The following is a 72,089-nucleotide window of genomic DNA, read 5'->3' as shown; positions in this document are numbered from 1 at the left end:
TCTGGGAAATTCACTAAGCATTTAGCTTACAGGTTGTGGATTTATTTTAGGTACTTTAGATCCCAATGGCAAAGGCAAGGAGTGAGGCATGGCGTGCACTCTCTCCTAGGAGTTTTTATGGACACTCTTATGTTTGAAATAAAAGTTATATTTGACATGTGTTTTGAAAACAATTACGATTGGATTTCTTAAATTGTGGAAATGTATTTGACCATTCAAAAATGAAAATGTTTCATTGAAAAATTGGGCCGTTACATGTTAGAACCATGGTAACCAGACATGAATATAATATCCTCATATACACAAAACATTTCAATTAACCAATTATTTAATCAACATAATATGATACGCCGTCTTCGAAGTCTATAACTCATTGACCATGTAACCATAACAAAGGAAATTATAGTCTACATTGAATTACAAATTTTAAACTACATGTTGAGAAAATATTTAGTCAATACGATTTAAAGCAAATGTGTTATGACATTTCAAAGATTTTCACAGATTACATAATATGCAGAAAAGATAAAATAAGAAAATGTAACAACTTTGATACCCGTCTTCAGAGGACTGTAACTTGATGAGTATGTAACTGAAATATGTGAAATTATAACCTAAAATGAAGTAAAAATCTTAAACTACACGTTGGAAAATATACTAAGTCAATCTGACTTCAAACGAATTAGTTGTAATATTTTCAAGATTTCCATTTATTACAAATTTCAGTTTGTGGTCCTGGACCCGTTTAGACCGATAATTGGATTACTCATACTCGGATTATTCGATACCTGTTTTAATGGAAATAGCATTCCCGAACCCGTTTTAAATGTTTCAGGTCTAATGGTTCCGGTTCTAAGCTGGATATTCGGTTATAAAGTTTATTCGTAGGAAACATAATAAATATAAATAATAGAATTATTAAAGAAGTTATATATAATATTTTTCACAAATATTGTTAACTATATGGGGATATATAATTGTAACTATAATAATAAATTAATAAGTATTATGTTTAGAGTAAATAACAAGAATGGTCCCTGTAGTTTTTGGTAATTTGCGCGCTTGGTTCCTAACTTATTTTTTTAACTCGAAATGTCCTTACTGTTTGTTTTTGTTATGCGCTTGGTCCATACTGTTTGTTTTTGTTATACGTTTGGTCCCTGTCTTACCTAAAGAAAAAACTATTATTTAAATAAAAAAAATGGTGATGTATGTAAGATAAGGTGAGGGGGTGAGGTTAATGGTGTGTTTATTTAAATAAATTATAAAATTAAGGGCAAAATAGTCTTTTTAGGTGAGATATGGATCAAACGCGTAACAAAAACAAACAGTATAGACTTTTCGAATTAAAAAAGTAAGTTACAAACCAAACGCGCAAATTATCCTAAACCATAGGGACGATTTGTGTAATTTACTCTTATGTTTAATATCTACTTATTAAAATATGATTATATAGTTCTAAAATAAATGGCTCTTGAGTCCTGATAACAACACGGCCCTATCATTTATGCAATATGTTGGATAATTAGAAAATAATAATCATAGTGCTGGTGATAATAATAAAAAATTAAAACTTGTTATCGTATGTATCCATCGATAATGGTTCAAGTTGCCATAAAAATAATCGTAACCGTTAGATCTAGAAAGTGATACAGAGTCATTTTCATACACCGCCATCTTTTTTACTTTCTAATTAGTTTTATAAAAATATTCAAGGGCTCAGATCCGTTGCTGAAGAAGTTGTATTAGAATAATGTGCACTGCCGGCACATAAGTTTCGTGTGCGTTCTTTTTTAATACCCAAAGGACGTGTATCACGAGTATTTATAATATGTAGAAATGGACTAATGATTAATCGGATAGATAATGTCAAACTGGGTTTTTGATAAAAACTTGTATATTTTTAGAACAAGTGAAATAAGTTTTTTGAGATTAGAAGGTATAAGATAAATATATTATATGAGTTAATTAAAAAAAATTAAATATAAAAACTTAAATACTTAAAAATTTTGGATTTATAAGAAAATAATAAATTATTAATATTTTTATTATCTTTTAAATTTAAATAAAAAACAAAATAAACTAATGAGTTTTAATTTGGTTATTTTGAAATAATAAGGTAAATCAACTAATGAAATTGATATTCATTTATTATTACAGTTATTGTAATTATTACATTAAAGTATTATGTAGAATTTATATTTTTTTTAAATATAACAATAATGTTGTTGTTACATTTGATATAATAACTCGTATACTAAATTGATATAATATATTGATTATTTTGAATTATATGATAACATATACACCTACTATAACTGTATAATCTCAATCTTTGATTGACTTCTACACACGAGTTGTTCATGAATAAAATTAAATATAATATATGGTTTAATGTTATTTATTATTGTTATTGTTAATTAATTTTTAAAAATTATTTGCTTAACTTTTAATTTCTATTAGTATAATTATTTAAAACATCAAACATAGTTTTTTGATTTTAAAGGTGACAATATAATCATTTATATAGAGTTATTTTTAACTATTGTTATTGTAAGTTATTTTAAGCTACTTATTTAAAAACTTTTAACGATTACAAAAATATCGTTAATAAATATTTTAGTTAAATTGATATTACAATTTAGTTTTTGCATTTAACATTACAATTTATCACTGTTAACTATTCACAAAATATATTTTGGGTTTTTTACGTGGAATGAAATTTATATTTAAGTTGATGCTGTAATGTTATATTTAAATTAAGAATTTTAGTATTTTGTCCAAATTGTTCAAAAGTTGTAGATTTAAACTGATAATGGTTTATATACAACAACATATTAAATCTAATAAATTAAGTATAATATGTTGAAAGTTAAAGACATAACTTTATATGCAGAAGTAAAAATATTATTTTAATATTGAAATTTAATTTATTTATGATTATATTTTAGGTTTGATATTTATTTAACATTGTTAACAAATTTATAATCATTATTAGAAAGACACTACAATTTATCGCTTTTAACTATTTACAAAATATTCTTTGGGTTGTTTAAGTTAAACTAAAATTCATATTTAAGTTGACAGTGTAATGTTATACTTAAATTAATACTTTAAGTATTTTATACAAATTGTTCAAAAGTTATAGCTTTAAAATGATATTGGTTTATATTAAAAAATATATTAAAACTAATAAATTTTGTATAATATGTTAAAAGTTAAAAACATAACTTTATAAGTAGAAGTAAAGATATTCTTTTAATATTGAAATTTAGTTTATATATGATTACACTTTAGGTTTGATATTTATTTAATCTTATTAACCAACTTATAATCATTATTATAAAGAAATTGAAAAGTCATGAGAGTTTCAAATGAATGTGGTGAAAGGAAAAATGCATGTGAGTTTCAAATGAATGTGGTTAAAGGAAAAAATGTCACATTTATAAGTATACTAGTGGAATGTACGTGTATTGCGCAGAAACACCCATGTAGTTGAAGTATTTACAAATATATGTTTTTTTTAATTTAACAATAAATTTGTTAAATTTGATATAATAATTTGTATACTAAACTAATATAATACATTGATTATTTCGAATTATATGATAATATATACATCTATTATAACTGCATAATCTCAATCTGAATGACTTCTACCCGCGAGTTATAAATAAATAAAATTAAATATAATATATGGTTTAATGTTATTTATAGATGTTGTTATTGTTAATTAATTTTTTTAAAATTTATTTGCTTAATTTTTTAATTTCTATCATTATAGTTATGTAAAACATCAAACATTGTTTTTTGATTTTAAAGATAACAATATAATCATTTATATAGAGTTATTTTTAACTAATGTTATTGTAAGTTAGTTTAAATTATTTATTTGAAAACTTTTAACGATTATAAAATATCTTTAAGAAATATTTTACTTAAATTGAGATTACAATTTTGTTTTTGCATTTATCACTACAATTTATCACTTTTAACTATTTACAAAATATTATTTGGTTTTTTAAGTGGAACTAAAATTTATATTTAAGTTGACATGTAATGTTATATTTAAATTAACAATTGAAATATTTTGTCCAAACTGTTCAAAAGTTGTAGCTTTAAACTGATAATGGTTAAATATAACAATAGTTTAAATCTAGTAAATTAAGTAGATTAAATTACATGAATAGTCCTCATGGTTTAGGGTAATTTACGCATTTAGTTCTTAACTTATTTTTTAACTCGGAAGGTCCATATTGTTTGTTTTTATTACACGTTTGATCCTTGTCTTATCTAAAAAGACTATTTTGTCATTGATTTTTTTTTATCTTATTTAAATAAGCACACTCCAACCCTACCCCTCTCACCTTACTTTACTTACCCCACCATTTTTCTCTATTTAAATAATAGTATTTTTTTGGTAAGACAGAAACAAAACGCGTAACAAAAAAAAAAAAAAAGTAAGGACCAATCGCGTAAAAAATGAACAATAACTACCTTTCGAGTTAAAAAGATAAGTTTGGGACCAAGCACGAAAATTACCCCAAATCATAATGAAGATTCATGTAATTTAATCAATTAACTATAATATGCTAAAAGTTAAAGACACAACTTTATAAATAAAAATAAAGATATTATTTTAAAATTGAAATTTAGTTTATTTATGATCACACTTTAGGTTTGATATTTATTTAACCTTATTAACCAACTTATAATCATTGTTGGAAAGACACTACAATTTATCACTTTTTACTATTTACAAAATATGCTTTGGGTTGTTTAAGTTTTACTGAAATTTATATTTAAGTTGACCATGTAATATTATATTTAAATTAATAATTTAAGTATTTTATGCAAATTGTTCAAAAATTATATTTTTAAAATGATAATGGTTTACATACAACAATATATTAAAACCAATAAATAAGTATAAAATGTTAAAAGTTAAAAAAAACATTTCATTATAAGTAGAAGTAAGGATATTATTTTAATATTAAAATTTAGTTTATATATGATTACACTTTAGGTTTTATATTTATTTAACATTATTAACCAACTTATAATTATTATTAGAAAGAAATTGAAAAGTTATGGGAGTTTCAAATGAATGTGGTGAAAGAAAAAATGCATGAGAGTTTCAAATGAATGTGGTGAAAGGAAAAATACTTCCTTTATAAGTATACTAGGTGTAACCTCGCGTGTTGCACAAGAATACATTTAGGTGGTTAAAATAACTATGGTAAAAATAGAAATATGTTGAAATTTGCGTTTTTAGTCATGTTTTGGACATTAACTAAATTATCAAATAATATAAAAATTCTACCGATTTATATTTTGATATTATCTAATATAGTTCATACCTTATAAACTTTACTTTTATAATATCTAATATATGTTATAAGTTTTTGTATAACATTAATATAATCTACTTTTCTTATGTCAGATAATATTTTTTGGATAAAATAAGAAATAAGTTGTTTTGAATGAGCTATTAATAAACAATACTGACCTAATAAATTTTGTATTACACTATTTATATTACACCAAAACATCCAAGGTTTCATATAGGAAGTTTCAAATATTAAACATTGAAATTAAGAATGAAGTCATACAAAATATATCATTATACATAAATATCATCAAGAGTTTTAAAATAATTCGATTATTAAATACAATATTTAATTTTAATTACATATTTTGCAAGGCGTACGTTTGACTTTATGTTGGTGCGCCGGATATTCTCTTCTTTAATTTGTACCTAAAAAATTAAGTTGAATATGAATATAAAATAGATATTACTAAACATTACTATAAATAATTAAAAAATATATGTGGATCTCCTACCACCGGTTAAAGACAACATAAATCTCTATTGGTATCGATTCCTATGTGAAATTGAAGTAGTCATTCTGTGTACACCTTGTTTTCTAATTACATAAACAAATATGAGTAACTAAACATAAAAATGTTATCTTTATGTAGGGAAAATATTTTAGTTAACTAACAAATTAAATAATAAAAGTTTAAGGTTAGGAGTTTTAAAATATATTTTTTTTTATTAATCAATCAATTAAGTAACACACGTTGAAATTTTTACAATCATTATTAAAAAGCATTTGGAATATTAGATTTTAAATGAATTTTGGTTGAAATGTTTTAACCTCTCACACACACACATACACACACACACTCTCTCTCTCTCTCTCTCTCTATATATATATATATATATATATATATATATATATATATATATATATATATATATATATATATATATATATATATATATATATATATATATAGAGAGAGAGAGAGAGAGAGAGAGATAGAGAGAGAGAGAGACATGGAAAGTATAACATATGTATGCATTTTAATTGATTATCTTTTTGAAACGGTACAATTACAAAAAAACATATTTAAAATATTTAATTAAATATTTTTGACATCACCCTATATAACATATGATCAATATATTAATGATTAAACCACAATATACAACGACTGTATTACAATAATCCAAAAACAAAGAAAATATAAAAATGAATTAGTATTAAAAACTTATAAATTAAAAGCTCTAATATAATAGCATATCTCCAAAAGTGGTCATAAGACCTTAACCCAACACAAAAACCTTTAAGTTTGTATTCTATTTGAAATTTGTATATGATATGTATGCATGTCTTCCTAAAAGATTGGCCTTTTTATAGTAAACATTTCGCTAAATGATAATTAAACATAATATAAATTATAAAACTTTTGAGTGTTAAATCATAATTAAGAAAACTTTTGAGTTGCATTAGTTAAAAAATGGAGTTTCAAATGAATGTGGTTTGAAGAAGTTAAAAAAGGGGGTTTCAAATGCATGATATTCAAGAAAAAAAATGCTAGCTTTATAAGTATGTATGATATAGATTAGTATATAAAATTTGATATCAAAATGATAGTGAACTTCGTTGGATAAGTAGTATAGAAGATTGTACGTTCCATGGGGTATATAACATATGCTCAATATATTAATGATTAAACCACAATATACAATGACTGTATTACAATAATCCAAAAACAAATAAAATATAAAAACGAATTAGTATTACAAACTTACAAATTAAAAGCTCTAATATAATAGCATATCTCCAAAAGTGGTCATAAGACCTCAACCCAACACAAAAACCTTTAAGTTTGTATTCTTTTTGAAATTTGTATATGATCTGTATGCATGTCTTCCCAAAAGATTGGTCTTTTATAGTAAAATTTTCACTAAATGATAATTAAACATAATATAAATTATAAAACTTTTGAGTGTTAACTCATAATTAAGAAAACTTTTGAGTTGCATTAGTTAAAAATAGAGTTTCAAATGAATGTGGTTTGAAGAAGTTAAAAAAGAGGGTTTCAAATGCATGATATTCCAGAAAAAAAATGTTAGCTTTATAAGTATGTATGATATCGATTAGTATATAAAATTTAATATCAAAATGATAGTGAACTTCGTTGGATAAGTAGTATAGAAGATTGTACGTTTCATGGGGGCGTTGAAGGGGGCAAAGTGGACAGCTCTATAGAGCTTAACTTTATTATTATTATTATTATATATTATATATATTTTAATTTAAAAATAAAAACTTATAATAATGATAATGATTTTTTTTCTGTCTCGTCATAGGTCTTTGAGAATATTTAATTTCTCAGGACCGTCATATACGTATATTCTATTATGATTATAGGCTAGTTTGATTTTTTTAATCATAAAATTGGCTATAAGAGTTTCAAGAACCTTAGAATTTTGAATTTTGTAAAATTGTATAATTTAACTACAACTAATATTTGACCTGCCGTACGTTGCGGTGATGCTAATACATTTTGTAAATTGAATTTTGACAACTTTATTGATAAAAGTTCGGTATCGTTGTATTTGTTGATAAATAAATATACAAGCTCGATATCACTAACAACACTGTTGGTAGATGGGATAAATACGAAAGTTTTGAAAGTTGAGGTGATTAAATAACATTTTATAAAATTAAAGTTCGAGGGGGTCTAATTAACATTTGACAGAGTTGATGGGTGCTAACTGTAAGAAAATCATATTATATAAACTACAAATTGTTAAACTTAAACTTGCGAAATTAGATGGTGAAGTTCAACATTTTAGAAAGTTCTAAGATACATGAGCAGTTGAAAGCAACATTTTACAAATTAGAGGGCTAGAAAATGCCATTTCACCAAGTTGAAGGGTGGCAAGTGTTGGTTGTAATATTCACCAAGTTCAAGGGTACCACTTACTAAGTCCAATCTTTATCGTTGAATAAAAAAAACTTTTATATGTGATCAAACTCATATGCAAGAAACATATATAAAATTAAAAACTAAGATGCAAACAAAATTTTGTATCGAAACATATATAAATTTGAATTTACATTGACATGTACATAAAAATAAGCAAATAAAGTTTTTTTTTAAGTTAACAAACGAATAAAATTAAAAACTAAGATGCAAACAAAATTTTGTATCGAAACGTATATAAACTTGAATTTACATTGACATGTACATAAAAATAAGCAAATAAAGTTTTTTTTTTTTTTTTTTTTTTTTTTTTTTTTTTTTTAAAGTTAACAAACGAAAGTTCAAATAATAAAAACGTACTATATGTGAAATGACTCAAATGTAGAAAGTGACGAAACATACATAAAAATAAATACGAAAAAATAAAAGATAAATTAAATCAAAACTAGACAAACTAGAATTTATACTGACACATATATAAAAAAAACAAGTAATTAAAGTTCTAAATTTACGTTGAAATATTGAGAACATATAAAAATAAGTAGGTAAAATTTTTTATATAAGATTAAGAACAAATGTTATTAGGGAAAATCAAATTATATGTACTACGAATGATAAACGTGAAAGTTTAGAAAATGAAAATGATGAAATTGCAGACCAAAAAAAGAAAAAAATAATAACAAGGATTGAAATTGCCATGTAAAATAGGGAAATATGCAAAAAAGACCGAAAATTTTGGCTCAGTTTATGATTTAGTCATAAATTAAATTTCACTTATGAAAAAAGCCAGATTATCGGCTATTACATTCAGTTTAGCCCTAGGAAACGGTAATCCTTATAATAGCCGGTTACCCCATCTGGCTCATCTTTATCACCCTTCACTAACCTCCCCGTCATCTACTCCTCCTCTGTAAAAACCCTTTTCTTACCCTCCATTGAAGCAAAACGTTACCTAAGAAGAATCAAAGGTAAGAAAATCCACGTGGTTCTCCAATATCTTGTTTCCCTTATAATATTTGATTAATTTTTGTTTTGTAGTGATAATGGAGACAGTAAATGACTTCAATACCATTGACGTGGAATTGGATGAGTTTTTCAAACACAAACAAAGAAGTCGATGCAAAGATGAGTTCCTAAATACTCTCACAGACGAAGCGCTTGACGAATGCACCATACCTGAGATAAACCTAAATGATTTTGAAGGAATGTTGGAAGATGAAGCACTGCAGGAGAAACAGAGTGATAGTGGGGGTGACGATGAAGAAAAATTACAGTTTCAATACTTAACCCATGATTCTAAGGTGAAGTGGAACAATATGAAGTCAGTTCTTGGAGAGAGGTATGAATCACCACACCAACTGTAGCTTTGTTTGGCAAATTACTCTATAAGTAGGGGTTATCCAATTAGGTTCAAGAAATGTGATAGTGTAAGGCTTGTGGATGTATGTGCAAGTGACCTTGAGAAATTTCAATGTCCCTTTGTTGTAAGGGTATCATGGATGAGCACTGAAAGATCATTCCAAATCAAAAAAATGGTTGAGCAACATACCTGTGTTAGGAATTTCCGTAGTGCTAATCTTATGGATCCCACATGAATAGCTAGACATTTTCTGAAGGAGATGATTAGGAAACCAAATCTAAAATGTAAGGAAATGCAAGCTATTATTCAAAGTAGGTTCCATTACAAGGTTTCATGGTCAAAATGTTATAGAGCAAAGTGTAGGGCAATTTATTTAATAGATGGAAAGTTGAGTGATCACTATGCAAAATTTTGGGATTATGGACATGAGCTGATGAGGTCCAATCCAGGGAGTATAATTCAAATATTTGTCACTGTAAACCATGATAAACTACTACTTTCCATAGAATGTATACATGTTTTAAGGCTATCAAAGAAGGATGGAAAGTTGGTTGTCAAAGAGTTATAAGGCTTGATGGGAGTTTTTTGAAAGGGCAATGTAAAGGTGAGCTGCTAACTGCCATAGGGAGGGATACAAATAACCATGTGTATCCCATTGCTTGGGCAGTAGTTGAAATTGAGAACAAGCCCAACTGGGAACGGTTCTTGGAATTATTACATGATGACCTAGATTTACAAGGACGCTTGGATTTGTGTGTTATTTCTGGTCAACACAAGGTAATGTTTTTGATTATCTCTTTTTTTCATTTCATTTATACATGTATCAAGAAATTAGTAATGAATTTTTTTAATGTAACTGACAGGGTCTTTTGGAAGCTGTAAAGGTTGTATTGCCACATGTGGAGCACAGACAATGTGCAAGACATGTGTATGCAAATTTCAGAAAGGTCTTCAGTGGTATAGGGTTCAAGAATATGTTTTGAATAGTTGCCAAGTCAACTATTGAAGGAGACTTCAAATTGAATATGGAGAAGATCAGAGAAGTCAATCCTGCTGCTTATGATCATTTGATGGCAAGGGAGCCTAAATCTTGGTGCAAGGAATTTTTTAAAGGTGGAATGGCATGTGATGCTATTGAAAATGGAATGGTAGAGTGTTTTAATTCCACCATACTTGATGCCAGAAAGAAGCCTTTATTGGCCATGCTTGAGGAGATTAGACTATATATGATGGAAAGGTTATTTAACTTGAAGCAAGAAGAACGTAAATAGGTGAATAATGTGTGTCCAGGACCTATTAAGAAAATGGATGAGTTTTCTTTTGATATCAAGTAAGTATTATAAAATTAAGACAATGTATGAGTTTAGTATTGAGACTCAATATGTATACTAATTAAAACTGTTAATGTGTTTGCAGGAGTTTGTATGTTCATCCTAGTGGTTTGAATGCCTTTGAAGTGAGAAATGACTTCCACTCATATGGATTGAACTTAGAGGGGATGTACTATACATGCAGACTTTGGGAGTTGTCTGGGATCCCCTGTGTCCATGCCCAAGCAACCATAATTTACACACAACAGGATCCAACTAGATTCATCAACACATGGTTTGGTAAGGACAAGTTCTTAGCTACTTATGAGTTTAACATTCTTCCTGTTAATGGTAGTAATATGTGGGAACCAACACCTCACACCAAACCACTACCACCTGTTGAAAGAAGGGTGCTAGGAAGGCCTTGTATGAAAAGGAAAAGGCATGTCTCTGAGCATCAAGACAGGTTCTCCTAAGTCTCCTCTAAGGGTAGAACTGTCCAATGTCAAAATTGTAGGCAAATGGGGCACAATAAAGTTTCTTTCAAGAATCCCTCAGTCAAACGAACACCAAAGCCTAAGAATAAAATAGGAAGGCCAAGGTTGAATCCAAAATTGACCAATTGCACAAGACTTGGGAGAGGTAGTGGAAGAGGTGGTAGAAGTGGTGGAAGAGGTGGTGGAAGAGGTAGTAGAAGAGGGGGTAGAAGTGGTGGAAGAGGGTCTACCAGTGTTTATGAAGAAGGTGAAAGTTCTGGGAAAAAAGAAACTGGGATTGAGACTCAATTTGTCACCCAAACAACACCTAATGTTGAGAGTCAATTTGTCACCAAAGCAGCACCTACTGTTGATATTGAACATGTACCAGAAACATAGGAAGTATATGTTAAGATTGATGATGAAGGTGATGGTCTTAATATGGCTGATCTGGATCAAATACTGCATGATTTGAGTTACCTTAGAGAGTCAAAATACAGTGAAGCAGAGATCCTTTTGTGTCATAATATCAGCCAATCACAAATTAAAGGCTTTAATGCTTTGCTTCGCTAATCCAAACAAGCTGCAAAGGTATATTTTATAACATTGAGAGTGAATTTTATTTTTCAATAACATAACTAACTTGTATTTTTTCCCATGCCAGGATGTGCCTTTTGTGAGTGAACATGTACCAGAAACACAGGAGGACAATGATGAAAACAAGGAGGAGAGTGACTATGAAAATGGAGTTGAAGAATCACAGGTGGACAATTATGACGATGGAGCTGAGGATGATGAAGAGGGAGTTGATGATACTCAAGTTAGAGTTTGAACTCAAGTCAGGGTTCGAACAAGAAAACCTTCTGAAAGGATCACTAAAAACATGTTGAAGAATATTGTGGTTGACAAGAAAGGAATATGAATGTCTCTAGAAAAACCTCTTAGTTTGGATTAGATTGGTTAGGATTTAAGCAGTTATATGGGTTATTTGGGCAAATATGTTAGGAAACCCTTTTTGGTAAATTTGTTAATATGCCCTTTCTTTTGTAAACAATATACAATATGGCTGCATTGTTAACACTATGGCTGATTTTGGTATGTTTTACTGATGTATAAGTTACATCCATTTTGGTCATTATGTTATATTGAAAAACATCCTTCATTTTCTCACATCATACACTTACAATTGTACATTGCTCAAACAGTAGGTATCCATAAACCAATTTTACATTCAACAACATACAACTTACATCCAACTGTAATTTAAAAGTTTTACAACAACTTAAAGCTACTTCAACATAATCCACACAATCACCAACAAACACAAAAAAACCCAATCTTCCATTTTTCACCTTCACCTTGCACAGGAACCTCTTCAATGCCATTGTTGTGAAAATCCACAGCTTCTTCCACAAATTCTTCCACGAACTCATTGTCTACTTAAATGCCATTATTGTGAAAATCCATCAACATGTTTCTGTACTAGTTGTTTGGTAATTGGGAATCGACCCAAGCAAAATACTTGCAATCTGTTTCCTCATCCTGTTATATAGGAAATAAAACTTAATTGGAAGAGATTTGAGATGTAATTAAAGAGGATTAAGGGATACTTACCCAAAAATTAGCGCAGCTGATGAACCTCCTGCCAGGGTTTGTTGGCCTCCATGATGTCCACTTACCAACGGGGTCTTCACAAAAGCATGTTGCCCTTAATGCTTGCCTTTGTGATCAGATATTGCTCCTGCTTCCCACTGAGCTTGAAGATGCCATTTAGAGTTTTGCTTCGATGGAGGGTAAGAAAGGGTTTTTACAGAGGAGGATTGGGTGATGGGGAGGTTAATGGAGGGTGATAAGGACGAGCCAGCTGGGGTAACCGACTATTATAAGGATTACCGGTTCCTAGGGCTAAACTAAATGTAATAGCCGGTAATATGACATTTTTCATAAGTGAAATTTAATTTATGACTAAATCATAAACTGAGCCAAAATTTTGAGACTTTTTTGCATATTTTGCTGTAAAATAAGGTAGAGTTAGAAAAAAAAAAAAAAGAATTGACAGACAATTTCACTGAAATTGCCGGGTCCAAAAAAAAGTTTACATGGACTGAAATTGATATAGAAACCCTTGACTTTGACTGAAATTGCCAAAAAAGCACTCTAAAAATAGTTCACATAGACTTAACTTGCTAAGGTAAGGACCAAAAAAGAAAAAAAAAAATACACGGACTAAACTCACCATAAAAAAAATAAGGAACGACAAAGAAAAAAGAAGTTCATAGCGACTAAACTTGTCAATGTAAGGACCAAAAACAAATTCAAATGTACTAAACTTGCAAAAAGAAAAAAAAAAAACACATGATTGAAATTGCCAAGTAATGACCAAAAAAGGGGAAAATAACGTTCAAAGTTACTAAACTTGTCAAGATAAATACCAAAAAGAAAAAAAAATCACATAGATTAAACTTGTCAAATAAAAATAAGGACAAAAAAAAGGTTCATAAAGACTAAACTTGTCAAAAATAAATAAATAAATAAATAAATAAATAAATAAATAAATAAATGTTCTAAGAACTAAACTTGCCAAAGAAACAACTACACCATTACCAATCATATATAATTAGTAATTATGATTTTCTTAAAACTCCAAACAAAATAAGAGGTTTTTAAATTGTGTTCATGACTTTTAACATGTGCATAAAAATAATTTTTATTTGTTAAAGAAATTTAAATATTCCTTAAAAAACATGTGGAACATTATCGTATAGAATCGTATTATCATTAATATATCTAAAAGACTACAGCTAAACATAATATGTAAAAACATATATATGGATTTGTTGGAAATATTTTAATAAAGTCCATATATTTTAACGTTTATTAAAGATAAAACATTGATTTTATTTTTAGAAAAAAATTACAAATATCGGCAAATATCCATATAAAAAGACAAGTTATCAACAATGGTTTATTCAAACAGAGGTCCTCTCAGACATGAAGAATATTTACAAATATAATAATATTCTGGTGAGATAATACTGAAGATTAGAAAGAAAAAAATTGCATTCGATTGAAGTAACACAGGATGGGCTGTCAGACAATAGCAAAAGATTATAATAAAATTTCTTAAACAAAATAAAATTAGTTATATAGAGGGAATTCATTAATATTGTAGTATGATAATACATTCTAATAGATATAGATAATATAATAATATCAAAGTAATATAATCTCGTCTCCTAGATAGAGAGAATACTTTAAAAATATAATAAGATAATAGTTTTTTTTTTTTTTTTTTTTTTTTTTTTTTTTTAACTGTTAAAAGGTTGATGGTTTTACTGTTAATAAGCCTTAAATATAAACAATCATGAAAATTTTCTACTAAAACGTAAAAGTTTTAACTAATTCTTTAAAACCACATACATATCTCTTTATAATATTTAATTACGAACTGATTTATTAGATTCTATTGAAGGGTTTCATAACATCTAACACAAAGAAACTAAAAGTATCAAACGAAAAATATATATAAGTGTATGTTGATTTTCTATGCATTTTTTCTCATGTTTTACACTTTGTATGAGATAGTTTTTAAAACAGTTTGCCCTACAGTGAAAACCGTGTTTCATAACCCCATGAGAGAGGAAACCACTTTTAGACCCACGCGTGTTTCCCTCCTACCAATTGAAAACTAACACGTCAGTTGGTCTAAATGTTGATCTTTCTTCAAATAGATAAGTCAATAAGTTTACAGGAGCCTATTTTTTAGCAGAAACCTAGTGCGTCTAAATATGTCAAAAAAAGATCCTTAACTAGCTCTTTGCAATGAATTGTATCTCCCCAATAGATTCTAAGCATTCCTTGCGACAAACATGACATGCCTCATCTACCATAAATAAGGGGATTAGAAGTCGATATTTGATGATAAAATGATACTCTACTTGTGACATATGTTGACCAAACTATCTATATGAATAGCCATAAGAAAATATTGAGTATGTGGTACTCGGAGACACTCAAAAATTGTTTTATGCTTAATAGTCATGCCAAATTAAACTTTCATCTCCTAGACAATTTTACTAAAAAGGATATTTATCGTGTCATATTGAGTTTTTAGTAGAGACTATGTCCTTATTAGTGAAACAACTGAAATCAAAACCTAAAATCGTATCTTGAAGACACACCAAAAAACAAATATAATCAAAATCCATACCACACATGACACTATCTCATAAGATGTAGACATCTTGATGATTTTGAAGTCCGTGTGCGAAAAATAAACTTGGGCACTAACCATAATCTTTTTTATATATAAGCACAATTTAGTAATACTATGATAAGTCGATAAATGTTAGAAAAACAATAAAAAATAACGATAATATAAAATCTAATTTTACGTAGGTACATAAATCACGATGCTCTTAGTTACTAGAATAGTCAACAATACTATATTCGCATTAATTGTATTAGGAAAACAATTGACTATTTTTATATATTTTAAAGCATTGGTGGGGTTAGTAGTTTCACTCGGTAAGAACTTATCAACGAACTTTAATTCAAAATAAGGTTCATTTGCGACAATATTTGATCGTTCACTATACTTAAGTGCGGCTTTGTAATACAAGTATATCACAACTTATGATATTTGTTATCAAATTCACAAACACGTTGTCTATGATAAAGTTATAAATGTTTAAAGTTAGCTAAATTTTATAGTTTATTTTACATAAAAATTATAACTTTCCGACATCTAAATTTGGATTGTGATATGTCTATATAAATCACTATTACAAATAAAACAATGAAAAAGATTAAATTAAACGAAATTTATGTGAAAAAATTATAAAACTTCAAAGATGATAAAATTTAATATTTTGGTAAGTTAGACACATACAGAAATCTTTGTTATTTGGACCATTTTGCTAATCGTTTGTTAAATCTAAAAAAATAATTAGTAAGATTAAACTGATCTGTCATTTTTCTCTTTGAAAACTGATACATTATACATCCCGAAATGTTGATATATACTTTACAATTTACCCAAATTCGGCATGTACATAATGCGAGTTGACCATTCTTCTATTTTTTTTATCCAACTTAGAGATTTAAAAAAAAAAAAAAAAAAAAAAGAAAAGAAAAGAAAGAAAACGTGAGGCTTACGAGCTTATCCATTTACAACTTTTGTAGTATCCTAGTCAGCAACGTGGCATGTCTTGGTCAAATCTGAGAAAAACCAACAGCCATGTGATGTTCAGATCACTCCACGTCTCAATATTAGAATATTGTCTTATAAAACAAGGTCACATGGTGTAAGTTGTTTAAGGTTTTATTGATGACACACACCCCCTTCTTTTCTGGACGGAAGGAGAATGGGCAACTGGACCCTTCTTTCTTGTGTACGAGTGTACCACTTCACCAACATTATCTTTTTGACTTTTTTATAATTTGTAGCAAAATGATACATATCCTTATCCGTTAAGGTCATATCACATGATTTGCTCAATTTCATATGTATTCCTTCCTTTTGCCACTTTTAGATCTTAAATTGTCATTTTAGTCGTCTAATTTACCATTTTAGTATATTGTCATCTTATCCGAATTTGATGATACATGCTTACCGAGAATTTATGATTTCTGCAGTTGTATACATCAATAAAAACTTACCTATCAACATTAATTTAAACGTGTATATATATATATATATATATATATATATATATATATATATATATATATATATATATATATATATATATATATATATATATATATATATATATAGGTGGGTTCAATTGAGAAAATAAAATAAGTTGAGAACGGGAGAATCATTCTCAACCACTCATTTAATCTAAACATAAAAGACACGGTGGCAAACTTGTAAATATCATAATAACCTTCAATCTCAAATACGTAACTATAGAGAATTCGATAACTGTTCGTTCATCATCAAAATTTTTCCTCCAACCTTCAATAATCATCCAGATTTCTTCAACTAAACCGGAATTTCTTCGCTATTCATGAAATTGGAATCGGAGTTCTGGACTCGCAATCACAGTCAACATTGAGGGACTTAGAATCGGTACTCACAAGTTCCCAATCGGATTTTCAGAAATAAAAATCAAATTGAGAAATCGATCAGAGATAGGATGTCGCATCTGAAGTCGAAATCAGAAGTATATGATGATTTGGAATTGATAACTTGATGTTTTTAACATTTTTAAAATAGTTAACTTGTTTGCACTTCAACTGTTTGATGAAATGCATAAACTAAATTACCACGTTATATTCACATATGAATATGTTTTCTCACCTGAATCAGTATATGATTATTAAAAACACAAAACAAATATGCAAGTCTGTATGTTATTCATATGTGAATAACATATAAAAATTATATATATTTGTTAAAATACCTTCAATATTCATAAGTGAATATACCTTGTAATATTCATATGTGAATATACTGTGTAATATTCATAAGTAAATATATTGTTGGATTAGTGTCTAAGTTCATAACTATTTTGGTATGTACTTGACCCGATGGTGCATGGTCCTTTTGGGTTGCCTTCACCAAAGCAACTTGATTAGAGAAATAAATAAAGAGAGAGAGGTTATTATGATTTATTAATATGTTATAAGAATAATATATTAAAGGAGAAATCATATTTGCTTAATTAATATTGGTCAATAATTAATTAGGAATTAATTTTGTGATCAAAGTGTAATTAATTAAACTAGAGGGGCTAATTTGTAATTATGTGATAGTTACAAAATAAGGTAAGGATTATCTTATTATTAGGTTGGACGAATTTAAGGTGATAAGGCCTTAGAATTCGACTATGATAAGGATCAAGGATTATCTTATGGGTTGCTTTGTGGATAAGCAACTAGATAAGGATAATGACTGAAACCCTATCTCTACACCTACATAAAGGCCCTAAGGCTCATGAATTCGTGTATCCTTTCCCAAGAAGTCCTAAGGACGAATTCTAACTTCTTTCCTCTCTCTTTATACCTTGTCCATTTGCTCTTGGTGTTTGTGAACCATTAGAGGAGTGACACTTGTGACTTTAAGCCTTCCAAAGTCATTACAAGGAGATTTGGGATTGTTATTGCTACATAACAATCAAGGTATGATCTTAAACCTAATTACATATTAATATGATTACATGAATGCTAGAATTAGGGTTTATAGTCTTGGATTCAAAGCATGTACAATAGAGAAACCTAGATCCAAGCATTAGGGTTTGTATGAGCACATAGGATGTCTTATGACCAAAACCCATCATATATCATCTAATATTCACAAGTGAATATACTCTGTGATATTCACATGTGATATATCATGTAATACTATGTAATATTTACATATGAAATATCATTTAATACTCATAAGTGAATATACTATCTAATATTCACAAGTGAATATACTATGTTAATATTCACAAGTGAATTCATCGTCCAATATTAAAATATGAATATACTATGTTTATTATATGCTATATTCATATATGAATGATACTTAAATTGTAAAAAAAAAAATTTACTTTTTATTCATAAGTGAATAACGAATATACTGTAATAAAATCTGATGCATTGTTATTCATTTATGAATAATGATAGCTGAAAATATAAAAAAAAAAATTATTTTATCTTAAAACTATATCAATATGGATGTCTATTTGTAGAGAATAAAAAATCATGAATTTTGGTATATTTAAGATCATTTTTTGATAAAAATAGCTTATAAAAATTAAAAAAAAACGAAAAAAACTATGTTTTTGTATATATTAAGGTAATGATTAGCATAGTTTAAGGAAATATGTTATGTTGGAAAACACATGTGCATTCGTTTCCCATTTCCGCCGGTATGTTAGAGCCTTTTACGGCAAAAATAAATGATTGGCTGAGAATGATTCCCCCATTCTCAACTTTTTTTTTTCTCAATTGAACCGTCTCTTATATATATATATATATATATATATATATATATATATATATATATATATATATATATATATATATATATATTTATGAACTAGGGATTGCACGGGAATCTTAAAAAATTAACAACGTGTTTGAATTATATTATAAAATTTAATTACAATAACTTTTAAACTAGAGGGAGTGGTCTCTGTATACCATTCAATAAAGATGACATGATTCAGCAAACACCTCTCTCTCTCTCTCTCACACACACACACATCTCGCTTATAAATATACCAATTCTTTTTGAACGACTATAAACCCATGTATTTACTCTTTTAGCAAATTGCTAGAATCAAAAAATTTAATTGCAAAAGACTCAAAAACCAAAAATTTCAAAGTACATCACTTAGAAGCTCGAAATTCAACCATGAAAATGACTCTAAAATAATACTATCGTCTTTCAAACAAAGTGTTTTTCCTAATTTGAGCCCCATCAAACACCATAGAATTCCGGAATCTCCAAATTATCCAACACGTGGATACAACTATGACGTGCAATTGAAGTCTTTTCTTTTGAGAGATTACTTTCTACCCAAAAGAGCAATTCTTTGATCGACGAGCAAGACATGAACGTTAATCCAAACCACCGATCAACGATTGACGACAATGAGACCGCCACTCCACTTTTTAAAAATAGATGATCTGATGTTTCGTCGGTCAGTCCACAACTTGGGTGTTGGAGGATATCTGAGTCCAATGTGGCAAGCTATGCATGTTTGGTCTATATCACAATTCCTTGGAGTGTAGTCCAAGTAACTTGGAGTCTTGTCTAAGTTCCAGAATCCTTGAGTAATAAGGAATGTAAACATGGAAAGTACAGGTGTTTACAAGTTAGTTGCCTACTTATATGCTAATGAGTTTAGGTTGGTATATATATGATTCGTAGGATCCTGTAATGAGTTTGTAATTGAAGTTTTTGAGTTATATTTATTTAATAAAATAAACAGCGAGTTAGGCTGCATATTTTAATATTTTGATTTCTTAATGGGAAGTACAGGTGTTTACAAGTTAGTTGCCTACTTATATGCTAATGAGTTTAGGTTGGTATATATATATGATTCGTAGGATCCTGTAATGAGTTTGTAATTGAAGTTTTTGAGTTATATTTATTTAATAAAATAAACAGCGAGTTAGGCTGCATATTTTAATATTTTGATTTCTTTAATTGGTATTAGAGCAAAGCAATATTGAAGCCTTGCATCAGAGGGTGTACTTGCAACATAAGAGATAACCTGTGATAGAAGGAGAACATGATAGAGAAGTGAAAGAGCTCTTTTCTTCGAAATTAGATAAGGTGATCATATGGAGAACCCGAACGAAATTAGATAAGGTGAGGGTGTGGAGCAGAAAGCCAAATCAGAACAGTGAACCATTTGGCTTCCTGTTTTGTGTGGTGGGTCACAAGGCTTTAGATCAATTGACAACATAAATCATACACCCTGAGCATAGATAAGGCCCTGGGATTTATTGATCAACAACTTGAGAACTAACTCAAATTAACAATTTGATAGCTAAGTTAGAAAGATAAACTGATTGGACATAACTAGTGAAGGAGGTTCATCACAACCGACTACAAAAGAACCTACCTCATTAACGTTCCAATGCCCAACTTTAACGTCAACGAACTACACAATTTGGAGAATGTGAATGTAGGTATTGCTTGGTATCCACGGGGTCTAGGATATCGTTGATCTAGGCCCAGAAAACTCCAAGAGAAACAATATCGTGAAAAGGACTATTGTTCCAGTTAAAACTGGAAGACCTGATGCTGTAAATCGAAAATCTCATAATAGCTAAGGAAATGTGGGATGCAAGTAAGACGCGAAACTTGGGAGCTGATTGTGTGATGGAAAAAAAGACTCCAGACACTAATCACTGAATCCGAAAATCTCAAATGGGTGATACAAGAACAATAGACAATTTTGTAGCAAAACTGTCTGGAATTGCTTTAAAATTTGCTTCAGTGGGAGAGGTCATAATTGAAAAGGAATATCCGAGAAGCATCGAATACCCATTTCCACATTCTTCTTTTTTTATAATCAACAAACGATTATAAAACCCACAAAGGATGAAAAGCACTTGAGGAATAAACATGACGAAACTCTCCCTCGACGTGTGACAAAAATGCAACCATGAAAATCTTGCACGAAAAACAATCACGACAAGTCGAGAAAAATTTCTAAAGTTTGTGAAAATTTGGACTTTTGGGTGAAAGTTGCAAGAAATTCAAAAAATGGGTAATAACTATCAATTTTGCAAATTCTGCATGGACCCGTTGCAACAAATCAACTTCAAATGCAAAAATTTACCCCAAATGCGAAACTGGGTATAAAGTGTCAATTTGCATCAACTGCAGGGACCAGTTTGAAACTTCTCCTTACTTCACATAAATGTACCCTCAATTTGAAACTGGTTAATCTCTGCCAAAATACAGAAACTATGAGGACTTGAATGTGAAATAATGTTTTCTTCCCCAATTCGATCCCAGATACAAACAACCGTCATCAGTTAAATTCAATATTGATTTCCCATGCTAGTCGAATTCGACTCCAATCGATTTCCTGTACTAGTCGAACCCAACTATGATTTTCGACCTAAGCAATATCATTTCCAATTTCGACTCTTAAACACAAATCTTGTTCGACCCCAAACAACTCGAAGTACTCCCAACGATACCACCGAAAATGGTTTCGACTCCAAGATTACTTTTGACTCGAACGAACTCCAATCAATTTCGATTTGAACAACAACATCACTTAGTCAAATCAAGCAAAGCAATCTTTAGTCAAACTTGATTTCGACTCTAATCGACTTCGTTCGAATCCAAAATACGAATAGGAAAAGAAGAACACGATCGACAATTAACCTCAAAATTGATTTCAATCTGGTTCAATTGACTTATGTAGGTTTTGATTTTGCAATTGAATTCAAAACATAGTCAATACCAGACTAACTTTCGTCTCAATTCAAAGCAATGAAAATTGAGATTTTAATTGCTTTCGACTATCAAACCCACAAATCATTCCAGTCAAATTCAACTTCAACTCCAGGTAAGGGACTTTCGACTTTGTGGCTTTTAATGCTTCATCGACTCAAAATTACTTTTTTCAATTTGTTCCATACACAAATAGGAACATTCAACATCAGTCTAATTGCATTCGATTATTAACCACAAAAATCGTCTGACTCGAATTCTCTCTTTCCCAATTTGTTCCAGACACAACCAACAATATCAATCACAATTGAGTTCAACTCAATTCGATTTAACCTCATTCGAAAGTATCCCTCTCAACTCGGATTCACAATTAACCACAAATCCAAAATTTGTTTGACTCCAAGCAAGACCATCGAAATCAGTTTAAATTTTGACTCGGAATCGACAGCGGACACTATCAAAATTGAGTTCAACTTTAAGCATTATCTAATCAACCAAGTTCGACTCCAGTTTCTATATCACAATCAAAAATCATTTTGACTTTTAATTGATTTTTCATATACAATCGTTTCATACACATTCATTTTCGATTTCGAGCTTTTTTCCAACACTTTTGATTCTTAGACAATTTGTATCCTTAAATCTGGACTTTTGACATCAAACTTAATCATTCGAATCTAACAATATCCTTCTCATTTGATCTCTAGAACAAATGATTTGGAATAAAATGATTTGAAGAGAATCTAACAAATGTATTCATCGAGTGAAAATATGATCAAGTCACAACGGTTGATTTTGAGATACAAAACAGGAAATTAAATCGTGATGAAAACTTGAATTGAATTGAAAACTTAAGTCATTTTTTACTTTTAACTGATTTTTCATATACAATCGTTTCATACACATTCGTTTTTGATTTTGAGTTTTTTCCAACACTTTTGATTCTTAGACAATTTGTATCCTTAAATCTGGACTTTTGACATCAAACTTAATCATTCGAATCTAACAATATCCTTCTTATTCGATATCTAGAACAAATGATTTGGAATAAAATTATTTGAAGAGAATCGAACAAATGTATTCATCGAGTGAAAATATGATCAAATCACAACTTTCGATTTTGAGATACAAAACAGGAAATTAAATCTTAATGAAAACTTGAATCGAATCGAAAACTTAAACACGATGAAAACAAGAATGACGAATCAAATCAATGAATAAGAAGTAGTCAAATTTACTCTTGGACCTGGTAAATTGAATCGATGAGCAGTAAAATAAAAGTGGATTGGGCTCAAATTAAATGAACAATATTTGAATTATTTTTTATTGGGCTTGATCGAAAAAGAAATTTATTGGATCGTCAATGGGGCTCGAAACAAAATAGATCCAACGAGTCACAACGATCAAAAATAAAAAATGAAATGAACAAATTGAAAATATAATTGAATTTGAATTTCAAGAAAACCTAGATCGTTCGTAATCGATTCTTCAAAAACAAGGTATCGATCTCAACATGAAGTTTTCAGAAGCTAGTTGAGAATTTGAGAAATATTCTTGATAATCCTTTTTTCCATTGTCAATACTCGAAATCGATCATGGAAGATCTTGATTATTTGGTTGGAACAAAAAAATTTCCAATTTTCACATTGTACCACCCATGATGCATGTTGTACATTCCACGGAATTTCTTTTAATTTTTCCAAGATCTAACTTCATCTTCATAATGAACTTGATAATCTTCAACAGTTTTGGGTTTAGAATTCAAATTCATAGCAACATTTGATGATTGTTGTTTAGGAGCCCAATTTTGATTCATTGATTCGGCTTCAAGATAACATTTGAAGAATTTTGTTTAGAACCCCAAATGTTCTTGTTTTTTATCTTCTTCTTCTTCATGGATCTTGAAGTTTTGAATTCAAGAGCAACATCATTCTTGACAACTTCTACTTTGCAATTTTGAATCAAATCTTTTGGAGTTTGATACATTTGAACTTCTTGGATTGAAGGCTTTCTATATGACACCATTCCTTCAAACAAATCACAAGAATTCAAGCAATCATCGGTTTGAACTCCAACTGAACGAAGAACTTTCACATCTTCATGAAAATCACATTGAATTCCATTGTATTGAACATCAAGAACATCATGAACATGATGAACTTATTCAAGAAGTTATTCAACAAACTCAAGAGCAGGAAGATCATTTGGGTCTTTAATAAGAGAAACGTATTTCTTTTCCAATTATTCTCTTTCTTTTCCTTCCTTTTTATTACCATGCCAACATGACATATTCATGGAAATTAAACCAAACTTTCAATCTTACAAAGAGGTTGAATATAAAATTTCCATGATCTTCTTTCTTGTCTCCATAAGAAATCAAAGTTTTCCATGTAACAAACCTACCTTTCAACAATAATCCATAAAATTGCTTCTTATTGACTTTGTATTTTACATCTTCAATTATCACGATCCAATAATCATAATACAAATACAGCATCTTTGATCAATTAACAACAAAGATCACAAGAACTTTGATTTCTATAGAGAGAGAAAGTGAATATGAATGAATTCTAGAGAGAGAAAGCAAAATTTATCAAATACTAGAGAGAGAAAGTTATTTTGTGATAAATTCTAGAGAGAGAAAGCAAAAATCACACGAATTCTAGATAGGGGAAATCAAATTTGAATGAAGATCAAAGAACTAATTCGATTTCTAGAATCAAAGCACTCTCAAAGATGAAGAACTTACAAAAATTAGAGATTCACCAAATCATGTTGTTATCATGGATCAAATTCTTGAAGACTTCAAACACATTTCTAGAACACCCGCTCTAATATCAATTGTAGTTACCCAATTATGATGACATGTGCAGAATAGTAAAGATAAGTGAATCAAACAATCATGAAGAACATTAATAGTAAATAAAATCATTTAAGCTCCATTAGAATAGAAAGAGTTTACACAGTGGGTATTGTAATTGTTTCTCTCTCTAAACTAAATCTCACATTAAATGGGTTCCAGAGGGTTCTTAAATAAATGGGAGCCACTCACTTCCTATTTAAAGGAAAGGCTCAACCCATTACACATCACACTAGGGTAAGCCACATCCAAGAAGAACTTTGCACCCTAACAGAGCCTCCCTAGGCGATTTATCCATATTGTGGCAGTTCTTGAACAAGTCTTGGATCTTAAAATGATAGATTTTGAGGACGTGGTTGGTCTCTTCAAATCCCTAAAAGAAAGAATCAATGGAGAAGATAAAGCATCCAAAACACAAGCAAAGTTACTCTACTCTAAAACTGAATCGTCCAATACAAAAAACAAATCATCAAGAGGTAGTGGTCAGAGTTCAAATTATCGAGGTAGAGGACGTGGTCAGGTTAACACATAATCTCACGGTCACCCAGAATCCTCTAAAACTTATGAAGATCAGAAGAAAACGGAAAAACACGAGAAAAAATATCTCTAAAAATCCAATGTTACCAGTGTGACAAATAAGGACACTTCGCTTCAAGATGTCTGGATCGACCCAAAAACCACAAGGTAAACCTTAATTGGGCACACGAAGGAGATAAAAATCATGAAGAAGGGACGTTATTTATGATGAATACAATTTAAGAAACGGTATTCTTGAACGAAGACAGATATATCCCTCCAAAGATTGAGGCAAATGCAATGAAAAACGGAATTTGGTAGTTAGAAAGCCACAGAGTCGAAAGCCCTTACTTAGGCAAAAACTAATGAAGGGTATTTATTGTATCATGTCACTTCATAGAAATGTTATTAGCCTCGGGAAATCTACAATAATCGATTGAGACATTCGTATGAAAGGTGATTTCTTAACAATGCGAGATGGAGATGGAAGATTTCTAATGAAAGTCTTGAGAAGTGCAAACCCACTTTAGAAAATAAATTTAAAAGTTGGTAAACCACATTGCTTGCAAGCCAAATTCAATGAAAAATATTAGGAATGGCACACACGACTTGGCCATGTTAGCTTTGGCGCAATAAACTTGATGCATAAGCTAGCTAAAGGGGTACCGGAAATCCAGCATCAAGACCAACTTTGTGAATCTTGCATGGTTGGAAAAGAATCAAAACAATCCTTTCCAAAGAAAGCTAAGTATAGAGCTACAAATATTCTCGAGATGGTACATGGAGATACTAGTGGACCAGATGATCCCACCAATCAAGTAAGTAATATTTATATTTTAGTTTTTATCGATGATTATTCTACATATACGTGGTATTTTCTTTTGAATCACAAAAGCGATGCATCTAAAATTATCAAAAAAGGAAAGTCTTCAACTGAAAAAAGAACCGGTAAAGAGATCAAGACATTCCATACAGATAAAAGTGGAGAATCCACATCACATAAGTTGAACCATTCTTGTGATGAAGAAGGGATAAAACTTATATTGATGACTCCTTATGCACCTCAACCAAACATAATTGTTGAACGGAGAAATCAGACTCTACTGAAGATGACACGGTGCCTAATGAAAGCAAAATATGTTCCTAACCAATTTTAGGGTGAAGCGATTCATCATGCAACTTACATCATAAATCAATCACCAACTTGAGCATTGATAGGTGTTACGTAATTTGAGAAATTTTATGGAGAAAAAACAAACCTTGAAGGCTTGAAAGTATTTGGTTGTGTGGCATATAAAATAATTGTAACGCCCGTAGATCCGGGCTTGTCAAATTAGAGACGATAAGCATCAAAAATGACTTTTTGATGGAATATCATTTAGAAGGATTAATCTTAACCAAGTTTTAGTATATGTCACAAGGTTTCCGTGCATATAAAGAACGCCAAAATCCGAGTTATAACGAAGAAGTTATGACCTGTCACAAGGTTTGGTGATTTTAGGACTTAGGGACTACGAGACAATACTTAGGATGAGAGTAGGTGTGAATAGTAGTAAAGATCTATATTATTGGAAGCACAGGACTCACTCTTGGATTAGGGAAAGTTAGAAGGTTACCAAGAAGCTTGTAATTGAGTTTGTTGTTATTCAAGTATGTTATTACCATTGTTTCGGCAATGACTAGTAAGATGGTTGTCATTCCAACCCTAGTGGTCATATCAAATTGAGTCTGACTATGATGAGAGGTCGTTAGAACACGACCCATCGGTCTGTTACAATAGATAAATGAATGTATTTATCCTGAGAAGAAGAAGGAGTCCACAATAAGGATTTATTTTGTAACTTGAAGGTTACGATTGAAAGTCCAACATAGTATGAAGAGCAGATGAAAGAATTGGGCATCATGGTTATTAATTAGGATGGAGAGATAACGTATGGAGTCAGTATACGAATCCTATTTCGTTGATGATTCCGGGATGTAATCATCCTAAGGGGGAGATAATTGTAATGCCCGTAGATCCGAGCTAGTCAAAATAGAGACGCTAAGCATCAAAAATGACTTTTTGATGGAAGATTATTTAGAAGGATTAATATTAACCAAGTTTTAGTTTATGTCACAATGTTTCCGTGCATATAAGGAACGCCAAAATCCGAGTTATAACGAAGAAGATATGACATGTCGAAGTTTCGCGACAGAACCGGCATGACCCAGCGTGACGTAAATACTGAATTTAAGGTAGATAGATATCTATCCTTAGTTATCTACATGAGAGTCGAATATTTCTTTGATAGTAGTCCAACGATAAAAAGACAGACGAAAACGGAGTTCAGATGAAGGAGTTTCGAATTTCGAACGAAGTTTTCCTATCCCGGCCTACTAAAGATAATATATAAGTAATATACTTATAATATATTAAAAATAAATTCAAAATTAGCCGATGGAGTCCAAACGAGAGTTGTAGAGCATAATCCCACCTTCGTGTCGATATAAAGAACGTCGAAAACGGAGTTCGTATGCGAAAGTGATGAATTTCTGAAGTTCGGGGCGCGAACCCCAAAGCTGTGTTAAAGACCATGACATGGCAAGCAGTGCCACGACGTGGCAAGTCTCCTGACACCTCTGGGAGTCCCCCAGATGCAACTTGAAATGACGTATGCAGTGACGACCAAGCCCACGACGTGGAAAAAGGGTGCCACGACGTGGCAAGGGCCAAATTTGCCCTATAAATAGATTTGAAGGGCCAGCCGACTATGGTTGCTCCATCCCTTCTCACACACTCCCGATACAACCTATAAGCCCTATTTTAACCCCCCGAAGCCCCAGTATCAACCCTGAGACCCGAAGCAAGTCCCGAAGCCCGAAGATCCTGAGAAGAAAAGAGTTTCCGAGCCGAAGCTTTTTCCGTGAGAAACCCGGTGTGTGAAGATATCCCGGTTTCACCGAAGAGTTCTACTTGAAGAGTCGTAGTGTTGTCCAAGCATCGTCTAATCAAGTGAGTGTATAGTCACTTTCATCTTACACATAGATATAAAGTACTTTCTTCTAACACATAAATATAAAGTATTAGCTATGAAATACGTGCTATGTGTTATATATTATTTTTCTATTTGAAATGGGCATGGAATTGATGTTTTATACAAGTGTTAAATGATTTAAACTGTGTAAGTATTTATATCTACAAAAATGTTGGGTAGAACAAGGGTTGATGGGATAGTTGGTGACTATGGAGTTAGCGCCTACCGCTAGCTAAACCTTGGTGACGATGTGACTTCGTGCCTATTAAGTTAACCCTGGCGACTTAGTGCCTATCGAGTAAACCTTGGTGACGATGTGACTTCGTGCCTATTAAGTAAACCCTGGCGACTATGCAACTTAGTGCCTATCGAGTAAACCTTGGTGACGATGTGACTTCGTGCCTATTAAGTAAACCCTGGTGACTATGCGACTTAGTGCCTATCGAGTAAACCTTGGTGACGATGTGACTTCGTGCCTATTAAGTAAACCTTGGCGACTATGCGACTTAGTTCCTATCGAGTAAACCTTGGTGACGATGTGACTTCGTGCCTATTAAGTAAACCCTGGCGACTATGCGACTTAGTGCCTATCGAGTAAACCTTGGTGACGATGTGACTTCGTGCCTATTGTATAAACCTTGGTGACTATGGAGTTAGCGCCTACTGTTAAGTGAACCTTGGTGACTATGGAGTTAGCGCCTGATAACTATGGACTTAGTACATGATAGATAAACTTTGGCAGCAATGGACTTCGTGCCGATTCCTTAGGTAAATCCTTAGGAACGAATGAATAAAGGATAGTTGATTCTTAGGGTAAAACATTAAGAAATAAAGAAGATAACAGGGATGGGTAATTGGGTTGATTGTTTGATAATTGAATATAATAAATGTATAATTGTGGGTTGAAAACCCTATATGCTCACCAGGCTCCCAAGCCTGACTCACTCAGTTTTCTTTGCATTACAGGTAATGGCACAAGAGTATAAGTTGGTGGACTTGACGAGAGATTTTGGATTATAGATCAGTAGTTATAAATAACTGTTGTAAGGTCTATTTTATATTGTTTATGCTTATGGTCTGTATCGGAACATGACATCCCGAGGTTTTATTATTTAATGAAAATACATTCTCTTTGAGAAACGTTTTGATAAATTTTATGGCCGTGAAATTGGGGATGTCACAGTAATTATCTCAAAACATTTGAAGAAACTCGATTATAGGTCATATCCCTTGGTTTATTTTGGAAAGTTACCCAATTCAGGAGGATTTCGTGTTAGTGCCAAGATCCATAATCCTATCCAAGATCACGGATCTTAAAAATATCTAACGATCCTTAAGCCTATCCAGGATACCGAATCTTAAAGGAGTCTTTGTAACACCCCAAAATCCAGTAGCACCAAGAAGGGAAAGGAAAACCCTAAGTCAAAGGGTCAACTCATCGAGTCCAATCGAGAACTTGATGAGTCGGAGCGTGTCCTGTGTCGTAGATTAAGTAACCGACTTGACGAGTCGGGGAAACTGACTCGGTGCGTTAGGGCTGGGTTGGGAAACCCTAATTTTGGGACTTGGTGCCCTATTTAAACATCATTTTAGACCTCCACCCCATCCTCCATCACTCCCCTTCACCTACTCTCGAAACCCTAAGCATCTATTGAGTTTTCTTAAGCTTTCCTTGACCTTTTTGAGTGATTTGAAGCTAGAAGAAAGAAGGAAACCCTTCGTGATTCAAGAAGAGGCAGTAGATCCAAATATTGGGTAGCATTTCAGAACGTTTGGAGGTATAAAGCTTATGCCTTAGCTGTTATTCATCTAGATCCTCTTCTTAGCTTGTATTTTGTCACATTTGGGCCATTTCCTAGGTTAATTCGAGTATTAATCCCTTGAGGATGTATTGGACTTTAGATTTGGGCACTCTTGAGCTTTAGAAGCTCGGAGTTGCTAGCTTTACCTAGCTATGTCTCCATTCCATGACATAGGCCTCCACTTTAGCTTGGATTTGGTGTTCAAGCTTCATAACACCTTGCATGCACGTAAAGTTGGCAACTTTACGTGTAATGCTAGCCTTAGGAGTCCAGATCTACAAGTGGGAAGAAATGGAATGGACTATAATCGACAAAATGGAGATGACACAACTGGACTCGGTGAGTCTGTTCATGGAATCGGCGAGTCGGGTCGTAAACCCAAATCCCTTCTAGTTATGTTTCAAATCAGTGAGTTGAGTGGTGACTCAGTGGGTTGGACAGGACTAGGAATTGGAGATTGAAGGACTCGATGAGGCATGGAATGACTTGGCGAGTCGAGTCGCGAGTTGCATGGTTTCTGAGGTTATGAACTCGGCGAGTCATTAGGCCGACTCGGCGAGTAGGGTCTAGGTTGAATTTGACAAGGACTTTGAGTTTGACAAGAGTTGGCTTAGTTTGACTTCGGAAGGAGAATTTAGTACTAAGTGTTATTTTGGTATTGGTAGCTTGGGGAGCTAGAGGAGCAGTGGTTCGGAGAGTTGTCGGATAGCAGTCAGGAGGGTATCAACAGAAGCCTCAACACTGCAAGGTGAGTCCTCTTCCAGTAGGAACCAGTCTAAGGCACCAAGGTCGGCCCGTATATTTGACATGTTAGTAGCAGAGTGTGGGCGGGGCCCGAATCTCATTATTATTAGAGTATAGATATTAGTTAGTATGTTGGATTGCTATACTTGTGGTCTGTGTGATACTTGTATGTGTTTGTTTATGCATGTGAGTATTGCTGGGCCCCGAATCTCATAGTAGTCGAGTGTGGGTGGGGCCCGAATCTCATAGTATTATTTGAGTATAAATATATGACTGCTTGATATGAATGGATATATATGTTGTCTATGTGATGCTTGTATGCTTGTTAGTAGCGAAGTGCGGGCGGGGCTCGAATCTTCTAGACAGCGGAGTGTGGGCGGGGCCCGAATCTCATAGTTGCATGTTATATGTGTATGGTATGTGGTAGCTTGGGGAGACTCACTAAGCTTCGTGCTTATGGTTTTCAGTTTTGGTTTCAGGTACTTAGTTTTCAAAATAGGAGCTCGGGAAGATTCCAGTGCACACACCATTTGTTTTGCCTAGGATGATTATACTCTGATACATTTTGACATGTGACCTTGATACATGAATTATGATTTTCATATGATGAATACATTTATGGTTCTACTACTATTTTTAAATGAAAATTTTTTGGACTGTATTTTTGGGATGTTACAAGTTGGTATCAGAGCCTTGGTTTGAGGGATTCGGGCACCTTCTCGGGTGTGTCTGAACTCAAGCTGAGGATGTGAAATGGAAGTTTTCAAAAAGGAAATCATTTTTAAAAGAATTTTGAAAAAGAGAAAATAACTTGGGAATGAGAAAAGAAATTTAGAAAGAAAAGAACTTTGAAAAGAGAAAAGAATGTGGTGCATGCAATCAGTCGGGCTCAAGTAAGTACTCCCAAGTTGCCCTTACAAGTTTATGTTATTTTTATCAGTTTTATGAGAAAAACATGCTAGATTAGGGCTAAGGATCTAGGAAGGATGCCCTATGTGCCTGCTAAATGTGTATCAGCTTATGAGAAATGCATGATAGTACAGATTAGTCAATATGATAGCCAGAGTAGTATATGCTTGATTGTGTGTACTCAATTCCCGAATCCTGCTTGCTTTGTGCTTTTAGGAGTTCTAGTTATCTTTCACTAACTAGTAAATGAATATGTTAAGTTACATATTGTGACGACTAAATAATTTTAGAAGGTTAGGTCTAGCTCTGTTTCGCAGCCAGTCTAAGTCCAACCGTATTAGGGTAGGATCTCTCATTCGAAGAATTATCTAGTTTGAGTAATATGTAATAGTATTCACGAGCAAGTTAGGGGAAGAAAATAGGGATTTATTAAGAAGCTGATGGTGAAAGGTGAATTGGTGATTACCCTAGGGTAAGCCTAGGCTGAGAGTAGTACTAGGAGCAATAGTAGTAGTGAAAGAGACTAGGTGGAGTCGAGGAAATTCTCGAGTAAAGTACGGATATATCTGGAAGGTAGTATAGGCCCGTACTACTGAAAGCAGAGGATATGTACTCGATTCGAGAAGGGCGAAGATAAAACCGGGGAACTCGCAGTGAATGTGTGATCCCTCAGTAGTGATGAGTAATTTGATGATAGTTATGTTATGACTCATACAGTATGATGACCCTACGGGGTTGGCTAGTGGGCAGTTCAGGTGCCAGTAAGGAGCCAGGCTTGGGTTCAGGAGCCGAGCAACTCGGGAAGCAGATGAGAGAGTTAGTATCAATAGAGATTGCATGCAATATCCTCGATCAGACTCCTGTGGTCTTTGGTTTGGTCAAGGAGGATATACTGGAGATTTTGGATGAGAGGCTGGGAGCCTTTCACACCGAGATGGTAGCCATGATAGGGGCGCATACCCTGATATTTCTAGAGTTCAGAGCTTGTGGAGCACCAGATTATCATTGGGCTAGGGACCCTATTGCTAGCAGCAGGTAGTTGGTCGATGTTGCCAACGCCTTTCGTTCCAGCAGGTGTCCCGATGATGACAAGGTCAGAATCGCTTCCTGTCTTCTGAAGGATAGAGCGCGAGATTGGTGGGAGGAGGTTGGCCATGTTATAGGGGATGATGTCGCGTTAGACGCAATGGCATGGGGTAATATCTCGTCCAACTTCATGGCTGAGTTTGCACCAGTGTTTGAGGTGCAACAGCTTACTAGAGAATTCCAGGATCTTACACAGACGACTGAGACTGTGGCGGAGATCACCGCTAAGTTCAGGGAAAGGGCTCTTCTGATTCCATAGTATGTGGCAGACGAGGAGATGAAGAAGGCCCGATATAACAAGATTCGGACGAGTGACATCAGACAGTTTGTGAGCAGGTCCAGCTTCAAGACGCTGGAGGATAAGATTGCTCGATCCAAAGAAAGGGAGATTGATTTGGAGACAGAGAGAAAGAGGAAGCCAGATGAGATTCAGACAACCACATGCTCATGCAAGAGGCCCAATGGGGCAGATGCGAGATTGAGAGATTACCAAGGCCGCAGTCATCGTGGCAAGTGTGGCAGGACGCACGGGGGAGCGTGCAGGAGTGGAGGTAGTGGTTGTTCTGGTTGCTTCAAGTGTGGCCGGACTGGTCATTTTAGCAGGGATTGTACTGCTACCACCATCTAGGGATCAGATCTAATCTATTTCCACTACAGTTAGCAGGGCCACAAGAAGGCCTAATGCCCGAGTTTGCTATTTGCAGGACATGTGATAGCACCTGCCCATGTGACGTTGAGGATCACTGATCACCGTCAGGGCCGGGCAGAGGCGCCTGTGGTGAGGAGCAAGGCTTTTCAGCTATCTACAGTGTAGCCGCAAGCATCGCCTGATGTTGGAGGTGCATAACTTTTTCTTTCATGTTAGCTTTTATTCATGATTTTATTTTTATGGTACTGCATTGATGTTAGTAACTATGTATATTGGAGTGTTGAATTACCTACTTGTGATTGAGTTACACGCCATCCGCATGGCATGGATGATAGAGTAGTAGTTTGAAGATATTTCCACTCAGAGAAGGTTCTCAGGATGCAGTCACTGTAGCAAGTGTGGTTGAGGCTTGGAAGGTGTTTTGATAATTTGCAAGATTGGTTCAGATATAGTAAAGGGATTAGTTGGAGCGCCAATAGAGGTAAGTGATAGTTGACAGCAGGTCAACCCTTCAGATGATAGGAAGGATTAGGAATCATTTTCAAGTAGTGAGTTATAAGGAATTAGTAAGATCAAAGAGGGGGAGAACCCTCCAAGTATTCAGGGACAGTAGCATGCAAAATCTAGAGGAGTTAGTGACCTTTAAGAAGAAAAAGGAAAGCAGTCCGAGGGGGTGCAGGAAAAGGAGTGCATGAGTTAGGAGTTTGAGAAACTTCCCAACATTATATGAGATTGTGATTAGTAGTTGGATGGTTTGGGAAACCATGTTGGAGAATCGCTAGCAGGACTCGTATGAGTCAGAAGGTAGATTGTGAGAACGTCCAGCATGCGATGCTTTTGAATTAGTAGTTAGTGCAGAGACAACATGAGGAGTGTGGTAAGACTACGGGATAGCTGCAACATTATGTTAGTAGCAATATATGAGAGACCTGTGGGCGAGGCCCGTATGATTATAGTACTGCAGGTGGAGACCTGGTAGAGACCTTAGAGGCGGGATAAGGGATCGAGAATCCCATAAATTTATAGAGCCTGAGAGGCCATGTAGATAGAACAGTTTTAGATAGCCGAAGTTTTCTTTGGAAGTTGCTAGGAGCGACTGAGTGATTGGGATTGGGTTCAGTAACCGGTGGGAGTTTGGAAACCCAGTAATGGCTGATTAGTTGGGACCAGGGTGGTCTCGGTTCATCTGGAAGGCGGATAAGGGAAGTATGTTATGGGCAGCTAGTAGACCGAGGGTGCTACGCCTCTCACAACAGGGTTAAATAACCTCATAGGGAAGAGTATGACCCTATTGCGCAACTCCCGTATGAATCTAACCGTTGCAGGGATGAATCTTTTACTCGAAGGATTATCTGATCCATTCGCTGGGATGGGTTTTCAACACTAGTATATGGTAAGAGTGGGCATTCAGTAGGTATCAGTGAAGTAACCAGCATTGGGAGTGGCTGGAAATGCAGATACAGTAAAAGGATATGTCCTTTATAGAGAGATAGAGAAGGTTGTTGCATATGGAAGTTGCCTTAGGAAGGTCAGCAAAACACAGGGAGAAGAGGTGAGCCCTAGGATTTCCAACATGGTACTCGAGAAGTACCAAAAGGATTTTTGAGAGTCGTGTTCTCAGGATTGATGATGATTAGAGTACACTCGAGGTTTTTATCTGCAGGGATTAGTTTTGTCGGTTTGGCCGGGTGGAATGTCAATGGAAGTGGTCAGCAAGAAATATTCATCACGTAGGAGTGTTGACAGCAAATTGCAGAATAGTTGGTCGTAGCAGACTTCGAGGACAAAGTCTTGAGTAAGTGGGGGAGAGTTGTAACACTCCTAAATCCATCAACACCAAGAAGGGAAAGGAAAACCCTAAGTTAAAGGGTCAAATCAACGAGTCGGAGCGTGTCCCGTGTCGCAGATTAAGTAACCGACTCGAGGAGTCAGGGAGACTGACTCGACGAGTCAGGTCTGGGTTAGGAAACCCTAATTTCGGGAATTAGTGCCCTATTTAAACATCATTTCAGACCTCCACCCCAACCTCCATCACTCCCCCTCACCTACACTCAAAACCCTAAGCATCCATTGAGTGTTCTTAAGCTTTTGTTGCCATTTTTGAGTGATTTGAATCTAGAAGAAAGAAGGAAACCCTTGGTATTTCAAGAAGAGGCAGTAGATCCAGATCTTGGGTAGCATTTCAGAACGTTTGGAGGTATAAAGCTTATACCTTGGCTGTTATTCATCTAGATCCTCTTATTAACTTGTATTTTTTCACATTTGGGCCATTTCCTAGGTTAATTCGAGTATTAAGCCCTTGAGGATGTATTGGACTTTAGATCTGGGCACTCTTGAGATTTAGAAGCTCGGAGTTGCTAGCTTTACCCAGCTTTGGCTCCATTCCATGACATAGGCCTCCATTTTAGCTTGGATTTGGTGTTCAAGCTTCATAGCACCTTGCATGCACGTAAAGTTGGCAACTTTACGTGTAATGCTAGCCTAAGGATTCCAGATCTACAAGTGGGAAGCAATGGAATGGACTGTAATCGACAAAATGGAGATGACACAAGTTGACTCGGCGAGTCTATTGATGGACTCAACGAGTTGGGTCTCAAACCCAAATCCTTTCTGGTTATCTGTCAGATCAGTGAGTTGAGTGGTGACTCAGTGGGTTGGACAGGACTAGGAATCGAAGATTGAAGGACTCGATGAGGCATGGAATGACTCGGCGAGTCGAGTCGCGAGTTGCATGGTTGAGGTTATGAACTCGGCGATTCATTATGTCGACTCGGCGAGTAGGGTCAATCTGGAAGGTTGACTTTGACAAGGACTTTGAGTTTGACAAGAGTTGGCTTAGTTTGACTTCGAAAGGACAATTTAGGACTAAGTGTTATTTTGGTATTTGTAGCTTGGGGAGGTAGAGGAGCAGTAGTTCAGAGAGTTGTCGGATAGCAGTCAGGAGGGTATCAACAGAAGCTTCAGCAGTGTAAGGTGAGTCCTCTTCCAGTAGGAACGGGTCTAAGGAAATAAGGTCAGCCCATATATTTGATATGCTAGTAGCTGAGTGTGGGTGGGGCCCGAATCTTATTATTATTATAGTATAGATATCAGTCAGTATGTTGGATTGCTATACTTATGGTCTGTGTGATACTGGTATGTGTTTATTTGTGCATGTGAGTGTGGGCGGGGCCCGAATCTTGTAGTATTATTTGAGTATAGATATATAACTGCTTGATATGAGTGGATATACATGTTGTCTATGTGATGCTTGTATTCTTGTTAGTAGCGGAGTGTGGGCGGGGCCTGAATCTCCTAGACAACAGACTGTGGGCGGGGCCCGAATATCCTAGACATCAGAGTGTGGGTGGGGCCCGAATCTCCTAGAAAACAGAGTGTGGGCAGGGTAAAAATATCCTAGACAACGGAGTGTGGGCGGGGGATTGAATCTCCTAGACAATGAAGTGTGGGCGGGGCCCGAATATCCTAGTTGCATGTTATATGTGTATGGTATGTGGTAGTTTAGGGAGACTCACTAAGCTTCATGCTTATGGTTTCAGGTACTCAATTTTCAAAAGAGGAGCTCAGGAAGCTTGCAGTGCACACACTATTTCTTTAGCCTGGGATGTTTATACTCTGATATATTTTGACATGTGCCCTTGATACGTGACTTATGATTTTCATATGTTGAATAAATTTATGGTTCTACTTGTAATCGTGTTTTCATATGACACTATTTGTAATCGTATTATCAAGCTCAGCTCTGTAATTTATGTTCAAATCAATAAGATCATACAAGTCAAGTGATCATTATCACCTCCCAATGTTTTATGTCGGAGATCTTTATCAAGGATCAAAGGCTTTCCTTGTAAACCACATGTGTTATTTTGATTTCAAATCCATATTCACATTAATAACAACACCACAGCCTGTCATGCAATTTCGTTGATATCAATCTAGTCGATTTTTGACGAAAACGTTTCTATTATACAATCTGCATGAAAATAAAATTATTTTAAGTGTCTATGCAATTTGTGATTAAAATAAGACATGGCAATGGAGTAATATACCCAAAAACCAAGATAGAAATGGATCATGTACATTCATTGTCTTGTGGAGTAATGATTGAACCACTAGAGCAACCCAATTTAATGGTGGTTCGATCCTAAATGCAATAGAAACCAAAAAACCCACCGATCAGGCCCAAATCGATGACACCTCTCACGTTAACAATAACCCATTAAAACCCGTTGATGATCATAATATCGATAAAAGTTTTGTCCCACTTCAACGGTCCACTTGAACTTCAATATTTACAAGAAGATTAAATGACTACGACCTAAGAATGCTCAAATTCGATGAAGAACCTAAGAATTTTAATGAAGCAAAAGTGAACAAGGATTTAAAGTTATGAAGTCCAAAATTGACTCCATTGAAAAGAACAACACTTGGAAATTAGTTCATCTGCCTAAAGATGCTAAACCTATTGGGTTAAGATGGTTTTACAAAATTATAAGAAATATGAGTGGATTAATTACAAGGTACAAAGCGTGACTAGTGGCTAAAGGCTATTTACAAGAGCAAGATATTGATTTTGATGAAGTATGCAAGTCGGTAGCTCTATACGAGACAATAAGACTATTTTTTGCTCACGCAACCGGGAATGGATGGAAGATTCATCACATGGACATAAAAACGACATTCTTGTATGGTGAATTAAAGGAAAAAGTGTACGTTAGCCAACTGGAAGGTTTCGTGAAGAAAGGTGAAGAAACAAAAGTCTACAAATTAGCAAAAGCTTTATACGGTCTCCAACAATCTCCAAGATCATGGAATTTGAAACTTAATAAGCCTTTGAAAAATATGGGTTTTCAACGATGCATGCAAGAAAATCTTGTTTATAGAAAGGTTTCAAACGGAGAATTTATATTGTTGCAATTTATGTAGATGATTTATTCGTGATGGGAACTAGTCTAAAGTTTATTAACCAATTCATGAACTAAATGGTGTTGCAATTTGAAATGCCATACCTTGGATACCTAACTTGCTACTTGGGTATTAAAGTATTGCAAGAAAACATTTGTGTAAAGGTAAAACAAGAGAGTTATGCCATGAAAATTCTAAAAGAAGCATGTATAGAACACTATAATTCAACTCAATGTTCTATGGAGCCAAGACTAAAACTGTATAAATCTAAAGATGAGCCTAAAGTTGAAGCTACATATTATAAAAAACTAGTGGGTTGTATAAGATATATCTTTCATAGTCTTCTAGATTTAGCATATTCGGTTATAATAGTTAGTCGTTAGATGCAAAGTCCAAGAGAATCTCACACACGTGCTATTAAGAAAAATTCTTCGTTAATTACGTGGTACAACATCGTTTCGGATAATATATAAACGAAGTAAATATATGAGTTTGCGAGGTTAGAGTGATAGCATTCATAATGTTGATGTAGATAACAGTAAAAGTACAACATGACATGTTTTGTACCTTGGTTGCTCACATATCACTTGGGTCCCCCATAAATAAGATGCAATAACATTATCCTCGTGTGAACCCGAGTTCATGGCAACAATTACAGTTGTGTGTCAGGCAGTTTAGTTAAAAGAGTAGTTTGCTGAGCTAACATGAATGAAGAAATAGAAGGTGTTGATTTGAATAGTCAAAAAATCCACAATTGCACTGTCAAAGAACCATGTCTTTCACAGAAGAAGCAAAAACATCCCCACTTGATTCCACTTTATTCGAGAGTGTTTTGAAAACGAACAAGTGATAGTTGAACATGTTTCTAGAGACAAGCAACGAGCAGATCCTCTGATGAAGGCCTTAACAAGGATAAGGTTCATAATAATGAGCTCATTACTTGGCATGAAAGAATTATTGTCTACTCATAAATTCATGGGGTGATTATTTGGTCATATATGAGTCCAACGTGGCAAGCTATGTGTGTTTGGTCGAAACATACCAAATCTCGAATGTTACAATTCCCCCCACTTGAATTAGACTTCGACCTCAAAGTACGCCTCCCTAAGTAGCTTTGGGTAGTGCTCCCTCATCTTGTTCTCTAACTTCCACATCCATTCTGAACCCTTGTGGTGCCGCCGTTGAACTTTCACCAACTCAACAACCTTGATCAATGTTGGCGAGATAATTGTTGTTATACAAAAACTCCGCCAAAAGGATATACGTATCCCAACTCCCACCGAAATGCAATACACACGCCCGAAGCATATCCTCCATGGCCTAGATAGCCCGCTCGCTCTGGCCGTTAATCTGCGGGTGGAAGGCCATGCTAAAATGAAGACAAGTACCCAACTCATCGTGGAACCTCTTCCAAAATCAGGAAGTAAACCGGACGTCCCCGTGTAACATCCCGGGTTTTCAAGTATTTTCGAATCCTTCCCATGGTATTTTAATATGTCATTTTGGTCCTTGATGTTGGTTGGAATTAGCCCTAATAAGATCTAGTGGAAAATTGGTAATTCTTGGGAGCTTGAGTTTGGGCGTACATATATGTACATAGGGCGTATGCGTGTCGTAGTGAAACCCTAATTTTTAGGGTTTGTGGAGTATTTAAGCACCATTTTGGGTCATTTTCACTTACTCATTCAGCCTCCAAGTCCGTTAGCCATTTTGAGAGAACCCTAACCCCCCATAGTGAGCATCTTGAGCTTATAGTGTGATTTTTTGGTACCAAAAGGAGAAGTTAGTGCATCAAAGGAGTCCAGGGAGGAAGTAAGCTTGTAGATTTGGGATTATCATCTTCTTGGAAATCTTCAGAAGGTATAAATCTTCTACTCTTATGCTTGGATTGTTCATATCTTGTTTTCGTTGCTTTTTGGTATTCTTTTTGTCCGAAGAGTTCCAATGTTGTGACTTGTGAATGCATTGTTTTGGTAACGTTGGGCTGTCCTTTCAAACCCTAGGATGGGTCCTAAGGCATAAAAATGATATCCCTTGAGCTAGTTTGGTCCCTTGTTCTTTGTAGGAGGTCTTAATGGATTAAGACCATGCATTAAGCCCTTTTTGGACGACCAACCTCTTAGAGTTTGAGACATTATGGTTCTAGCGTGCTTTTGAGTTATAGATCTGAAGTTTGAGCTTAAATGATTAATCCATTAAACACTTATGAAGGTACTACATCCTGCAAGGGTACGCCCCGCATATTGAGTCAACCACCCCGATGATGGTCAATGTGAGGCAAAGTACGCCCATCATATCAAGGGGTACGCCCCGCGTACGCCTTCTATGTGGGTTTCAGACTTTGGGCTTCAGGTATTGGACCATCTGTTGGGATTTGATACTTGGGCCCTCATGGACCATCTGGATAAGTGTGTTTTGGTCTAATTAGAGTGTCGGACCTTTGGATGAGGCCCAATAAGGTATTTGTGTGACATCCCCCATTTTCACGGCCAGAAAAGACCGATTTTGTTTATGCTTTATAAAAATCAGAGTATCTCTTTTAATAAAAACGTTGCAGAATTTGTTCTAAGAAAAACATGATAATTTCATTATCAAATCATTTCCGAAGAAATGTATTTTTATTCATTTTAAAACATCTGGCATGTCATCATCAATACAAAAACATAAGCATAAACAGAACTTACATTCATTTACACTAGTAATCTATATCTCCTTAATCTCTCAGTGTAATGTAACTTCACCTTGTCACTTGTGATACAAGTAAACTGAGTGGGTCAGGTTGGGAAACCTGGTGAGTACATAGGGTTTTCAACCCACAATAATATAATTATTATGTTTAATAATCAAATAATTAACCCAATTACCCATCCCCATTATCTTCTTTATTCCTAAGTACCTTCCCTAAGGATTTATCCTAAGGGTCGTCTCCTACATCATATTTACCTCCCATCTCCTTACATCGCATTTCCTTATATGTTTGTTCCTAAGGACTCTCCCTAAGGATCATCGCCGACATCGCATAGACAATATTGATTCAGGGATTACTCCCTCAATATGTGCCCAACAAGGGTTAGGGCATCATCGCATGAATATGTAGTTACAATATCGCCTGAACTCGTAATTCATAGTAAGGGGTTAGAGTATCATCGCATGAATACACAATCACAACATCACCTAGAATCATAATTCATCACCTACAGGTTATAAGTCTGCTGGTGTTTCCACGGGTTGTCTAGAATAGTCCGTGGTCGCCATCTATACTCTAGTAGATGACTACATCTCCATATTACCGGACAAGGTTTTGGTATTCTACATCACCAATTCATCATTACCTATCTATCCTCAACTAACTGTCATCATCTTCCTATAATCACCTATCTCTCATCATTTTATTTCATCACACACCAACTATTTCATCTACCCATGTTTTATCCCAACATATTTGTAGATATAAAATAAATATATATATTTAAATCATTTAAAACATGTATAAAATCATTCATCCATCATAGAGAACAAGTATTCAGATAATATGCACACATAACACGTAATTTATATAAATTACTTTTTTTTATGTGTAAGATGAAAGGGACCATGCACTCGGACAACACTTCGTTATCTCAAAACGATTTCCATCGAACAAAACCTAGTATCATTACCACTAGAGTTTAGTCTAATATTCACCGAGACTAATTAATAGTCTAGATATTATCACTATTATGTAAGCGTTAAGCAACACTCTTATATAACTCATAATAATAGCCCAAATAATTATTTTAAGGTCCTAATAATGTTACTATATAAAAACATAAGATATACTAAGGATAGGATAGGAGTAGCTCACTTACAGTGGGTTTTTCTCAAAACCGGGCTGCTGCTGGAGTAGTGTTTCGGAGCCGAAAGGCTCTTCTTCTCGAAGCCATCGGGCACTCCAGCGCTTCCACCTCATGCTAGGGGGTTCCCTAGGCTTTTTTTTGGGTGGGGGGTGGGGGGGGGGTTTAGGGATTAGAGAGAGAGAAAGAGAGAGAGAGAGAGAGAGAGAGAGAGAGAGAGAGAGAGAGTATAGAGAGAGAAAGAAGTGGGACAAGGTGTGAGAAAAAGAGGCAGCCTCGAGCCTCTATTTATAGGTCTCCAAGGGCGTCACCACGTCGTGGTGTTGCGTAGGCTCCAAGTTTTCACCTGGTGGTGACAAGTGGCATCACACATCAGCCGATTTTAAAAAATTCATAACTTTCGCATACGAACTTTGTTATCGACATTCTCTATATACACACGTTGGTAAAAATAAGATCTACAACACTCATTTAGACTCTGTTGGCTAATTCTCGACCGATCTTAAATTTAACAGTAGGAAGAGATTATATTGTTAAATGTCCACGTAAAATTCATAACTTCTACTTACGAACTCCGTTTTTGTCTATGTTTTTACCGTTGAGTTCCTATTAATGAGATCTTCAACTCTCATTAAGGTTGTGTAAGCCAAAAACTGCTCAAACTAAAATTCGAGTTTCGAGTTGTATACTACTAAGTCGAATCTTAGAAAAATCATAACTTCCTCATACGAAGTCAGATTTTGGCGTTTATTTTTATGGATGTTCTCGGTTTAATGTATACTAAAAATTTGGTTTAGATCACTAATGCTAAAAAGTCCTCCATCGTAAATTCACTATTTACGTCTCCCGGTGCTGTGCCGGTTTTGCTGTAAAACTTTGACGGGCCATAACTTCTTTGTTATAACTCGGATTTCGGCGTTCTTTATATTTACGGAACCCTTGAGACATATTCTACAACTTGGGTAAGATTATTTATTATTATCTCTAAATTGACTAGCCCGGATCTACGGGCGTTACAGTTTGGGCCCAATTTGGAAAATTGGGTCAGTTATGCGCCTTGAAATAATTAGGCTTTTGGATCAAAGATTTGGACTTGGACCTTGGCCCAGTTAGGGAAGGGGTAAAGTGGAAATTTTTCCTAGGTATGAATCCTTAATCAAGAATGGTATCCTAATGGTTAATTGGATGTTTGTTTATTGTGATAGTTTGAGTCTTTTTGTGAGTCAGCAGTTAGAGGTTTCATTGCAGTTCGACAATGTGAGGTGAGTCTTCCTCATTGTACTTGCGGGTCGAAGGCACCAATGCTGGACCCTTTGGATTTGATTTCCTGATATGCATGCTATAATGTTGTTGTAATATGTGAAGATCGGTATCCTGGTATTTAGGATGTTGTTATGCTTAGTGAGCTATGAGATCCATCTTTCTTTTTGTTGACAGGTTAGTAGTATGTTTATATGTATTATATGCTCATGATTGGTTGGTAGCTGGCACTTCACTGTTTTGTGCGTAAGCCAACAGGACGAGGCATTCCAACCTGATGGTTGAGGGCCTAGGGTATTCCATCCCGAGGATGATTGGACCCATAGTATGTTGGCATTCCAACCCAATGGTTGAGGGCCTAGGGTATTCTATCCCGAGGATGATTGTGTAACAACGTAATTTTCAAAAAAAAAAAAATTTAATTTCATAAACTTCATCCATAGAAAGTACTAAAATCTCATTACATATTCATATTATTTTAGAATTCATAGTACAAAAAACTAAATGTGAAAACACTGGAGAATGCACGCCATGCCATTAAGCCAAGACCTTCCCCTTATCAATAGATGCACCTGAAACATTCAATAAAACTGTAAGCACAAGCTTAGTGAGTTTTCCAATCACACTAGTCATATAATCACATAATGCCATGCACACACATATACATAAAAGTTTTCCATGGACTCCCTCCACGGTCTTCAATGGAATGCCATGTGCTACCCCGATGGTCTTGTATCCCCGTGCCATGGGCTCCTCCCATGGTCTTTCCAAGTGCCATGGGATCCCCCATGGTCTGCAATTATTTCCATGTGTAATCCCACTAACAAACAAGTATATATTCCCATACGAAACATTTCATATTCAGTAATGGGCCGACCTTGGTGCCTTCAACCAATGTGTGTGGTGAGAAGACTCACCTCAATACTAAACAGTAGCTGACTAGGCCCCGGCTCTAAATATCGGCTCTACTCGACCCCTATACAGAAACAACTCCTTAAATACAACTCCAAATGCCCTAAAACCCCTTAAAGGTCAAACTTGGTCATGGACAAAAGCCAAAGGTTAAAGTCAACAGTCCGAGTTGGTCTAACTTGCCGAGTTGTCCTTCAGCTCGTTGAGTTTCTCCATGAATTGCATAAATCGGGAAAACTTGCATCAACTTGCCGAGTTCTTCTAATGAACTCATCGGGTTCTTCTAATGAGCTTGCCGAGTTGGTCAGGAATCAAACAGCTTAATGCCTTAAGCAGTTTCCATCGAATCTAGAAGCTTCACTTCTCAGATCTTCTCCCAAATGATGTATAGAAGGGTAAAGTTTCCAACTCTACCTTTAAAAACCAGCACAGTGAACCCAAACCCGAATCCTTGACTTAATAAAGTGGGGCTTAACCCATTAAGCCCTTAAACTCTCAAAACGTAATTCCAAGAAAGGAACCTTAGGGCTCAAAATGGATTAATAAAGGACTTAATGCATGGATGGGACTTACGACCGAGCAAATCTTGCAACTTTATGCAAAGAGAGGTCATGGAAGGTTCATATCTAACATAATAACCATTAGAACCCTTGACCTTTTGGACAACTCAACCATACACCCAAAATCAAGATAAAACATCCAATAAAGAGATCTATAAGATAACAACACAAGGTATCGACTTTATACCTGAAAATAACTGAAACAAATGGAGAGTTTCTGGATCCAAAGCCTTCCTTCCAAACTAAGCTCCTTCAATCTTCGAACACCTTCCAAAGATTATCAGCAACCAACTCTCCAAGCATACCACAAGCTCATACACTCAACCTTGGAGGAAAATACATGACATTAGGGTTTTCTGGATATGGAGGCTGGTAAAGAGGCCAACCAAAAGATTTAAGGTATTTAAATAGGGTGCAAAACCCCAAAATTAGGGTTTTCTTCACAGCCACCAACTCGCCGAGTTGGACCAAAAATGTCTGCGACCAATAACCCCCTCGACACGACGAGTTAGAGTTTCCAACTCGACAAGTCCCCACATAAAATACAATAAATTAGGGAATTTAGCTAATAATGTAACATCCTGTTTAATTAATAATTAAATAGATAAAATATGATGAACAAATAGTCGCGATAAATTTATATTATTTAGGGGATTATTGGTTTTGGGGAAGCCAAATGTTATAAATCGGATCATTCGGGGGTTAAAAAGTAATTTTGGAATTTATTTTGAAAAGATTTTGGAGGTTAAGGGGCTATTTGGTAAGTATTAGACTTAATTTTTAAAGGATTTCAGGTGGCTGGGTTAAAAAGGTAAATTTCAGACTTAAAATGAAAAGAATTGGGGGGAGCGGGGGTATAAAGAGAAATAATAGGGGATGGACCAGTGTAACGCCTGTAGATCCGGGTTAATCAATTTAAAAATAATAGGGGTCGAAAACGAATTTTCGACAAAAGATTATTTAGAATAAATAATCTTAACCAAGTTGTAGAATACATCTCAAGGGTTCCGTACATATAAAGAACTCCGAAATCTGAGTTATAACGAAGAAGTTATGGCCCGTCGAAGTTTTACGAAAAAACCAACACGACACCGGGAGACGTAAATAGTGAATTTACAATAGATGACTTTTTAGCCTTAGTAATCTAAACAAAAGTTATAGAATAAGTTAAACTAAGAGCGTACAACAAAAGAACGCCCAAATCTGACTTCGTATGAGGAAGTTATGAATTTTCTAAGATTTGGCTTAGCAGTGTACAACCCGAAACTCGAATTTTCGATCGAGCGGTTTTTGGCTTACGCGACCTAAATGAGAATTGAAGATCTCATTAATGGGAACTCAAGTGTAAAAAAACAGACGGAAACAGAGTCCGTATGTAGAAGTTATGAATTTTACGCGAACATTTAACAGTATAATCTCCTCGTACTGTTAAATTTAAGATCAGTCGAGAATTAGCCAACGGAGTTAGAATGAAAGTTGTAGATCCTATTTTTACCTACGTGTGGATATAAAGAACGTCAAAAACGGAGCTCGTATGTGAAAGTTATGGATTTTAGAAGTCGGAAGTGTGCTGTGCGAAAATGGGTGACGTGACACAATCTTGGCCATTGCTTTCTCCCAAAGTCTTGCCACCAGATGATGACATGTGGCACCAAGTTCAGCCATATTTCATCTTATAAATAGAACCTCTCCCACCCTTATTTTTTTTCATACCTTTCCCATTCTTTCTTCTCTTTACACTGTCTCTAGAACCTCTCTGTAGCCCCGAAACCCCCGAAAAGCCTAGGGAACCTCCCTAGCACGAGGAAGAAGCCCCAAAGTGCTTGAGGCTCCAAGAAGAAGAGTTTTTCGGCCCGGGAATGCTGCTCCAAGCAAAGCCCGGTTTTCTATAAAACCCGATGTAAGTGAGCTAAGCCTACGCTATTTTTAATATAGCTTTTATTTAATTATAGTAACGTTATTACGGGCTTATAATAAGTACTTGCGCTATTATTATGGGTTATATAAGTATTTTTTAACGCTTATATAATAGTAATAATAGCCAGACTATTATCCTAGTGGTCATAATACTAGGTTTCATCGAAGGAAATTATTTCTGTCTGAGTTCGGAATCACCACCTTTTCAAGTGAGTGCATGGTCCTTTTCATCTTACACATATACATGATGTATTTTATATAAACTACATGTTATGTGTGCATTTTATTAGTATACTTGCTATCTATGCTGGATGAACGATTTTATACAAGTTTTATACGATTTAAACTATATATGTATTTATATCTACATAATATGTTAGATAAAACATGGGTAGATGAAATATGAGTTGGATGATGAGTTGAGAGGTGATATAGACCATGAGGTAAGGGTGAGAGGTGGATGATGTGAGAAGCATTGTTCCCAAATGTTGGCCCCGTCATCTAGCAGAGTATGGATGACAACCACGGACTATTCTAGACAGTCCAGTAGAACACTAGCAGGCTCGCAACCTGTAGGTGTTGTGAACGATGTGTTCACTAGTGTACTCTAAAAACCCATTGACATGTATTGCGAGTGGACTCTCGAAAACGATACTGTCAATAAACGAGATAACCCTAGCAGCTGTGCTCGAAGGACAATACTGGTAGCTGCGCCTCACATAGAATGTCATAATCCTGGCAGCTACGCCTGAGTGATAAAACTAGCAGCTATTCTTGACAGGTTTGTCATTGAAACGATGGAATTCGTACCTATTCCTTAGGATAATCCTTAGGAATGAATGAATGAGAAATAGTTGATTCTTATTGTAGATCCTTAAGAGTAAAGAAGATAATGGGGATGGGTAATTGGGTTAAGTGTTTGATGATTAAACATAATAATTATATTATTGTGGGTTGAAAACCCTATGTACTCACCAGGTTTCGCAACCTGATCCACTCAGTTTATTTATATCACAAGTGTTGATATGAAGTCACATTACACTAAGAGATTAAGGAGATATAAATCACTAGTGATAATGAATGTAAGTTCTGTTTATGCTTATGTTTCTATATTAACGGTTAGATCCCAAATGTTTTAAAATAAATAAAAATATTTTTCTTTGGAAATGCCCTGATAACGTATTTATCATGTTTTACTGGGAAAAATTCCGCATATTTTTATTAAAAAGAGGTACTCTGATTTTTATAAAGCATAAACAAAATCAGTCTTTTCCGGCCGTGAAAATGGGGATGTCACAACTAGTTCTGCCATTATGGCAATGTGTTTATGTGATCGGGTATATGTATATTGTGAAACCCTAAACCTAAATAAAATGGTTGGCTGCCATCTGCTTGTTTGCGGCCGCAAGCCTCATGACCCCCACTGCCCATTGTTGTTCCTTCGTCTGCTGAAGCTGGAGAACCGTCACCCTTATGCCGCGTTGCTCCAGTCGTTGATATCTTGGAACCACCGACAAATCAACGAGCGTCGCAGTCGAAGTGTTCTTCGCCGACGACGACGTGAGCAGATGGAGGAATGACCATGAACGACGCCATGACGGCTGCAGATGACGTCAAGGCAGTGTACCACCATCCTCGGATGCGCCTCCGCCTCTTCTGTAGCTGCAATGTCACCGCCTTCACCACCTCCGCTGAAGGTAGTATGGGCCCGTACTACATGAAAGCAGAGGACCCATACTCGAAATAGGGAGACTTCCAGAGGTTCTAAGTAGTATATTGAGAAGAGATAACATGGTCCGGGTACCATGATTCGTAGCGGATTGCGAGGAGATAACACGGTTAGGGTATAATGATCCGTAGCAGATTGAGAGGAGATAACATGGTTCAGGCACCATGATTCATAGCAGATTGAGAGGAGATAGCATGGTTTGGGTACCATGATTCACAACAGATCGAGAGATGATCACAGGTTTCGATTACCATGATTCACAACAGATCGAGAGATGATCACAGGTTTCGATTACCATGATTCGTGGCGGTTAGTGCTTCTGATTTTACCTGTTATCTAGTTGTGATTAATTAGACTGGGATCAGAGGTGATAGAGTGTGAGGCCTGAGGGTCATGTTGAACGAGTCTCAATAGAGCATATCTTGAAGGGGAAAATCGAGTTAGTGTCCGAGAGATTTTTGGTGAGATGCCAGTTGGCGTCGCAAGACTCAGGGATGAGTGGAGATGATGCTTGTTGGAGGATCACGGTTTGAGTTGAGTAATCGACTTAAGGATGGGGTGTCATCTTCTGTGGCAAGAGTTGCGCTGCCTCCATTTTCTGGGAGAAGCAAAAGAGATATCGAGCTTCCAGTGTCCAGAGTATCGGAGAAAATTCTGTGGGGTAGCATAGGGTTGCAACCTTTTCACCAGAGTATTTTGGGTAGTATGTTTGCTGTGAGGTATTTCTTATACCATAAGAAAGTCATTTGTGGGTCTATGATGGAAGAGAACAGGAAGGTGTCTTTTGGGGAGGCATACATTTAGCTGCTGGTTGCAGGTGGCTAAGAGGAGTATATTTGGACCGTGGTCATCGTTGTCTTCGATGTGTACCAACTGTGAGAGTGAGGTCTCTTTCTTTATGATGATTCTCGCGATGGAAGGCTGGTCGAGGATTCTGAGACAAAGTGTGTGTTAAGTGCATCATTTCCAGACCAAGAGTCAGGACTAATTCAAGAACTGTTAGGGTATCTAGTGCTATATTGGTATGAGGCTTTGAGATGACTAGAGGCAGTCACGTTGGGAGTATTATGAGATTCTTGTCTGAGTTACAGGATATTTGGAGTTGATTGGTTCCATCGGGAAGATCACTGAAGTGATTATATGGTACGTTCCAAGAGTCAAGTATGATATACCTGGTGAAATAGTCTATGAAGTAGATTGTTGGTATGCCAATGAGTGAGGGTTCGAACCCTGAGTGGGGGAAAACTGAGTATTCTATTGAGATGATCAACGATTCGTTCAAAGTGCGGTTAAAGAACTGGATATGGAGATTCGTGGTGCGTACACATGAGACCTGGGTTATTGGTGGGTGAGGCGAGGTGCAAGGTGGGGTGATGTATCGGCATGCACTTAAGGAAGGATGAGAGAACCCATGACATATGGCCGTTGGCCAGAGAATTTATTATGGCTAAGGATTTTTTGAGATTTCAATTGTTGAGTTCGAGGTGGTTAGGTCGGCGAGTTTAGGGTGCAATAACTGATATTTGCAGGTATAATTATAGATTGTGATTTATACTCCTGAAGGGACAACAGTTGATTTGTCAACCAATCTCAGAGTCGCTGTGAGTAGTTCGTATGGGCGGTGATCAGTAGAAGGTGGAGCTTTGGATTTTTGTCAACGTGTTTTCAGTTATTGTCGATTCCTCTATGTTTCAATTTGTGAGATGGGAATATTCCGAAGTTTCAAGTTGTGCGACAAGAAGATTGGTATTGAGATTCTGAGAGGGTACATTGCAGTATCCGTGTATGATGCCGTGAGTATGAGATCAGTAGTTAAGGCAAGACATCGTGAGGTTCTGTGATGGTGTACCAAGGTATCCGAGTATTATGTTCTAAATTTTAGAGTATTCTAAGTCTTGAGTTATAGATTGCAAGGGGTGTATCAAGTATCTATGGCTCCAGAGGGAGTCCTTCAACTATTTGACATCAAGCGAGATTATCTAAAAATTTGAATTGTAGCTAGAGAAGGAGTTTTGTCATGGCGGTTTCCATCGGGAGTAGTGATGCTTATTTTGGATGGGTGTGTGCACCTATTTATGCTGGGCCCCGGAACATGAGTTAGTGAACGCAGTGTGGTGTCGACTTGAGGATGAGATCGTGGGGTGGTAAGAGAAAGTGATGTAAGACTACAAGGAACTATATCATCCATGAGTTAGTGCGAGAGAGTGTGGGGATACTACGGGAAGTCGTAGGATTCACCAGTCAGCGAGAGTGTGTGGTGATACTACGGGGAGCCGTAATAGTCACCAAACAACGAGCGAGCGTTGTGAAGCTGTGGGGAGCCGTAGCTTTTACTGATCAAAGGGAGAGCATTGTGAAACTACGGGGAGCCATAGCTTTCACTTGTCAGAGGGAGAGCATTGTGAAACTACGAGGAGCTGTAGTTTTCACTAGTCAGCGATAGAGAGAGAGTATTATGGAACTGCGGGGGAACCATAGCTTTCACTAGCCAGCGAGCAAGAGAGAAGCATTGTGAATCTATAGGGAGCTGTATTATTCACTAATCGGAGTAAGACGCAGAAGATTTCTTAGGATTGGGTAGCCTTACCACTTGAGTCTTCTGGAACTTCGTTGTTGGACCAGGGGTGAAACTGGGGTCTCCGTGTCGGTCGAGGATTGTTGTATCCCGGGTTGAGGAGGGATTATCGTAAGCAGAAGGAATTAGCAAGATGGTGTGGGCATAAATTCATCAATCATGGGTACGGGTCGAGTATCAGATTGGAAGTGAGTGGTTTCAATTGTGCGTCGGGCCAGACTCTCGAGTTTGAGTTGGATCTAACAGTGTTTTAAGAAGGCGAAATGAGATTTCAGACTTAGAAGTGGGCTCCATTTTGAGAGGTATTGTGTGTCATCTGATGTCTTTGACTTGGTTGGGTCAGTTTCTTTGTATGGAAAGTACCACGAGACGTATGGAGCTAATGAGTAGTAGATGACAGAGGTTGAGGGTGAGAGGATTTTAGTTGGGGTTGTGGTATTCGCTTGGGTTAAAGAAAACTTTGTGACTTGAGTGTCACACTGGGCCGAGATAGTTAGTGTGATAAGGAAGTCAGTGAGACGTTTTGGGGTATGCAATGGGTAGCCTTTGGAGGTTCAACTGTTGGGTCGGGAGATGATTTGGTGCTCAGTGTTGAAAGGGATATTTGAGAAGGGAGTTGGAGTTCATGATTGTTTGATGTCAGAGGATACTTCTAAGCAAGCATGATCATTTTCTTGTGTCTGAGGACATCGTGTTGAGATTTCATTGTTCAGATGGGTTTTGATTGCAATATTGTGGATGGGTCCCTGGTGTAATGTGACCCTTTCATTCCTTTGAGTATGATCAGGATTGTTTAATATGTCTGGTATGAGTGATCGGTAGCCAAATTTTGGGCATTGACTTGTTTCTATCAGTCACAACGAGAGAATCAGAGGGGGCAGTGAGTTATCGAGGTCTGTTATTCGAGGAGCGAATAACATGGTGATATCTTGAGAGGGTGGTCTGGCAGTAAGACATGCCACTAGAGTTTCCAGACTCTGGAGAGTCAGAAGGGGTATCATAGTGGCAGAAGGGTATGTCCTTTTTCGGGTTTGGGAGTTCATGTTTGGATTTAGGTGTCTATGGAGGAACATAGCTGTGTGGTATGAGATCCTTTTAGTAGTGTTTTTTGGGTTATTGGGTTCGATGTATGTGTCGTTGAGGAGCGATTTTGAGGGCGAAATTTAATTCAAGTGGGGTTGAATTGTAACATCCAAACTTTCAGGTATATTAGTGTGTGTTTAATTTTGAGATTTATGGAGTGAATCGACGAGTTGTGAGTCCAACTCGTCGAGTAGAGTCGAGTTGTCCGCGTGGGATTAACGAATGGACTTGACGAGTCAAAGAGTCGACTCGTTGAGTAGGTGTTGGGCAGAGAAACCCTAATTTCCCGGGGTTGGAGCCTATATAAGGGAGCTTATGACCCCATTTCTGCCTCACCAGCTGCCTAACCCTTCTGTGTGAAACCCTAAACGAGTGTAGTGAGCTAAGAGAGTCTCCAATATAACCTTGAAGGATTTTAGTGCATCTTTGAGGAGGAAGAAGAGTTTATTCATCAAGAAACAAGAAGGAGATGTTGGGATGCAGGCCATTTCATCCATAGCTTCAAGAGGAAGGTAAAAAGCTTGAATATTTCCCCTTTTATTTGGTTAGATCTCATGAGTTGAGAAGTTAGGGTTTTCATCACATATTATTTGGGACTTCGACAATACTAAGTTATCTAGAGGTTTAAACCTTAGATATGGACCTTGTGAGGTCCTTAGAGCCCAAAAGTCCCAACTTTATTCATCCATAGGAGGAGTGTTGTGTTTAACACCTTATGTGAACATGTATTGGTATATTGGAGCAAAACCACCATGCATGATTGTGAAGATCGAAGATTTACGTGACAATCGAGCCTTAGGATGGTAGATATAGTGTTTAGAGTGATAGATCTGCCTTAAATCGTCTGAATGAGAAATCATATCAAAGGGACTCGCTGAGTCCATGGCCAGGCTCGATGAGTCGGTGTGGGTTTGTCCCGATGAGCTTGATTGTGCGATAACTCGGCTAGTTGGGGGTCAACTCGATGAGCTGAGTTGGACGTTCGCGAGACTTTAGAGGAAACAAGTGGACTCAACGAGTCACATGGGTGCACTCGGTGAGTCAGGTCAAACATGGGTTATTGACTCGAGTTTGACCTCTGTTGACTTTAGGGTTGCAAATAAGGAACATCATGATTGATAGAGACAGTTTAAATACAAATAATAGGATTTTGTTAAAATAAAATAATATTTACTGTAATTCCGCTAAAAGACTTTATTTTAAATTGACTGAATTGCATCACTCTAGTGACATAAGTAAAGAGCAACATAGGAAGCTTCTACCATTCTTATCTTTCGAAAGGGAAAAAGTAGATGCAACTTCTTATGATTATGAGATGACTATTTCAGACTTTGATAAAGTTCCCGATAATAGACATCCCCATGGAATAGTGAAAATTGATGAACATCTAGATGCTAATGATCTTGTTGATATAGTTAATAAGACTTTGACTGTAAATGAACAAATCAAGATTTTGAAAAAGAGTGAGAATTCGACTTCTGACTCCCAAAACAACTTTGCTGATATCAAAGATGACAATATTAGTGAAATTGAAGCAGAGGAAGTTGTTGACTGCTCTCAGTTATTTGTCATTAATGTCAAATCATTAGCTAAGGTTAAAGAAAAATGTCATGATTTGAATATTAAAGTTGACAAAGACCAACCCACTACTTCGAAATTTTTTAACCCTGACCATGTGACTGTCGAAGATAGTCAGACTGACAGTGATGATGATGTTGATGTTTCGAAGGAAGCAATTGATCCAAATATTTCAAATGAAACAAAAATTCCTCGAATTGTTAAAGATCAGGTGTATGAAGAAACAAAGAAATTTGACAAAATCATGAAAGAAAATTGTTCTCATTATCTTGAACCTAATTTTGTAGTGTATCCAAAACATCAAGTGCACTGATAATGCTGTCTTTCCAAACCAAGTTTTCGTCACAAAGTGTAATGGAGAAATTATAAATCCAAAGATAAACAAATTGGCTGAAGAGGATAATAAGAAAGCTTCGAAGGAAGGATTTTTCTCAAATCAAAGCACCATTGAGAACAATCTTACCAAAGACTCATACACTTTTCAAAGACAAAAGCCAAGTCGAACTTGGGTGATTAAAACTGAAACGTCAAACTTTGAAAAACAAACAAACGTTAAAGTTTCTGAAAAACCAATTGAAAAAGTTCAAAGTCAAAAAAAAAATTATTCAAAATATTTCACAAGAAACTAGGATATCAATGAATAAGGCACAAAATAAGGCTTATTGGAATACTTCTGTGTCTAAAATGAAACAACATAATTTTTCTTCCAAAAAGTCTGAAAAGAAAAAGTCAGAACCTTCATATTCACAAAAAGGTTTTTCTAAAGACACAATCAATGTCAAAACCTTCATATTCACAAAATCACAAAATCTATATTTTGGTGAAAAGAAAACAATGTCAAAACCGTCATATTCACAAAAAGATTTTTCTAAAGATAAGGAACATGTTTCGAAAACAAACCAAAAATTTTTAATGTTCAAACTTCTTTTCATGAAAATTATGTGAATAGTCAACAAAAAGGCTTTGTTAAGAATTCTAACAATCAAATGTTTTCACAAAATAATTTCCAGAGAAGTGATTTTCTATCAAACGAACAAAAGAGTTATCATCGTGTTCCTTGTCATAATCAGTTTTCAGATTCACAAACAGTTTTTCCAAGAAATAATGTTGGTTATCAAAACTGATTTCAGAATCATTATAATCCTCATGTTTCGACAAGAAAGCCAACAAGACACTATGATAAATTAAAAGTTCAAGGGTGAAGATATGAATCTTTCAAGCCTAATCAACCTCATTTTCAAAACCTACCTTCGAAAAAACCGCAAAAGCTTCGTTTGTGAAATGAAAAACAGATGTGCAAAATATCAATCATTGGTTGGAAGGAAAGGGAAAGCATTTTCAATATGGGAAATTCTCTCAAGAACATATTATGGATGTGTATGAGAAGTATCTAAATGAATAGTCAAATGGAAGTTCTTCTTCAAAAGAATCAAATCCTTCTGTTAAAAAATGGAGAGAAATTTTGACAGAAAAAGTTAGTAAGAAAGAACCCAAGAAGAATAAGGTGCAAGTTGATGTTGACTTTAAATCTTCGATTGATTACATTTCGATACCCTTAAATAATGATTTCGACTTAATTGATAGTGTTAAAACAAAAGTTCAAAAATTTAATAATTGGATCTTCGATACATCAAGCTTTTTATTCTAATAACCCATGACCCAAATAGCCTTGGGGACCTAAAATCTCTAAATGATTGCAAGTTCTATGTGATGAGCAATACGACGACATATGGTATATCAACAGTGGTTGCTCTCGTCACATGACTGGGAAGAAGGAAAACCTGAGAGATTTTTGAAGTCTGAAGAATGTTTGTATTGTGAAATATGGAAATAATAGCAAGTGTCAAGTCAAAGGTTATGGGAAGGTGACCAATGGGAAGTTTACAGTCAACAGAGTTGCTTATGTCGAAGGTCTTCAACACAATTTGATCAGTGTTTCACAACTTGTTGTGGGCACTGGAAATCAAGTTGTTTTTAATGAAGAAGGAAGTGTCATCTCCAATATCGAAACAAAAGAATTTTTCTTAAATCAAAACGAAAAGGAGATTTGTTTACACTTGACGTCAAACCCATTATTGGTGTTCCTTCTGTTTGTCTACTTTTGAAGGCTTCCTCTGATATAAGCTTGTTGTGGCATCGACGATTGTCTCATTTGAATTTTTAAAATCTGAACAAATTGGTGCTAAAAGATCTTGTTCGAGGTTTGCCTGTGTTAAAAGTTGATAACGATTCTCTTTGTGCATCTTGCGAACAAGGAAAACAACATAGACAAGGTCATCGATTGTGATTGATTCCAAGATCGTCGCACCTTTGGAACTTCTTCATATTGACCTTTGTGGTCCTTCGACAGTTGAAACACTCAACATGAAGAGGTACATTTTGGTTATTGTTGATGATTTTTCCAGGTTTACTTGGGTATATTTTCTTCGTTTGAAATTAGAAACAACCCAAGTGATGATCGATTTTATCAAACATATCGAATTAAGTTTGAAGAAAAGGTTTGCAAAATGAAGAGTGATAATGGATCTGAGTTCAAGAACAAGGTTCTCGATTCGTTTTTGGCTGACAAAGGAATTTCGTACAAATCCTCTTCTCTTTACATACCTCAACAAAATGGTGTTGTCTAAAGGAAAAAATCGTTCACTCTGTGAAGCAGCAAGAACAATGTTGGCTTACGCAAATCTTCCACAATATTTATGGGCTGAAGCTGTTTCTACCGCTTGCTTTACTCAAAATCGGTCTTTTATTCATAGAAGATTTGATATCACCCCTTATGAGATCATTAACAACATAAATCCAAATGTTAATTTTTTTCCATGTTTTTGGTTGCAGGTGCTTCATTATGAATCTTAAGGATAATCTTTCGAAATTCTAGTCTAACGTTGATGAAGGAATATTCTTAGGATATTCTCATAATTATGCGGCATACAGGGTGCTCAATAATAGGAATGGGAAGATCGAAGAAACTTTTAATCGCACATTCTATGATCAATATGTCAAACGTGTTGAAAAACATTTTGAACAAAAACCAATCATTAATGAATAAAATTTTGAATCTGAAAGTGTTAATTCATTAGATTTTGTTTATGATTTAATTTTTGGTACTCCTGAAAGGGCTATTGATGATGAAATCCATGCTTAGGATAATCGAATTCCTGAAGTATCGAAACACTTCGAAGATTTGACAGTAATCCACCAAATTGATGATTGCCACTCGACAACAAATTCTTCGGTTTATAACGAAAGTCTGCCAGTTTTACAAGTTGATCAAGTGGAGGGGAGCACTTGCCTTCGACTACTCATGTTGAGGGGTAGCATACTTTTGAGGGGGGGGGGGGTATTATAAGAATGAATCTTGATATCGAGGGGAAGCATCAAGAAGATAATTTTATCGAGAGGGAGCAAAATGATAATCAAACAAATATTTCAAATAATCAACATGAATATTTTCATGATTTGATTGATAATGTGTCAATTGCAGGTTCAGAGAATGATGAAGCATTTGAAGATGCACCGTTGGCTTTTGATCCAACATATCCTCCGATGGACAGATGGACTCGAAATCATCCACATGAACAAATTCTTGGTGATCCACAAGCTGGAGTATTAACGAGAGCTCAGATTCGTGCAAAGAATGAGGTACTCAATACTCACTAGGAATTTTGCATGTTCAATGTTTTTATTTCGAAAATTGAACCGAAAACAGTCAAGATTGCAATGGAAGATCCTGATTGGATTGTTTCTATGCAATCTGAGTTGGCTGAATTTAAAAGAAATAAAGTTTGGCATCTAGTTGCTAAACCAAATGACGTGTCATTGATAGGATTAAAATGGATTTTTAGAAATAAAACTGATAAAGAAGGTAATGCTGTTCGAAACAAGGCTAGTGTTGTAGTTTAAGGTTATTCGCAACAACAAGGTATAGGCAATGAGAAAACCTTATCCGTTGTTACAAGACTCGAGGAAGTTCAAATATTTTTAGCCTCTGTAGCATACATGGATTTTGATGTCTACCAAATGGATGTCAAGTGTGCTTTCTCAACGGTGAACTTGAATAGATGGTGTATGTTGAACAACCTCTAGGTGTTGTTAACGAAAATACTCTGATCATTGTTATATCTTAGACAAAGTTGTTTATGGGTTAAAAGAAGCACCAAGAGCCTGGTATGCAACTCTTACCAATTTCTTAAAGCAATCAAAATTTAAACAAGGATCAGTTGATCCCACTCTCTTTCGAAAGAAAGTTGGGGATCATCTTATGCTTGTTCAAATTTATGTCAATGATATTATTTTGGCTCTACTGAGTTTGTTTTGTCAAGAGAATTTGAAAATTTGATGAAAAGTCAGTTTGGGATGAATATTATGGGGAAGATAAACAATTTTCTGGGATTAAATATTCATCAGAGCAGAGAAGGAATATTTATCAATTAAGAGAAGTACACAAGAAATCTGCTAGAAAAGTTTGGAATGCCGAATAGCACAAAGCTGAGAGTACCAATGGTAGTTTGAACAAGACTTAGTCGATCATTGGATCAACCGGCTGTTGATCTCACATTCTATCGAAGCATGATAGGTTCGTTACTTTACCTCACGACAAGTCGACATGATATTATGTTTTCTGTGTGTATTTGTGCAAGGTACCAATCGAATCACAGGGAGCCTCATCTAACTGCTGTCAAGGATATATTTCACTATCTCAAAGGAACAACTTCATTAGGATTGTGGTATCCTTCAAAGTCAGGCTTTTTCATACAGACATTCTGAGATGCTGATTTAGGAGGGTGTAATCTTGATTAAAAAAAGCACAAGTAGTGGATGTCAACTATTGTCTGAGAAGTTAGTAAGCTGGCAATCGAAAAAGCAAACATGTGTGTCGATTTCCATAGTAGAAGCAGATTATGTTGCTGCTACAACATCCACTTCACAAATCATGTGGATACAAAGTCAACTGCGTGATTATCAAATCAACATGAAGAAAATTATGTTGTATTGTGACTCATAAAGTGGCGTTCACATTTGCCATAACCCTATGCAACATTCGAAAACCAAACAAATTGCTCTTCGTTACCATTTATAAAAGATCACGTTGAAGATGGAAACATAGAAGTTCATTTTGTAAAGACCACTGGTCAACTTGTTGATATCTTTACAAAACCCTTGGATGAAAAATCTTTTGTAAGAATTCTAAATGGCTTAGGAATTATGAATGCGGAGTCTATTCCTGACAACTTTCCTTAGAGTGACAAGCTAAAGTGCAGAAGGGATGTCGATTCAACGGTTACTGTTCATAGTCAACGCTTCGACATGCTTCACTTTCAACATCATGCTCATTGGTTTGACAAAAATATTCATTACTTTTGCTATGTTTCAAATTTTCATTAATCAGGTACAATTCTGTTGTTGTCTATTATTTCCGTTATCAAAAATCAAAAACATCCAAAAAGATTTACATTTTGTATTTTGTTTTCAAAAATCAAAAATAACAAAAGGATTCTCATTCTAGTCTTTATTTTTCAAATATCAAAAATACCAAAAAGATTTTTCGTTATTTTTGTTATTTTCATTCAAAAACTCAAAAACCCAAAAAGTATTTTTTTTGTTTGTTTTTATTAATCTTTTCATGTGTTGGTATTAGCGAAGATTTTTGGTGGTTCATGCTTGCTGCTTAAGGGAAAAGTATATTTTCGAAACTATGTCCTAGTTAGAATTAATGGGTTTTGGTCATAAGACATCCTACGTGCTCATACAAACCCTAATGCTCGGATCTAGGTTTCTCTATTGTACATGCAAGTTATCCAAGACTATAAACCCTAATTCTAGCATTCAAGTGATCATATTAACATAAGAATAGGTTTATAATGTTACCTTGATTGTTATGTAAGAATAACAATCCCAAATCTCCTTGATTTGACTTTGGAATGCTTAGAGTCACAAGTGTCACTCCTCTAATGGCTTACAAACACCATAAGCAAGAGGATGAAGAGGAAAGAGGTTGGAGGCTGCCAAAAACGTGTGAAACCCTAACACAAAGCTTAGCCACGTTTTTAAGCCTTAAGGGGTCTTTATATAGTTGGGCTATTAGGGTTATCTAACAAGGAAACCCTAATTTGGATGCTTAAACCCTAAGTAACCCATAGACTCCTTTTAATCAAGCCCTTGGACGATTTCCTTATGGGCTTCCCCATAGAATTCGTCTAACCCTTGATACAAGGCAATCCACGGCCCAAATTGCAATTATCTTATAATTACAATTCCAGTCCCTTAAGTTTAATTAATCTCTTTTAGTCACAAAACTAATTACCAATTAATTATTGACTAATATTAATTAAACAATATGATTTCTCCTTTAATATATTATTCCCATAATATATTAATAAATCATATTTAGTCCTTTCTCTCCATAATTCATCCTATCAAGTTGCTTTGGTGAAGGCAACCCAAAAGGACCATGCACCATCGGGTCAAGTACATACCAAAATAGTTATGGACTTAGACACTAATCCCACAGTCTCCCACTTGGATAAGTCTAATAACTATTATGCATATGACTTCAGATCCTGATCTACAATCAGAGCTTTCCAAAGCCATTGTCAACTCTGATCATATCGGATACGTGTGTCCTTAGATAAGGGATCATATATTCCTCCATTCTAGATATCGTCTGAGATATGATTTCTAATCATTCTCTTTGTACTATATCTCGATTTCTGATTTATGACGACTGACTAATTGAACAAATCAAATTAGCCCTAGCCCGGTCGAGCATTTATGTTTGTCATCACTAAATCATCGAGGGGCCCAAAGATATCACTTTTATCCTACTTTGGATAAAAGGAACGGATAAACTTTGATAAAATGCTTGCTTGCACTCACTCAACGAATCACACACAACAATATGTTTTATAACACCAAGTTACTAGTGTGTTTTCATATTATCAATGTGCAACTGATTAGTAAGATACAACTCACACATCTCAGTTTCAAGAATATAAGATGTTATCGTCTCACCAATCACTCGTGATACAATTCATGGAGTGATCCAAGCGAGCGTGGGTTTAATCCAATGCTCAAATTCATATTCATAAGCACTCATGAATGTTGCAGCAAACATTTGCTTATGTCTAATACTCTTTTAGACAATCCACACACCAATTCACGACAGTCTTCATTCATATCTACTTCCAACATATGAACGACTGTGGCCCGTTCGAATAATTTGATTATTCTTAATAAACTCAATTATTCTGGAAGTCAGAACATCCAAAGTGAAACACAAGAATAATACTAATCCCATATGGCCTCAACCCTTTGAGCATAAATAAAACACCTTTTATTTATCACCATATTGATTACTCATTATTTGTCGTTTCGGGTACTCAACTTCTTACTTGAATTATTACACTTGTCCCATGCTTCTAGCATGCACACAATGTTTACCTATGGTTCTTACTTTGTGAAATAGATCACATTGAACACATTTCCAATCATTCTCATTTCACAACTCCAAATCCTTTTTCATAAGTGAAAGAATATCAAATTCTTGCTACTTATAGAATATGCTAGATTCTAACATCCTATGCAATGATTCTTTCGTAATGTCACTGCACCAAAGTCACAAAGACTATTGCCAATGATATTACAAAGTCCTCTATCAGAGATTGTTACAAGACAATTCCTTAGATACGATGTCTCTCACCCAAAGTACATTCCTTTGAACATCCTTTTGCATAAAGGTTTCTAATCTAGTCATAAATTTTCAATATTTACTTCCCAGTATGGACACGCTTCCATATGTTCCACATGACGACTCATTTCTTAATAGAATCTTATCTACTCATAATAATGTCAATATGGTCCAACCAATACCATGCTTCCAACTACTCACAAGCAACCAATCCTCGTTGAACTTTGGATTGTCCTTTGATAGTTGTTTAATTATTTTAGTCAAAACCAATTCTAGTCCCTTTTCCCTCTAAATGCGCTAGACATTTGGAAAATTTAAGAATGGTCAAACATTAAAGCATTTACAATCGATCCTATACCCGAAGCGTATGGGACACGATGCACAATGTTTTATTTGCTTTGTTCTCAAAATTCGAATTGTGAAAAGGAATTCCGTAATCATAATCGAAATTTTAAGAACACACTATGTACCTTTGACTAAATTTATTAACATTTCTCAACCTAAGCCTTTAGATTTGAAATGAAGCATAATATTCTCTCCCTTAATTACAGCAAAACAACTATACAACCCTTACGACTTTGCAAGGTATAACTCTTGTTTTCTATAATTAATATTGCCAACTTGCAAAACATTCCATAATAATCATACAATCATAACTTTTATGCTCCCACTATCATGATGATTACTATAAATCATAACACTTATGCTCCCACTAGCTTCGACATGTATTCATAAACATCTTAACTTTCAGAAAGACAATACCTATTGAATTTCTTAAGTCCATGTTTCTAATACTTAGTGCTTTGATAATCTTTTATCAAGGCTTCTTGAACTTATACACCTTTGCCTTAGATAGTTCATATGTGTGTCTTAGAAATTAAGACTAATTGCCAAACCTCACAATTCAAATTATGGAAAGGGATACCGTAACCATGATCGAATTCGAGAATGCAATTTTACAATCACTATCTTTTTAAAATCTTTCTTAGTGAAAGCATTTCCTCACAATCATTTTCATGAAGGAGGAAATCTTATAACACTTAGATTTAGATGGTGTATTTGTTCCTATCCATATGAATTTGTTAAAACCAAAGTTTACGACAAATTCAAACTCATATGGACTGAACTTTCTTAATCTTGATTTCTTGCCTTATGGTAGCACATCTGCCCACCACGTCTTCCAAGTAGTTAAACATCTCACCTTTTTCCTATCAATGTACCTTTCATTGATCAAGGTGCTTTACCTTTTATGCGTTCAAAATGAGAACTCAAACAACTCACATGCATAATTAACTCAATTTGAATGGCATAGAAACCAAATAACGTCAACACGATAGGTTGTAAACCTCAACTCGTGTGCTAGTGATGATCCATAAGGTTTATTTGATTTGTTCTTGAAACTTTTCGAGACCATTAAGACTCCCACTGACTCCTTAACATATAAGATTCTTTTGTCAATAAACATTTCTTGACAAACAAATTTTCAAGAGTTAGTGTACCTTGTATCAAAACACTTCATAAATTGGTCCTAGTTGGTCTTTGTCTTATCCAAGACATCACAACTTTCCACATTTGATGAATGTTATAAACCTTTAATACTTTTTACTCATTGTCACAATCTTAACTTTAAGACTTGTTATTGGAATGAAGTATGATAGACTTCTTGATTTAACCATTTCTTCAATCCTTGATTCCTCTTCTTAAACATACAATTGTACTAAGACTTACTTAGAGGATCAATTGAGATATGGTTCTTAATCATTAAGACCCATTATAAAGCATAAAATCTACTCTCCCTTCTTCTTAGAATGGAGAAACTTTTATCTTTCTGCTTAGTTGATTCTTCTTATTCGTTCTACTATTGATCTAAACCCTTTAATCAATTCAAAATTACACTTAATCTTGTATGTGTGATCATATTTACTAACCCTTTAGTAAATCATGACGAATATCTTTGTTACTCTTATGGTGAACTTGATCAACACACAACTTTGTGTACTCGATCTCCTAGTCCTTCACTTGACACTTTGTCAACAAATTTGTCTAATTTCCAAATATGAAATTTCTCATTCATCATGCAACCAAGTTGCGTGATTCCAAATTTCAGTCCAATTGAAATATGGGCGATGAGAAACTCTCCCTATTTGGTAAATTCTCGACACTTCCATAAATAATATAACTAAGAATCATATCCATTCGTTGTAGAAATATGCAAACATAAATATTCATAACGATTTCATTGCAAGGAAGTAAACAAATAAATAAATAAGTCAAACAAAATTTATTTTATTTATAAAAGTAGCGGAAAAATATTTGTCCTTACAATGCAAAATCTATTGAAAACTATGTAAAAGGAAATTTTCTAACAACTCTATCATAACTATCTAAGCTCAAAATCCAATCTCCAAGTCCATGCGATCGAGATCCATCTCTTGTTATTAGATTCATCTTGCTCTCTTATCAAGCTTCCTTTCTTTTCATCGATCCTGCAAAACATTCAAATGCAATCTTATCACATCATCTATTAAGAATCAATGAATAGGAACTTAACGGAGTTAGATAGTGGATTTTACCTGAAGCGTAGTAATACTTTTGACTCTCCCATCTCTTAGATCTCTTAGGTAAATAGGGAAACTTCGTCTCCAACGCCCCTTCTCTTGGCAATAAAAGCAAATTGACTCTTTTGGAACAACACATGGAACTTCTTCAGATATCGCCTTTCTCTTATGATCAAACTTTCCGATCATTGCATGTCTTTCATTGCCATTGTCTGTATCCATAGAGGTCTTGAAGGCAGATTCACCAATCAACTTTGCTTTTCTATTGCGCCAAACCATTGCTGATTCAGCAGCAATAAGCATATAGGTGAGATCCATAAGGGTCACGTCGTGGTTCATCATATAGTACTCTCTTACGAACTCACTATACGAGTTAGAAAGTGACTGAAGAACCCAATCAACAACCATCTCTTCACCGACAACGAATCCCATCATTCTTAACCTATCAATGTGTGACTTCATCCCTAAGACGTGTGCACACACCGACTTTCCTTCTTTATGTTTACTCGCCAAAAGGGCTTGAGTGATATTGAACCTTTCAATTTTACAATCTTGTGGGTTAGGGAGAATAATTGGAGGAGGAGGAGGAAGTGAAGCATGATTTCTTGTTCCTCGATCGAATCGTGGAATATCATCTTCATGTGGAATGCTTGTTCCACGGGATTTGGGAAGACCATAGTTGTCGAACTTTGACATCTACAAAACGGGAGAAAACAGATTCAAGTTAGTTGATCGATTGAGTCCTTAGTAAATCACCCAAATGAGATACTAAGGCTAGAACCCAACACAATACGCTACAACCTAGAAGAGGGATGCCGTAATCTAGTTGCAGAATATTTGAAGGTAAGTGAATGACGATTCACTAATTTCCACCATGAAAAACGAAAAAGAAATTTAAGTTTTAAATCTATGAAAACTCCTAGATCCTTTGAGATTCATTGAACATTTCAATGGCATGTTTAAATCTCGATATGCCCCTCTTGTTTGTGACTGGGATGCCGAGGATCACAAAGCGGGTGTGAATAACCATGCAAACTTACATGGTGCCCTCACATGTTACAATCTCCTATTCGATGTGCCGGTAAACCACACACGCTCCACCGAACTATGAAAAACATTGAGTCACCGTTTGCTACCTTTACTTAGAACCATTTAGTGTGCCGGTAAACCACACACGCTCCACTAACGTCTTCGCAAGGGCACAAAGTGTAATTTCATGGAATTGCATCAATTCACTTTGCCTAAGTAACTAAGATTGGGAATTTGTAAAACATTTAGTTACTTTGTATTTCATTATACTTATAATGGAAGGTTTCGTCCTATCCTACCCGTTCGGCTAACGACCCTCCACTAGTCAAGAGTGCGGTGGGTAAGAGTGGATACCCATTCAATCGCCATATTGTAGGCAATTTCCTTAAACACCCCTTATAGACCAACTTCGTGAATGAGGTCTACTAACAGTAAGACTGACTTTTACTCATACATACATATAATGTTAGACCTTTAATGTTATATATGTAGTATAGGGTGTATTTTACACTTTTAAAATACTAGGTGGTCTAATTCAACAATTATACTTTTAATTTAATTAAATTGTAAACCTAAACTTTTATGGATTTATTAAACCTCCTTTAATTATACACCTTAATTAATTAATAAAACCATCAGGGTGTAAATTGAACTTTTCAAAACATTACTAGGGTTTTAGAATTTAACATTCCTAATTAAACTCTTAATCAACTTTTAAATTCCAAAACTTGAGGGCAAGTTTTGAAACATTTCAAAACATTAGGGTTAGAATTTAAATATACATCAAAATTAAAGTTTTTAATCACAATTTAAATTCCAAAACTTGAGGGCAAGTTTTGAAACCTTTTTCAAAACATTAGGGTTTTAACTATTTAAATTTCAAAACAACAAAACTTTTGGGTTCAAATTTAAACTATAAAACCTAAAGGGAAAAATTAAAATTTTTTCACAAGATAATTCAAATCTAAATTACAAATAATCAAACTTTATCTAATAAAACAAGTGATTATCTAAATTTTAACAATTATCTTCTATTTAGGTAAGGATAATCACCTAATATTGAAAAAATTCGGATTTTATCACAAAACATGTTTGTGGTAATTATCCAAAGCCAAAACAGGAAGAAAATCGCGAATCTAAGCTGTCAGACCCTTTGACTCATCGAGTCTGGACCTGGACGCCTTCCCGCGATCCTAAAATGTTTTTCAAACTCAAGACATAAAATTGTTTGTCAAATATCCCAGAATCCTCAAAACACAAATCAACTAGCTGGTGTGTACAATCATGCCGACGCCTTCCCGCGATCCTAAAATGTAACTGAAACACATTTCACACAACACTGTAAGCACAAAGCTTAGTGAGTTCCCCAAAATAACACACACAAATAATTAGCCTCTCATGTCTATATCCTGATAAGGACCCTACTGTCATGTGTCTCAGTGAAGACCCTCCGGTCTCACGACTCAGTTTGGACCCTCTGATCCTATCTCAATAAATGTACAAAAAAATATACAACATAAATCACAAAGACAGAAAGCATCATATCACATGTCTCAATATAAGCACATAAGACCCTTTGGTCGATAACACAAATAAGACCCTCTGGTCGCATAGTAATTACCACTCAGGTAAGTATAGTGGGGAGACTCACATCGTAAGTGAAGCAAGTATGTCTCGTACTGTACGGCAGTCTAGACTCCGCCTACATATATCATAATCATCTATAATTAACAACTTATAATAATAACTCCAAAGATGTTAAGCTAACTCCTTTATTAACTCTTAAAAAGAGTGAAAGACCATTTTACTGTTGGATTAGTGTCTAAGTCCATAACTATTTTTGTATGTACTTGACCCGATGGTGCATGGTCCTTTTGGGTTGCCTTCACCAAAGCAACTTGATTGGAGAAATGAATAAAGAGAGAGAGGATAATATGATTTATTAATATGTTATAAGAATAATATATTAAAGGAGAAATCATATTTGTTTATTTAATATTGGTCAATAAATAATTAAGAATTAGTTTTGTGATCAAATGTAATTAATTAAACTAGAGGGGCTGATTTGTAATTATGTGATAGTTACAAAATAAGGTAAGGATTATCTTATTTATATGGTGGACGAATTTAAGGTTGGAAAGCCTTAGAATTCGAGTATGATAAGGATTCAAGGATTATCTTATTGGTTGCTTAATGGATAATCAACTAGATAAGGATAATGACTGAAACCCTATCTCTACACCTATATAAACACCCCTAGGGTCATGAATTCGTGTATCCCTTCCCAAGAGGTCCTAGATACGAATTCTAATCTCTCACCTCTCTCTTTATACCTTCTCCACTTGCTTATGGTGTTTGTAAGCCATTAGAGGAGTGACACTTGTGACTCTAAGCCTTCCAAAGCAAATTCAAGGAGGAATTGGGATTGTTATTGCTACATAACAATCAAGGTATGTTCTAAACCTAATTACATGTTAATATGATTACTTACATGCTAGAATTAGGGTTTATAGTCTTGGATTCAAAGCATGTACAATAGAGAAACCTAGATCCAAGCATTAGGGTTTGTATGAGCACATAGGATGTCTTATGACCAAAACCCATCAGTGGTATCAGAGCCTAGCTTGGTTTCAATTGTATTGATGCATTGTATAACTGAAAAATTCGATTTTTTGGATTGTGGAGACTGGACTCGCCGAGTCCATGGCTGAACTCGCCGAGTCCATGCCTGACTCGACGAGTCAACTCGTCAGATAGTACTTATCTCGGGATTTCTTGCTGTTTTTGTATTAGGATAGTTACCTTATCATGTTACATCAATATAAATATGATTTTATGATATATATATATATATATATATATATATATATATATATATATATATATATATATATATATATATGACTATATTCTTGATCTAATTAAAGATAATTATCAATTTATAAGATAATTGTTTCCTTATAAGATAATTGATTAATTATTTTGAGTAAATTGATAAATTGTTTTGCAAGAAATCATTAAATAAATCAAATATGGATAATTATGTGATTAAATGTTAATTTAAAATTATTTGTTATTTGATCCTTGTTGTTATAAAAGGTTTCATATTTTCCCCTTTAGGTTTTATAGTTTAAATTTGAACCTAAAAGTTTTGAAGTTTTGAAATTTAAATAGTTAAAACCCTAATGTTTTGAAAAAGGTTTCAAAACTTGCCCTCAAGTTTTGGAATTTAAAAGTTGATTAAAAGTTTAATTAGAAATGTTAAATTCTAAAACTCTAGTAATGTTTTGAAAAGTTCAAATCACACCCTTATGGTTTTATTAATTAATTAAGGAGTATAATTAAAAGAGGTTTAATAAATCCATAAAAGTTTAGGTTAACCTTTTAATTGAATTAAAAGTGTAATTGTTAAAGTTAACCATATAGTATTTTAAAAGTATAAAATACACTCTATACTATATATAACATTAAAAGTCTAACATTATATATATGTATGAGTAAAAGTCAGTCTTACCGTGAGTAGGCCTCATTCACGAAGCTGGTCTATAAGGGGTGTTTAAGGAAATTGCCTATAAAATGGCGATTGAATGGGTATCCACTCTTACCCACCGCACTCTTGACTGGTGGAGGGTCGTTAGCCGAACGGGTAGGATAGGACAAAACCTTCCATTATAAGTATAATGAAATACCAAGTAACTAAATGTTTTTCAAATTCCCAATCTTAGTTACTTAGGCAAAAAGTGAATTGATGCAATTCCATGAAATTACACTTTGTGCCCTTGCGAAGACGTTAGTGGAGCGTGTGTGGTTTACCGGCACACTAAATGGTTCTAAGAAAAGGTAGCAAAGGGTGACTCAATGTTTGTCATAGTTCGGTGGAGCGTGTGTGGTTTACCGGCACATCGAATAGGTGATTGTAACATGTGAGGGCACCATGTAGTTTGCATGGTTATTCACACCCGCTTTGTGATCCTCGGCATCCCAGTCACAAACAAGAGGGGCATATCGAGATTTAAACATTCCATTGAAATGTTCAATGAATCTCAAAGGATCTAGGAGTTTTCATAGATTTAAAACTTAAATTTCTTTTTCGTTTTTCATGGTGGAAACTAGTGAATCGTCATTCACTTACCTTCAAATGTTCTGCAATTTGGGTTACGGCATCCCTCTCCCGAGTTGTAGGATATTGTGTTGGGTCCTAGCCTTGGAATTTCATTTGGGTGATTTACCAAGGACTCAATCAATCAACTAACTTGAATTTGTTTTTCTCCCGATGTCAAAGTTCGACAACTATGGTCTTCTCAATCCCGTGGAACAAGCATTCCACATGAAGATGATATTCCACGATTCGATCGAGGAACAAGAAATCATGCTTCACTTCCTCCTCCTCCTCCTCCAATTATTCTCCCTAACCCACAAGATTGTAAAATTGAAAGGTTCAATATCACTCCAGCCCTTTTGGCAAGTAAACATAAAGAGGGCAAGTCGGTGTGTGCACACGTCTTAGGGATGAAGTCACACATTGATAGACTAAGAATGATGGGATCCATTGTCGGTGAAGCGATGACTGTTGATTGGGTTCTTCAGTCACTTCCTAACTCGTATAGTGAGTTCGCAAGAGAGTACTATATGATGAACCACGACGTGACACTTATAGATCTCACCTACATGCTTATTGCTGCTGAATCAACAATGGTTTAGCGCAATAGAAAAGCAAAGTTGATTGGTGAATCTGCCTTCAAGACCTCTATGGATATAGACAATGGCAATGAAAGACATGCAATGATCGAAAAGTTTGATCATAAGAGAAAGGCGATGTCTGAAGTAGTTCCATGTGTTGTTCCAAAGGAGTCAATTTGCTTTTATTGCCAAGAGAAGGGGCATTGGAGACGAAGTTGCCCTATTTACCTAAGAGATCTAAGAGATGGGAGAGTCAAAGGTATGACTACGATTTAGGTAAGAATCCACTATCTAACTCCATTAAGTTCCTATTCATTGATTCTTAATACATGATGTGATAAGATTGCATTTGAATGTTTTGAAGGATCGGTGAAAAGAAAGGAAGCTTGATAAGAGAGCAAGATGAATCTAATCACAAGAGATGGATCTTGATTGCATGGACTTGAAGATTGGATTTTCAGCTTAGATAGTTATGATAGAGTTGTTAGAAATTTTCTTTTTACATAGTTTTCAATAGATTTTGCACTGTAAGGACAAATGATTTTCCGCTGCTTTTATAAATAAAACAAATTCTGACTTACTTATTTGTTTGTTTATTTCCTTGCAATGAAATCGTTATGAAAATTGATGTTTACATATTTCTACAACGAATGGATATGATTCTTAGTTATGTTATTTATGGAAACGTCGAGAATTTTCCAAATAGGGAGAGTTTCTCATCGCCCAAAGTTTCAATTGGACAGAAATTTGGAATCACGCAACTTGGTTGCATGATGAATGAGAAATTTTGTATTTGGAAATTAGACTAATTCATTGACAAAGTGTCAAGTGAAGGATTAGGAGATCGAGTACACAAAGTTGTGTGTTGTCAAGTTCACCATAAGAGTAACAAATACATTCGTCATGATTTACTAAAGGCTTAGTAAATATGATTACACTTACAAGATTAAGTGTAATTTTGAATTGATTAAAGGGTTTAGATCAATAGCAAAACGAATAAGATGAATCAAGTAGGCAGAAAGATAAGAGTTTCTCCATTCTAAGAAGAAGGGAGAGTAACTTTTATGCTTTATGATAGGTCTTAATGATTAAGAACCATATCTCAATTGATCCTCTAAGTGAGTCTTAGTACAATTGTATGTTTAAGAAGAGGAGTCAAGGATTGAAGAAATGGTTAAATCAAGAAGTCTATCATACTTCGTTCCATAACAAGTCTTAAAGTTAAGATTGTGACAATGAGTGAAAAGTATTAAAGGTTTATAACATTCATCAAATGTGGGAAGTTGTGATGTCTTGAATAAGACAAAGGCCAACTAGTACCAATTTATGAAGTGTTTTGATAAAAGCTACACTAACTCTTGAATATTTGTTTGTCAAGAAATGTTTATTGACAAAAGAATCTTATATGTCAAGGAGTCAGTGGGAGTCTTAATGGTCTTGAATAGTTTCAAGAACAAATCAAATAAACCTAATCAATCATCACTAGCACACGAGTTGAGGTTTACAACCTATCGTGTTGACATTATTTTGATTCTGTGCTGTTCCAATTGAGTTAATTATGCATGTGAGTCCTATGAGTTCTCATTTTGAATGCATAAAAGGCAAAGCACCTTAATCAATGAAAGGTACATTGATAGGAAAAGGTGAGATGCTTAACTACTTGGAAGACGTGGTGGGCAGCTGTGCTACCATGAGGCAAGAAATCAAGATTAAGGAAGTTCGATCCGTATGACTTTGAATTTGTCGTAAACGTTGGTTTTGACAAATTCACATGGATAGGAACATTTACACCGTTTAAAATCTAAGTGTCATAAGATTTCCTCCTTCATGTAAATGATTGTGAGGAAATGCTTTCA

This window comes from Lactuca saligna, chromosome 9, assembly GCF_052625555.1.
Source record: "Lactuca saligna cultivar CGN05327 chromosome 9, ASM5262555v1, whole genome shotgun sequence".
Classification (NCBI taxonomy): Eukaryota; Viridiplantae; Streptophyta; class Magnoliopsida; order Asterales; family Asteraceae; genus Lactuca; species Lactuca saligna.
Note: the sequence above shows the minus strand (reverse complement) of the source record.